Source organism: Electrona antarctica, assembly GCF_951216825.1.
Source record: "Electrona antarctica genome assembly, chromosome: 1".
Classification (NCBI taxonomy): Eukaryota; Metazoa; Chordata; class Actinopteri; order Myctophiformes; family Myctophidae; genus Electrona; species Electrona antarctica.
In genome coordinates, this window is record NC_136806.1 from 201800 (window position 1) to 273888 (window position 72089).

At 42.6% G+C, this 72089-nt stretch overlaps 9 protein-coding genes and 1 long non-coding RNA gene across 11 annotated transcripts; 6 read left to right on the top strand and 4 right to left on the bottom strand.

The window, feature by feature from the left end:
- Window positions 1-6193: 6193 nt before the first annotated feature.
- LOC306927213 (E3 ubiquitin-protein ligase TRIM35-like) lies at window positions 6194-7633 on the bottom strand (the record flags this gene model as incomplete). The annotated part of the gene is made up of 1 exon (XM_079506910.1): window positions 6194-7633. The coding sequence occupies one exon, from the start codon at window positions 7631-7633 to the stop codon at window positions 6194-6196; it is 1440 nt and encodes a 479-aa protein (XP_079363036.1).
- A 2213-nt stretch (window positions 7634-9846) lies between these two features.
- LOC306930184 (histone H1-like) lies at window positions 9847-10449 on the top strand (the record flags this gene model as incomplete). The annotated part of the gene is made up of 1 exon (XM_079511010.1): window positions 9847-10449. The coding sequence occupies one exon, from the start codon at window positions 9847-9849 to the stop codon at window positions 10447-10449; it is 603 nt and encodes a 200-aa protein (XP_079367136.1).
- A 9604-nt stretch (window positions 10450-20053) lies between these two features.
- LOC306921444 (histone H2B-like) lies at window positions 20054-20450 on the top strand (the record flags this gene model as incomplete). The annotated part of the gene is made up of 1 exon (XM_079498578.1): window positions 20054-20450. The coding sequence occupies exon 1, from the start codon at window positions 20061-20063 to the stop codon at window positions 20448-20450; it is 390 nt and encodes a 129-aa protein (XP_079354704.1). The 5' UTR covers window positions 20054-20060.
- Window positions 20451-21134: 684 nt separating this feature from the next.
- LOC306926337 (histone H2A-like) lies at window positions 21135-21688 on the bottom strand. The gene has a single exon (XM_079505601.1). It carries the CDS (start codon window positions 21666-21668, stop codon window positions 21285-21287), a length of 384 nt encoding a protein of 127 aa, XP_079361727.1. The 5' UTR covers window positions 21669-21688; the 3' UTR covers window positions 21135-21284.
- Window positions 21689-22015: 327 nt separating this feature from the next.
- On the top strand, window positions 22016-25698 carry LOC306928514 (histone H3.2-like). 2 transcript variants are annotated; one of them, XM_079508698.1, is made up of 2 exons: window positions 22016-22127; window positions 24724-25698. In XM_079508698.1, the coding sequence occupies exon 2, from the start codon at window positions 24732-24734 to the stop codon at window positions 25140-25142; it is 411 nt and encodes a 136-aa protein (XP_079364824.1). In that variant the 5' UTR covers window positions 22016-22127; window positions 24724-24731; the 3' UTR covers window positions 25143-25698. The 2 variants fall into 2 exon arrangements, with proteins under 2 accessions (XP_079364824.1, XP_079364823.1); XM_079508697.1 differs by having other exon boundaries at window positions 22016-22123.
- Window positions 25699-27501: 1803 nt separating this feature from the next.
- On the top strand, window positions 27502-28137 carry LOC306930165 (histone H1-like; the record flags this gene model as incomplete). Its single annotated transcript, XM_079510973.1, has 1 exon — window positions 27502-28137. One exon carries the CDS (start codon window positions 27502-27504, stop codon window positions 28135-28137), a length of 636 nt encoding a protein of 211 aa, XP_079367099.1.
- An 805-nt stretch (window positions 28138-28942) lies between these two features.
- On the top strand, window positions 28943-29254 carry LOC306921437 (histone H4; the record flags this gene model as incomplete). Its single annotated transcript, XM_079498564.1, has 1 exon — window positions 28943-29254. One exon carries the CDS (start codon window positions 28943-28945, stop codon window positions 29252-29254), a length of 312 nt encoding a protein of 103 aa, XP_079354690.1.
- A 1891-nt stretch (window positions 29255-31145) lies between these two features.
- Window positions 31146-31532, top strand: LOC306930280 (histone H2B-like; the record flags this gene model as incomplete). The annotated part of the gene is made up of 1 exon (XM_079511149.1): window positions 31146-31532. The coding sequence occupies one exon, from the start codon at window positions 31146-31148 to the stop codon at window positions 31518-31520; it is 375 nt and encodes a 124-aa protein (XP_079367275.1). The 3' UTR covers window positions 31521-31532.
- Window positions 31533-39071: 7539 nt separating this feature from the next.
- LOC306922759 lies at window positions 39072-41420 on the bottom strand. The gene is made up of 3 exons (XR_013789959.1): window positions 40869-41420; window positions 40557-40615; window positions 39072-39252 (listed from the first exon to the last, which is right to left on the bottom strand). It is a non-coding gene; the product is annotated as an uncharacterized lncRNA (long non-coding RNA).
- A 20399-nt stretch (window positions 41421-61819) lies between these two features.
- LOC306927222 (E3 ubiquitin-protein ligase TRIM35-like) lies at window positions 61820-63253 on the bottom strand (the record flags this gene model as incomplete). Its single annotated transcript, XM_079506922.1, has 1 exon — window positions 61820-63253. One exon carries the CDS (start codon window positions 63251-63253, stop codon window positions 61820-61822), a length of 1434 nt encoding a protein of 477 aa, XP_079363048.1.
- Window positions 63254-72089: the final 8836 nt, after the last annotated feature.

The following is a 72089-nucleotide window of genomic DNA, read 5'->3' on the forward strand; positions in this document are numbered from 1 at the left end:
CCCTTGCTATGTCTCCCACCTACAGAGGCCCATTCCAACACCGAAAGCAAGCTCCCTCTGCTCGTCTCCTTGCGACGGAATGGAGAGACGTACCTACCAAATATCTTGGTGGACTTTAATTTAATGTAACACTGCAGGGCAGGCCGCGCTTTGCCCTGCAGTTGAGAGGAGGAGACGAGAAGAGGAAGCTATACTTCCCAGTGTTGCGTGGAGTGTGTACTATAGCGTACGTGTTATACCGTAGTATTCTGTAGGGCACATCACCATGGTAAGAGCTAGCATGCAGAAGACGACGACAAACCACCTGCTGGTTGTTAGAGGCATCTGATATTTTAGGTAGAGCCCCCCCCCCTTCCCCTGACCTGAGATGAATATTTGGTATGAAAGCGATGTTCATTGTGATTAATTGTTAACCAGTGATGTGAATATTAATCATGAAATAAAAAGATGAGCAAAAGAAAAGTGCTTGATTGTTTGTTAGTCTATTTGTTTTTCCTACTGCTCCGTTGAATCATTATACACTGATCGAAAGTTATATGTTCACTCTTCCCATTTTGGGCGGGAACCCCTTTTGGTGTTAGCATTATGTTATGCTTTAGCTATTGAAAAGTAGCAGATCTACAAGCTCGTAGCGCGCCACCGAGTGGCGCGCTACGAGCTTGTAGATCTGCTATTTTTTAAAAATCGAAGAACGACTGACATTGAAACATAGCTTTTTCAGAAAGCTGTCAGGATGTAGAAGACATTTTTAGAAAATCACGGTCAAAATGGGTTAAATCGCTGGTTCCCACAGTGGGCTCCGGGAATCCTTGAAGGGGTTCCACAGGGTCCCCAGCTGAATGATAACTCTGTTAGTGTTATGGGTGTCCATATGGTCCTAATGATTATATACACCCATAACACTAACAGAGTTATGGGTGTCTATGGTCCTAATGATTATATACACCCATAACACTAACAGAGTTATGGGTGTCCATGGTCCTAATGATTATATACACCCATAACACTAACAGAGTTATGGGTGTCCATGACCCTAATGATTATATACACCCATAACACTAACAGAGTTATGGGTGTCCATGGTCCTAATGATTATATACACCCATAACACTAACAGAGTTATGGGTGTCCATGACCCTAATGATTATATACACCCATAACACTAACAGAGTTATGGGTGTCCATATGGCCCTAATGATTATATACACCCATAACACTAACAGAGTTATGGGTGTCCATGGTGGTCCTAATGATTATATACACCCATAACACTAACAGAGTTATGGGTGTCTATGCCCCTAATGATTATATACACCCATAACACTAACAGAGTTATGGGTGTCCATGGTCCTAATGATTATATACACCCATAACACTAACAGAGTTATCATGCATAGTAAAATAAAATGATTTTTTGTAATTTAATTTCAAGACATTTATTTGAATTAAACATCATTAATTCCATCATGTACAGTTTTCTTTACATAGCTCTACTTTAATCAGAATTGCTTTTTTTTTTTACATACAAAATAATATAATAAATGGTTCACTAGAACAATTTGAACAAATTGATATGCATGCATGATGGTCTAGGCTAGGGCTACAGTGATATTGTTTTTTGATTGATTGATTGATTGATTTATTAACAGTTTGCAGAATTACAGTACATTTCAAGTACAACTCAATACAAAAACTGTTAACAGTGAGTGGACGACACCATGAAGCATTACTCTTGTTTACAATAGGGCCCACCATTTTCAATTCATCAAAACATTTAGAGACGTACGAATATACACAACTATATAGTCAACAATAAATCATCATAGGAGGTAAAAAGGGAAAATAAATATATACAGTAGGTTACATAAATGTATAGTTACTGTTACGAGGTTAGCAAAATGCTACCGTGATTCTAGATTTGACGAGGAAGCTATAGAAGTAGATAAAGTAGCCAAATCAAAAGTATGTTTTATTTTGAGAAAAAAGTGTCAAATACCCTATAAACAAATGGGATTGTTTGTCCAACCATCCTTCATCCTAATGGTCATCAGGACGCTCCACAGTGATATACTGACCTTCCGTGGTACTATGGTCAGAGGAAGACCATCAAACTGGTGGACGGTTGGAACGATAGGTGAAAGTGTGTGTGAAGGTGTGTATGTGTGTGTTGGTATCGGGGTCAGAGAAGGTGTGTATGTGTGTGTTGGTATCGGGGTCAGAGAAGGTGTGTATGTGTGTGTTGGTATCGGGGTCAGAGAAGGTGTGTATGTGTGTGTTGGTATCGGGGTCAGAGAAGGTGTGTATGTGTGTGTTGGTATCGGGGTCAGAGAAGGTGTGTATGTGTGTGTTGGTATCGGGGTCAGAGAAGGTGTGTATGTGTGTGTTGGTATCGGGGTCAGAGAAGGTGTGTATGTGTGTGTTGGTATCAGGGTCAGAGAAGGTGTGTATGTGTGTGTTGGTATCGGGGTCAGAGAAGGTGTGTATGTGTGTGTTGGTATCGGGGTCAGAGAAGGTGTGTATGTGTGTGTTGGTATCGGGGTCAGAGAAGGTGTGTATGTGTGTGTTGGTATCGGGGTCAGAGAAGGTGTGTATGTGTGTGTTGGTATCGGGGTCAGAGAAGGTGTGTATGTGTGTGTTGGTATCGGGGTCAGAGAAGGTGTGTATGTGTGTGTTGGTATCGGGGTCAGAGAAGGTGTGTATGTGTGTGTTGGTATCGGGGTCAGAGAAGGTGTGTATGTGTGTGTTGGTATCGGGGTCAGAGAAGGTGTGTATGTGTGTGTTGGTATCGGGGTCAGAGAAGGTGTGTATGTGTGTGTTGGTATCGGGGTCAGAGAAGGTGTGTATGTGTGTGTTGGTATCGGGGTCAGAGAAGGTGTGTATGTGTGTGTTGGTATCGGGGTCAGAGAAGGTGTGTATGTGTGTGTTGGTATCAGGGTCAGAGAAGGTGTGTATGTGTGTGTTGGTATCGGGGTCAGAGAAGGTGTGTATGTGTGTGTTGGTATCGGGGTCAGAGAAGGTGTGTATGTGTGTGTTGGTATCGGGGTCAGAGAAGGTGTGTATGTGTGTGTTGGTATCGGGGTCAGAGAAGGTGTGTATGTGTGTGTTGGTATCGGGGTCAGAGAAGGTGTGTATGTGTGTGTTGGTATCGGGGTCAGAGAAGGTGTGTATGTGTGTGTTGGTATCGGGGTCAGAGAAGGTGTGTATGTGTGTGTTGGTATCGGGGTCAGAGAAGGTGTGTATGTGTGTGTTGGTATCGGGGTCAGAGAAGGTGTGTATGTGTGTGTTGGTATCGGGGTCAGAGAAGGTGTGTATGTGTGTGTTGGTATCGGGGTCAGAGAAGGTGTGTATGTGTGTGTTGGTATCGGGGTCAGAGAAGGTGTGTATGTGTGTGTTGGTATCGGGGTCAGAGAAGGTGTGTATGTGTGTGTTGGTATCGGGGTCAGAGAAGGTGTGTATGTGTGTGTTGGTATCGGGGTCAGAGAAGGTGTGTATGTGTGTGTTGGTATCGGGGTCAGAGAAGGTGTGTATGTGTGTGTTGGTATCGGGGTCAGAGAAGGTGTGTATGTGTGTGTTGGTATCGGGGTCAGAGAAGGTGTGTATGTGTGTGTTGGTATCGGGGTCAGAGAAGGTGTGTATGTGTGTGTTGGTATCGGGGTCAGAGAAGGTGTGTATGTGTGTGTTGGTATCGGGGTCAGAGAAGGTGTGTATGTGTGTGTTGGTATCGGGGTCAGAGAAGGTGTGTATGTGTGTGTTGGTATCGGGGTCAGAGAAGGTGTGTATGTGTGTGTTGGTATCGGGGTCAGAGAAGGTGTGTATGTGTGTGTTGGTATCGGGGTCAGAGAAGGTGTGTATGTGTGTGTTGGTATCGGGGTCAGAGAAGGTGTGTATGTGTGTGTTGGTATCGGGGTCAGAGAAGGTGTGTATGTGTGTGTTGGTATCGGGGTCAGAGAAGGTGTGTATGTGTGTGTTGGTATCGGGGTCAGAGAAGGTGTGTATGTGTGTGTTGGTATCGGGGTCAGAGAAGGTGTGTATGTGTGTGTTGGTATCGGGGTCAGAGAAGGTGTGTATGTGTGTGTTGGTATCGGGGTCAGAGAAGGTGTGTATGTGTGTGTTGGTATCGGGGTCAGAGAAGGTGTGTATGTGTGTGTTGGTATCGGGGTCAGAGAAGGTGTGTATGTGTGTGTTGGTATCAGGGTCAGAGAAGGTGTGTATGTGTGTGTTGGTATCGGGGTCAGAGAAGGTGTGTATGTGTGTGTTGGTATCGGGGTCAGAGAAGGTGTGTATGTGTGTGTTGGTATCGGGGTCAGAGAAGGTGTGTATGTGTGTGTTGGTATCGGGGTCAGAGAAGGTGTGTATGTGTGTGTTGGTATCGGGGTCAGAGAAGGTGTGTATGTGTGTGTTGGTATCGGGGTCAGAGAAGGTGTGTATGTGTGTGTTGGTATCGGGGTCAGAGAAGGTGTGTATGTGTGTGTTGGTATCGGGGTCAGAGAAGGTGTGTATGTGTGTGTTGGTATCGGGGTCAGAGAAGGTGTGTATGTGTGTGTTGGTATCGGGGTCAGAGAAGGTGTGTATGTGTGTGTTGGTATCGGGGTCAGAGAAGGTGTGTATGTGTGTGTTGGTATCGGGGTCAGAGAAGGTGTGTATGTGTGTGTTGGTATCGGGGTCAGAGAAGTTGTGTATGTGTGTGTTGGTATCGGGGTCAGAGAAGGTGTGTATGTGTGTGTTGGTATCAGGGTCAGAGAAGTTGTGTATGTGTGTGTTGGTATCGGGGTCAGAGAAGGTGTGTATGTGTGTGTTGGTATCAGGGTCAGAGAAGGTGTGTATGTGTGTGTTGGTATCGGGGTCAGAGAAGGTGTGTATGTGTGTGTTGGTATCGGGGTCAGAGAAGGTGTGTATGTGTGTGTTGGTATCAGGGTCAGAGAACGACAGCGTTCCTCTGTCCCAGTCCAGCTCCACTCTGATCTTCGAGGTTTCTGCCTCAAAGAGAGAGCAATGTGAGAGTCTGACCCTGGCCCTGGTCCTGGCCCTGGCCCTGGTCCTGGTCCTGGTCCTGGCCCTGGCCCTGGTCCTGGCCCTGGTCCTGGTCCTGGTCCTGGTCCTGGTCCTGGCCCTGGCCCTGGCCCTGGTCCTGGCCCTGGTCCTGGCCCTATAGCCCTGGCCCTGACCCTATAGCCCTGGCCCTATAGCCCTGGCCCTGGTCCTGGTCCTGGCCCTATAGCCCTGGCCCTGGCCCTGGTCCTGGCCCTGGCGCACAGCACAGCCTGCACTGCATGCACCGTCGGCTAACTCTATATTCCAAGATAAAAGTGGCATGTCTTCTGTGTCCTTGCAGAACATTTCAGACACGCCCACATGCCAGTCTGTATTGTCTCCGACCTCAATCATAAATTGTCTGTCTGTCTGTCTGTCTGTCTGTCTGTCTGTCTGTCTGTCTGTCTGTCTGTCTGTCTGTACACACACAGCATCTTGTGTTTTACATGGAAGACAAATTGTGGAGGGGGAAACATGTAAATGTTCACTGGACAATACATAAAATATGTACAGTACTTTCTTTTCTCCAGATGATGGAGACTCCCTCAACCCACAACCTAGACTTTGAGAGAAGCCTCTGATAGACATGCTGATTAGATTCACACCAAGAGACAATGGATGAATGATGCAGATCTTTGTACAGATTCAACAGAAGTGGCTCATTCCAGGACTATGAATATGCACTGTATGTCCCAGCAGGGAGTTGAGTTAATTCAGGAACAGGAACAATGCAGGATGGAAATGCACGGCACCACGCCCCACCCGGTTAGTTGCACCTCAGGAATTAGCATGACACATGAACAAAGTTCAACATGGCCTCTGGCCAAAAATAAATAAACTGAAACTAAACCCAGGCAGCAAAATGCTACTGTCTGTGATTCTATATTACACTATAGAAGTAGAGTACAAGTAGATACGTAGCCAAATCAAATCAAAAGTCAGTTTTATTTTTTTTCTTACAAAAAAACAAACATATGGTCATCATAACAAACATTGCATCATTATCATCATTGTATGGACATGTTGGTTGACCAGTGTTTCTTTACAGGTCATGTTGTCCCGGACCGCATGATTATCATACAGTAATATTCCCCTAAAGACTCAGCATGATTATCATACAGTAATATTCCCCTTTCTCTCAGCGTGTCAAAGTTCCAGCATGTTACACTGACCTTCCCTGGCCTTCCCTGGCCTTCCCTGGCAACAGTGTCAGAGGGACAGTGTCGGCGTTGTAAATGAACGGATGGAGCATCTTGGTGAAGGTGTGTGTGAAGGTGTAAATGTGTGTGTTGGTCTCGGGATCAGAGAACGACAGCGTTCCTCTGTCCCAGTCCAGCTCCACTCTGATCCTCCAGGGTTCCTGCGGCAGTGTGAGAACGGTGCACGGGTGAAACGTTTGGAACGGCGCGCAGAAGGCTCTGTATTTACCGTCCTCCAACTCCACGTACCAAAGCTCAGAATTCCTATGCAGATTCGTCGGTAGATTCGTTTCGTCTACCAAGACGCCCACTTTCCAAGCCGTGTTTTCACCGACCTCAACGTCCCAGCTGTGAGTCCCGGAGTCGAAGCCCTCGGAGCCCTTGACGTAGAGGCGCTCGTCGATGTCCTCTTCATCGGTCATGTTTAGAAGCTCCTGCACACAACTCACACTGGTCATATCGATAGACACCTTATGTGTCGTATGGGCAGTGTTGGGGTTCAGGATGACTGGATGGTAGCTGACCGTGTCCTTCATCTTGTCCCACACGCTGAAGGTCAGGTTGCCGAGGTGCTTTGCCAGGTCCAGCATCGACCCGGGGATCCACTGTGGCTCCTGCCGTGTGAACTGCGCTCTTTCCACTGTGGTCTTGTAGTTCTGTAGGAATGAGATGCTCTCAGCGCTCAGCTCCTCCTCTACGGCTCCGATTGTGAGCGAAAGGGTTGCTATCTCTCTGTTCAGACGCGCAATCTCCTCCCCCATCATCTGACTCTTCGCCTGCTCTTCTTCTGTCAGTGCATTGAGCCTTTCCATCTCGTCCACTCGTAGAAACTCGTGGAGCATTCTGAAATCCGCCTTAATCTGACGCGTTGCCATCGCGGTTTGGGCCCGAATGTATGCTGCTGTTTTGACACAGAGTGCTTTATGTGTGTTGAAGACCATCAGTTGATCCTGTAAAGACCTCAGTGGTGTCTCGATCTCATGCTTGAGGTCCTGTGCAGCTGCTTCCACGGAACTGAATCTGTGGTTTGTGTGTTCGTCTGGTGGAAGACACGCAAGACACACTAGCTGATGGCATTCCATACAGAACATATTGTGATCCTCAGTGTGCAGCAGACTGCAGAGATCCTCTGGTGAAGTTCTCTGGCGTTTTGGAGCTCTCCGACCTTTCTTCTGTAGGATGGTGTCACACAGGTTCTTCAGGGCCAGGTTCTTACAGGGTGGACCCATATAGTGTGTCTCCTTACAAACTGGACATTCATTTATCTCCTTCTCTCTCCACCATTTCCGCAGACATTCTTTGCAGAAGCTGTGGCTGCACGACAGGAGAACGGGATGTTCGAAGATGTCACGGCACACGGGGCAGACAAAGTCCTCTTCTGAGAAAGAAAACCTCGAAGACATGGTGTCTCTGAGTGAAGCCACAAACACTGCTCAAGACAAGATGTCAGCCAGTCGACGGTGGTAATACTCCTGTCCTGGTTCTTCAGCAGATAGTTCCAGAGGTCTGGGTCAGTGTAGCGTTCCCTCCTGGCTGTAGCTGTGTATGGAGAGAGACAGATAGTTCCAGAGGTGTGGGTCAGTGTAGCGTTCCCTCCTGGCTGTAGCTGTGTATGGAGAGAGACAGATAGTTCCAGAGGTCTGGGTCAGTGTAGCGTTCCCTCCTGGCTGTATGGAAAGAGACAGGCGTCCTCCTACCTCACTGGAACTGGAAGCTTGTGGGTTGTTGGTCTGAAGGTGATGCTTTTATTCTCTCTGACGAGTCCGGCAAGGGGCGGGGCTTTGACACCACAGAGGTGTTGCATGCAAATGCATGTTGTTACGCTCACGCACGCACGCACACACGCGCTCGCTCACACACACACACACACACACACACACACACACACACACACACACACACACACACACACACACACACACACACACACACACACACACACACACACACACACACACACACACACACACACACACAAGTATACCGTAAGATATGGTTATCTATTTAAGGGTGTCTGCTAAATGCCTAAATTGTAAATTGACTTGGATTAAAATAAATCTCCATATTAGGGAGATGGTCCTTCATCCAGATATTGCAACAATGTCCTCTTTACTTTTATTTATTTTAGACCAAATTAGTGAATTCACTTCTTTTCTTTAAAAATATATTTTGAGGGTATAGAGATGGGTTGAAATATCTATAAACATTTTGGCAACAGTTTTATTCTACCAATAGGAGATGCAAGGCTGACGTCACGGTAGGCTGTCACGCCTACCGGCGCCATTGTGATTGTGATGGCCTACAAGCCCTACTACATATTAGATCTGCATCAAGTGTATCATTTTATAAAGTTGTTGTTTGAGTGCACGGTGCTAGAGCTCTTTCAGTTCGCCAAAATGGGATTTATTAAGCCTACTTGAGTAGTCTACTGTTGTGTGAAATACAAAAAGTAGGCTTCTCACCATAAACAAGGTCAGAATAAAGGGGATAAAATAAATAATGGACTAACATTTCACCGGCGCATTCATCTCACTGCCGCCAGAGTGTGACTCTCTCTCCCTCGCGCTATATTATGGATATATAACTATTCTCTCCCTCTCTCTGACTCTCTCTCTCTCATATATCTCACACACGTTATACATTCGCGTCTGTGAGTAGATCGGCGACCCGTTTCCTACCTGCTGCTGAGAGGCCTAAAGTCACTACAGTGATGTGGAAGACATAAAAGACATTACAATCTTCATGTTGTCTGTAATGTGACACTACAAACAACAAATTGTTTTGTATTAATAATACAAAAGTATAGTCTACTGTACACACCAGTTTAGGAAAATAATCCATGCCAATATACAACATCATGCCTACATCATCACATTATTGTCAGTGGTAATGCATGGAAGCATTGGAAGGAGTGTATCAGTGAAAGTGTATGTGTGCCATAACCAAATACAGATACCGGTACCACAGTTGATTGAAGATGCAATGCAAGCATGTCGTGTTGTTTTCTGCATTTTGATCACAGTACGTTTTTGACCACAAATGGACCAAGTGTTACAACCTCTGTCATTGGAATGTGGTATCAACTCCACCATGCTGTTGTCAACTGGAGTGTGTTTACTTGTGTCAGAAAACCTTGTGTTTATAGAAAAACGGAAGACAAAACAAAAGTATAGTTTATGTTATTGCGTCGCCAGGAATGTCTGCTAAGATGAGTTTGAGTATCATTGTTAATTTATCGTAGTTTAAAATGTTTTAAAAGACAAATGACAGGAAACACTGGTGTCGGACCGTGGAAGGGTCATGTTTTTAGCATATAACTTAAAAACTAGAGTGCCGTTTTCATCTCAGATGTATTAATGTCAAAAAGGAGCATGTGTGTTAACTGGTCAGCTCTTTGTCGCATTAAATAATATACCCAGTAGATAGTTATATGTTGTTTTAATCGAGGAGAAAACACAAAAGTGTCACATTAAGATAGCTACAGTAGAGCTGCTGTGTGTGTTGAGTCTACATGGTTCTCATGTGGTGTTTAAGTCCAGCCCCTTCAGTGCGTTCAGCATCATTCTGTGAGAGTTTACTTTAGAGGAGGAACAGCAACCTACTATCCGAGAGAATAATGGCAGAAGTCGCTCCAGCACCAGCTCCGGCCAAGGCCGCCAAGAAGAAGGCAGCTCCCCGAACCAAGAAGACCGGCCCCAGCGTCGCTGAGCTGGTCGTCGAGGCCGTGTCCGCCTCCAAGGAGCGGAGCGGTGTGTCTCTGGCTGCGGTCAAGAAGGCTCTGGCTGCCGGTGGCTACGATGTGGACAAGAACAAGGCCCGCGTGAAGACCGCCGTCAAGAGCCTGGTCACTAAAGGCACCCTGGTCCAGCTCAAAGGAACCGGCGCGTCTGGCTCTTTCAAGATTAACAAGGCAGAAGCGGTGAAGGTGAAGAAGCCTGTTGTTAAGAAAGCAGTCAAAGCAAAGAAGCCTGCTGCAGCCAAGAAACCCGCAGCGGCTAAGAAGCCCAAGAAGGCGGTAGCAAAGAAGCCCGCAGCCGCCAAGAAATCGCCCAAGAAAGCCAAGAAGCCTGCCGCGAAGAAAGTGGTAGCTAAAAGCCCGAAGAAGGCCACCAAGAGCCCCAAGAAAGTGGCTAAGAAGCCCGCAGCAGCCAAGAAAGCTCCAGCCAAGAAGGTTGCCAAACCCAAGGCAGCAAAGAAGGCAGCTCCCAAGAAGAAGTAAACAGTCTGTTCCATCTTTATACCCACAAAAGGCTCTTTTAAGAGCCAACCACATTGTTTTATAAGAGTATCCTATCCTCACTATAATGGTGATTACTACCATTACCATGCAGTTTATGCCTTTGTATTAGAAGTCAAACCACGCAATTATTATATAAGGCCACTTGTAATCTGTTATTTCTCACCTAATATGTCCTAATTGTGCTACACCATAAATCAGGTTGGTTCAAATCAGCATTGAATAGTGAACATAGTTCCAAATCATAAAGGCCTACATTATCGAGACTGCAGCATGGGAAAATAAGTCATGAAGTCATGGAATGTTATTATTTATGCTTTCCAAGGGTTTTTACAAATGTTTACATATAAATTATTGTATCAGTCTCTTGCATGACAATATTTAATATTTAATAATATTTCAAACGTATGTAGCGCTTTTCTGAGTAGTGAGTACCCAAATACACTTTACACATGAGGGACAAGAAGAAGCAACATGTAAAATCAACTTTATTAGGGAGAGGAAAAAAATATAATAATGCCAAGGAATAAAACCAATATAAACAGGGAAGGCAATATTGGAGTGGCAAAGATATTGACACAAATTAACAGCAATTATATGATTATAGAGTTGAATAGCAATTCATGTAAAAACAAATGGGTGATGTCTCCAAGGGGGAGGAGTATGTGTGTGGGCGGAGGGCGGGCACATTGGCAACGCCCACGCAGCTCTCTCTGCACCTGTCCTCCCTTACGTCCTCAGAACACACATAAAAAGGCAAGGCTCTGAGCTCTCAAGTCATTCCATTTTCTATCTGCAACTACATTACTACTCAATATGTCAGGTCGAGGCAACACTTTCACTTTTATGTAGGCCTACTACTCACCATCATGCATTTTACCAATGCATTTTAATATTGCTACAATCAATGTCAGGGGAATACAGCAAGCAAGCACTAGACAAGAGAAACTTAATGTAATGAAGAATATTAGAGCTGATATTATTTTTATACAAGAATTGCGGCTAAAGACACTGGCTGATGTCAATACTGTCAGAGAGTACTTGTCCCACGGGTGGTCTGAATTTTCAATTGGTGGTGACCACGTAGATGGAGTGGGTATTTTGTTTAACACAAAAAATGTAACTATTCAAAAGAAACGAGAATTAATACCAGGCCGACTTCTTGTCTTAGACTGTATTGTACGAAAACAGAAAATGCGGCTTATTAATGTGTATACAACCCCGCATCGCACTGACAAGATACAGCTTTTTAATAAGCTGAGAGAAGTCTTGTGTGGAGGGCAATGTATAATTCTGGCCGGTGATTTTAATACTATAACAGATCTTAAAGATAGAATTTCAACCACCCGTAGTAACGTAGGCCTATATGATAGAGCAAGTAAAGTATTGAAGGAAACCTGTGAATGTCTGGAAATGAAAGACACCTTTAGGGTGTTGTACCCGGATGCAACTGGCTATACACGTTTTGACGCAAGGGTCAAGACGCGGATAGACAGAATCTATGTGTCAAAAGACATTAATGTAAATACATATAAAACGGAGGCTTGGGTTAATTCCGACCACCTGGCAGTGAGAGCTACTATTAGTTTTCACGACAGTCCTAGAGTAAATAATTGGAAACTGAACATCAATTGCTTAAAAAACCCAGAATTAATACAGAGTATTAGACATGAGATAAATAGAGTGAAGGATTTAAGAGTTTTTACTGAAACAAATGTTGAATTATGGGAAGAGATGAAGAGATGCCTAAAAAGGCAACTCATTTTAAAATGTAAATACTTAAATATAGAACGAAATAAAGAGTATAACAAATTAATGCAACTATATGTTGAACTCAAATGTAAAGGTAGGCCATTAACAGAACAAGATGAAAAGAAATTAGACGACATTAATAGCACTTTGATGATTTTTAATAACGTTTTTTTTAATGCAGCTAAAGTACAAGCAGGCTTTGATATGGATGAACCAGCAAATATACATAAGGTTATAGAGAAATATAAAGAGAGACAAGAGTTTAACTGTATTAATGCACTGACAAATAAACATGGTCAAATTGTAAATGATGATAATGGAATTATGGCACTGATTGTAGAGCATTTTAAAGAAATGTATTGTGGGGATGGTACTTCATTGGATGCAGAGGCCTTTTTATCAGAGGTGAAAAAAATAGATGGAGTGCACTTTGACACACTCCTGGGTGACTTCACCAGCGAGGAAGTTAAAAAAGCAATTTCTTTGTTAAACCGAGGGAAGTCTCCCGGCCCGGATGGCCTACCCTCCGAATTCTATCAATGTTTTGCTAATGAACTTGCCGATATTTTGGCCTCTGCTTTTAATGACGGGTGTTCAAAAAGATCCATGCATGACGGGTTTTATCAAGGTACCATCTCTCTGATCTTTAAAAAAGGTGATGAAAAAGAATTAAATAATTGGAGACAGATCACACTAACTAATATAGAATATAAGATCCTCGCCAAAATCATAATGATGAGACTAAATACAGTATTAAACGAAATAATTGAAAAAGAACAAACATGCGCCATTAAAGGACGAGTGATGTGGGATAACCTCAATAAGATCAGAGAGATGATACACGCACGTCATAAGCCTGGCTTTTTTATTGTTGGTTTTGACCAAAAGAGAGCTTTTGATTTTGTAAATAGAGAATATTTATGGAGTGTTTTGGATAAATATGGGTTTCCACAGGTATTTATAAAAATGATTAATTTAAAATGTTGTATGCAAAATCTCAGGTGGCGGTTAAAGTAAATGGAAGGACGTCTAATTATATTGACATACAGAAAGGGGTGAAACAGGGCTGTCCACTGAGCGCAGCGCTCTACGTTCTTGCCATCAGCCCATTATTAAATAAAATAAAAAATGATAACCGAATCCAAGGTGTTCGGCTTAATAGAACGGCAGCCAAGGTGTCCGCCTACGCGGACGATGTAACTGCCTTTATAAAATCCCAGAGAGAACTTGACTTTGTTAGAGAACACTTTCACCTCTATGAGCAGGCTGCGGGGGCCAAACTAAATGAGACCAAAACAGAATGTATTTGGATAGGAGAGGAGGATCAAAGGCCGGCCCTGCTCATGGAGGTGAAAGATGAAATGAAAATACTTGGCATTTTCTTTGGTAATAGGGACTGTGCTAAAAATAATTGGGACAGAAAAGAAACTGAAATACAGGCCGAAGTAGAAAAATGGAAAGTTAGGGACACAACTTATAAGTCAAGAATAGGGATTGTAAAAACATTTATTTTATCAAAGTTATTGTTCCTGGCCACCATTTTTCCGCCACCTGAGAAGTGCATAACACGAATAAATAGGATGTGTGTACGTTTAATTTGGGGTAACAACCGGGAGGTTACCAAAAGAGTCCTCATGTTTAAAAGTGTCAAAGAGGGAGGACTAGGCGCAATGGACGTCGGCAGCAAAATAATGATTGCATTCTGTAAAAATGTGGCTAGGGGCATTCTGTGTGGAGCAGCCTGGGTAGGAGACCCCCAAACATGGAGAAAACAGAGGGGCAGGGGCAGATTGTCACTGCCATATTATAAATTGGCATATGGGGACTTCACCACGAAATATAGCAATTTAAATATTAACTGGGGAACCCAATCAAATAAAATAATATATAATTTAATAAGTAATAAGATATATGGAGGTATGGTACATTTTAAACACTGCTCTTTTGAAGAAAGTAAAAACCTGGTAAATAATTTTAACAGCGGCCTCGTCACTGGGAACATGCAGGACGTTATGTGGCTAACTGCCAATGGTAGACTCCCAGCTAGAGCAGTAGTTAAATGGAGTTGTTTTGTGAAAACGACAGAATGCCCCATGCCAGATTGTGATGATTTAGAGACCATTTGGCACTTGCTCATAGACTGCAATAGGTCGAAGGCAGTCTGGAGCAAGATGCACGATATAGGCGTGAGGGTGCCATGTCACAGAAACATTCTATACGGCATTTTTAACTGCGGAAAAGAGAATTATGATTTATTTCGGGTTTGCATTTGTGTAACTGTGTTTAAGATTTGGAAGACTCGGTGTAAAATGTCAACGGACAATATCATAATTGATGCAAACACTGTTTTTAAGCAAATTAGAACTGAGCTTAAAAGGAGAAAAAACATGGACTTGAAGAGACTGCACACGCACTTAAACTGGCCCGCTTTAGCACTGTAGTCACTTTAAAACAGTCCAGGTAATGCACCCTTTGTAATGTAGTGCTTGCTACATTATGTGTATACGAAATGTTTGTTTTGATGACATGTATATAATTTTGATATGATATGTATTTATATGATGACAAGCAGCCTGCTTTTTTATATGTAATTCCAAGTCTTTATGTACTGTGATAACGTGTAACTTGTGGAAATTCAATAAAATACTTTAAAATGCAAGGGAGGAAAGGGTCTTGGAAAAGGAGGCGCCAAGCGCCATCGCAAGGTGCTTCGTGATAACATCCAGGGAATCACCAAGCCCGCTATCCGCCGTCTGGCTCGCCGTGGCGGAGTGAAGCGTATCTCCGGTCTGATCTACGAGGAGACCCGCGGTGTCCTCAAGGTGTTCCTGGAGAACGTGATCCGTGACGCCGTCACCTACACCGAGCACGCCAAGAGAAAGACCGTCACCGCCATGGATGTTGTCTATGCTCTGAAGAGACAGGGACGCACTCTGTACGGATTCGGAGGTTAATAATGCTGACATGATCTACCAACCACCCAAAGGCTCTTTTAAGAGCCGCCCACATTTTCTCTACAGAGTATTCCTTTTGTACCAATACGAAAGAAAGTTGACCAGATTACAGGTGGCCCAAAACAAAGCATCTCGTATAGTGCTTCAATTAGTCCAGCGGCTTAGTGCACTTTTTTAGGAGAATAGTGCACTTGCGGATAAAAGCGCCAAATTTTGTATGAGGCTTCTTTATGTCATGCTAAAGGATTTTAGCCTAGGAGCCCTTGTCAAATATCTATTTTAAATATCAAATTGCAAGACTATCAATATCAATGAAATATGTGAAAATCCGCCTAGTATTTTTCCGACTATATACATCATAAAATGATCAGATTACTTCCAAATGTGATAAAGTTGACTTATTTTGACATATACAAGTCACAGAACATGAAATATCATCAATAACACCTTTATTGCAATGAAGAATACAAATGAATATGCATCATAGTGCGAAACATGTTATAGAGCTGTGCGCATTCTGCCTAGCTGTCACAATTGCATTTGCAAAGTGGGGAACAGTCCAAATTTGCATTGCTGCATTGGCAGGTATACATCACCTTTACAGGTGCATCTGATCAGCTCTCTGCAAGCTCTGGAAACCTTTGGAATGGTCAGTAAACTAGCACCCATGACCCTTCTTCCTTGGCCCATAGTTTTGTGGAGAAGGAATCATTTGATGGCTTTGTGTGCTGGTGGCCCAGATGCCTGCTTGGTAGACTGCCCGTTTCACATGTGAGTGCACCCTGGGTGGGAGGTAATTTCTCTATCGTTCGATTTTGTTCACAGAAGAGTTATTTTCTTTTTTTGTTGAAGGACTGGATTTGTCGTACAAAATTACTGTCAGTCTTTCAAGCTCCCGGAAGTGCTGGCAGTCAACATCTAGTTGCTGGAAGGGATGCTTTGCCAGATTGACGAATGTTTCTGTCGCAGCATCATAGGCTTGCCAGGTCCGCCAAGCTGACTTCTTACCCTTTCCATTAATAGCCGGGGAGCGGGAATAGAGATGAACCTGTGATGTCATGACATACTTTTTATTTGTGTTTTTTCTATTAACTTGGTCATTAAGGAACACAGAATGAGAGGTCTGCTCTGACCAAATGAATAGAATAAAAACACAAATAAAAAGTATGTTATGACATCACAGGTCCTCTCAAATTTTGGGTGACTGGCTCCCCGGCTATTAAGGCATATGTTGTGTCACAACCGGAATATGCGTGAAACATAGGCAGGGCTCGAGATTTGGGTTCCCCTAGGGCCTAGGCTATTGCAGTCTACCAAGCGGGCATCTGGGCCACCAGCACACGAAGCCACCAAGTGATTCCTTCTCCACAGAACTATGGGTGGGTTAAAGAAGAAGGGTCATGGGTGCCAGTTTGGCTGACCATTCCAGAGGTTTCCAGAGCTTGCAGAGAGCTGATCAGATGCACCTGTAAAGGTGACTGTAGTGTAGTACCTGAAAATGCAGTAATACAAATTTGGACTGTTCCCCACTTTGCAAATGCAATTGTGACAGCTAGGCAGAAAGCACAGCTCTATAACATGTTTCACACTATGATGCATATCCTTGTACTATAATGGAAAGGGGGAGCAAACCAATATATTTATCCGCCCGGCTTCTCCTAGGAAACTTGGCAATTCTGCTCAGCAAGCCATCCTGGGAAGCAGTATAGGGGAAGGCCTCTCGGAGGACATGAACACCCTTTCTTCATACCTGAAGGACTGCCGCCTCAAGCTCAGTGTTGAGAAGACTGTAGCAACAATGTTCCACCTCTACAAAAGGGAAGCAACTCGCCAAATCAACATCATGGTCGACGGTGCCCGGCTACAGTCCCAGTCCTCACCGACATACATGGAGTGAAGCTCGACAGAACACTGTCCTTTAAACAACACCTGGACAGTGTTAAGGGAAAGCCCGTGCCGCACTGATACAGCATCTAGCTGGCACCACGTGGGGAGTCACCACAAAGACACTGCGCATCTCCACCGAGGCCCTAGTTTTCCCTGCCGCTGAATACTGTGCCTCAGCCTGGAATCGCCCCAGCAGAGGTCAGGCGAGAAGCAGCCACACTGGCCCTCACTCGGAAGGCACAGTTGAGCAAATCTCACCTCCTCCACAAGGTCGTCACGGAGACACCACAGCGTACGCATCTCAAGTCCCGGCGGCCCTTTGCCACACAGGCCCAGGAACTGCTCGGCACAACACCAGCCGACACCTCCAAGGCTTCCTGGGTGAAGGCAAGATGGAGGGACCAGTGGAAGGCAGCAGATCCTTCCAGGCTTCACTACTACATCGAGGATCTCACAGATGTTCCTGGCCAGCGCCTCCCCCGCAGGGAGTGGACAACCCTCAACCGCCTGAGGACGGGTGTGGGACGCTTTGGTGCATCCATGCAGAAGTGGGGACTCACAGACAGTGCCCACTGAGAATGTGGGGATCCATTACAGACTGTGGAACACGTGCTGACCAGCTGCCCCACATACCGGCCACCAAATAGTGATCAAGGCTTAATTGACCTAGACAATGACACACTGGACTGGCTTGCTGCAATGGAGCTGAAGGTCTAAGGACATATACGACAGAAGAAGCACAAACAAATTCTACATGCCACAGGAATCCATCTGCACTACATTGCCTCCGCTCACCTGTCATATGTATTGTACAAATATTGCTTTTGTGTGCCATACTGTTATTGTGCAACATTTTGCTGTGACGCAAATTATATCACAATTTCCACATTCACCGACCCCTCCCCTTTTCACTGCACACACACACACACGCACACGCACACACAGCAGCACGGTATGGTACAGTACAGTATGGTACGGTAACGTACAGTCTGGTACAGTACGGTACAGTAACATACAGTATGGTACAGTACGGTACAGTAACATACAGTATGGTACAGTAACATACAGTATGGTACATTGCAGTACAGTACAGTACAGTATGGTACAGTAACATACAGTATGGTACATTGCAGTACAGTACAGTACAGTATGGTACAGTAACATACAGTATGGTACATTGCAGTACAGTACAGTATGGTACAGTAACATACAGTATGGTACATTGCAGTACAGTACAGTACAGTATGGTACAGTAACATACAGTATGGTACATTGCAGTACAGTACAGTACAGTATGGTACAGTAACATACAGTATGGTACATTGCAGTACAGTACAGTACAGTATGGTACAGTAACATACAGTATGGTACATTGCAGTACAGTACAGTACAGTACAGTACAGTACAGTACAGTACAGTACAGTACAGTACAGTACAGTACAGTGCAGTCTGGTACAGTACAGTATTGTACAGTACGGTACAGTATGGCACAGTACAGTACGCTACAGTATGGTTCAGTACCGCACCCAAAATGTAGTCTGACTGAACAAGTGGGCACCCTGCACAAGTGGCCACCCGGACAACTGGCCACCTGGATGGTGTGGCGCGAGACCGTCCGATGGCCGGTCGAGTTATAGTTCATTTGTATGTATTCTTCATTGCAATAAAGGTGTTATTGATGATATTTCATGTTCTGTGACTTTAATAATGTCAAAATAAGTCAACTTTATCACATTTGGAAATAATCTGATCATTTTATGATGTATATAGTCTGAAAAATACTAGGCGGATTTTCACATATTTCACATATTGCATTGATAATAATGTCTTGCAATTTGATATTTAAAATAGATATTTGACAAGGGCTCCTAGGCTAAAATTCAATAACTGACCCTAACGAACCATCATGCAAAAAATTACGCTTTTATCCGCAATTGCACTATCCTTTCACTAAGCCGCCGGACTAAATGCCCAAGTCGAACAAGACTAAGTACAATGATCTAGTGTGTTAAGTGTAAAAAGTAAGTTTGCTTATTTATTACTGTGTTCAGAGAAAAACATCACAACTAAAACCCCAGCAATAATTTATCATTCTCAGATACACATTATTTTACTGCCTTCATGTAGAACTAATGTTAGAACAGTCCATTACAGAGCAATGGTGGCATGGAACCCTTTACCTGTTTTGTTTTTTTGTTTATGAAGATAGAGATGTGAACTGGAGATGCATATGGGCTATATATCCCATAATGTATATTTACTTTATTATCATTGAAGATTTAATTTTACTGTGGAGGAATTGGAATAAACTATCAAATCTAGTAGACGGATCATGAGTTGTGTTGTGTTGTGTTGGATGAATGTTGTAAATGTATGTAATAATGTTTAAGACCCCAGGAAGAATAGCTGCTGTGTCTCAGTAAGCTAATGGGGATCTAATAAATACATCAAAATCAAATACAGGTTTAACGTTTTTTTTTATTTTTTTATTCAATATTTGTTTTAAAAACTATCGACTGAAGAAAATGTATTTTTGACAGTTTGTTTTACATCACCTAATCATAGCAACATGAGTTAGATTTGAATATATTACCCAACCCAATTAATGTCACATACATACCCTACCCTAGTATATATTTTAGCGGGACAATAGAGCAGGCGGGCGGGAGAACATTATGCAGAATAAAAGTCATAAGCAGCCATTTCAAATTATTTCATTGAATTTCCACAATTTTACAAAATATCCACAGTACAAAGAATATCCAAGGCTATATTTGAGCGGAACAATAGATTAGGCGGGCAACATTATGCAAAAGACAGAAAGAAACAAAGACAGTGCGAGTCTCCTCCCTCTGTGGTTCAGTCACATAAGCAGTGGCAGAAGAAGCCAATCACGTGCAGGGAGTCGCTCACACACTTCATTTGCATATGTTTGCTATAAATACTGGTGCAACGCTGACTACATTTCACTTCCACTATTGAGTACACTCAGAAAGAACTATGCCTGAAGTAGCAAAGCCAGCGGTAGCAAAGCCAGCGCCCAAGAAGGGTTCCAAGAAAGCCGTCACCAAGACCGCTGCGAAGGGCGGCAAGAAGCGCAGAAAGTCCAGGAAGGAGAGCTACGCCATCTACATATACAAGGTCCTGAAGCAGGTCCACCCTGACACCGGTGTCTCTTCCAAGGCCATGGGCATCATGAACTCCTTCGTCAACGACATCTTTGAGCGCATCGCCGGTGAAGCCTCCAAACTGGCTAACTACAACAAGCGCCGCACCATCTCATCCAGGGAGATTCAGACCGCCGTCCGCCTGCTTCTCCCCGGTGAGCTGGCCAAGCACGCCGTGTCTGAAGGCACCAAGGCTGTGACCAAGTACACCAGCTCCAAGTAAACTGTTCTGTCTGCTCTAAACACAACGGTCCTTTTAAGGACCACCCATGTTCTCCAACAAAGAGTTTATCCACATATTATAAGCAAACTGCCTTTTCAGATCCAGCTAAACCAGTTTTGTCCAGGTCAGTCGTCTGACGCTAATCTGAATAACAATGCTAATAGTAGGCATGTCACTTTTTTAATGAAGTACTATGCATTAATTCATAAGCAACAAAATAATGATTTCTGTAAATGGTGTTCAACATTTTTATGAACTTTAAAGAAGCTTGTCAAAATGTAGATTTCATATTTGCTCCAGTACACTAGCAATCATGTGAAATGATCACATGATCCACAAGTTAAAAATACATATCAATAAGAGCAAATGTATCACTCCATACACATGATAGAATAAGACTATTAAAAGGTTTATCATGGGGCAATGTGGGTGTCATAACAGCTGCAAGCATGATTAAAAAACATGTATTCTTCTATTTTCTTATATCGCGGGTTCAAGCAAATGGCCATTTCAGAGCCCGTCAGCTAAACCAACTCGTCTGACACTAATCTGAATAACAATGCTAAAACTAGCCATGGAACTGCCTATTACTATTCTGAAAAATGTATAATTCTAAACACAATGTTTAGATGGACAATAGAAAACACTAAAGTGTAATATAAGCTCATTTCACTACTACTTATTTACATATAATACTAGGGGAAGTTATTAGCATAATTGATAAACTTATATGAAATGTGCGTTAAGGGCATTGGAAATGACTCGAATATAGAAACAGTGGGTGGCTCTTAAAAGAGCCTTTGTGGGGGTTTGTTCAGTCGAAATGAAGCAGGTTTATTTCTTGGCGGTTTTCTCGGTCTTCTTGGGCAGCAGAACAGCCTGGATGTTGGGCAGCACACCGCCCTGAGCGATGGTCACTCCACCCAGCAGTTTGTTGAGCTCCTCGTCGTTGCGGACGGCCAGCTGGAGGTGACGGGGGATGATACGACTCTTCTTGTTGTCACGGGCAGCGTTTCCAGCCAACTCCAGGATCTCAGCGGTCAGATACTCGAGGACAGCCGCCAGATAGACCGGGGCGCCGGCACCGACTCTCTGGGCATAGTTGCCTTTACGCAGCAGCCTGTGTACACGACCCACGGGGAACTGGAGCCCGGCACGGGATGAGCGGGTCTTAGCCTTCGCTCTGGCCTTTCCTCCGGTTTTCCCTCGTCCACTCATTTTGTAGGTTTATTTGTAGAATAATAATAGTTCGAAGAAATGTGATGGAACAGAGGCGTGCGAGATCTTTTATATGTTCAGCTTAGTCAACTCTGTGTGGGGTTGTGCGACCCACCAATCATAGAGACGGATGAGAGCGCGGGCTGAGTGTGTATGAGTTTCCCACCAATCACCGCTAGTGGTGTGATCGGTTCCTCCCAGTTTAAACTCTGACTCCTCCCAAAGAGGGAGGTTCTTGACCACACATCTTCAACAACACAGAAAACTGTGTTCTGCACTGCTGCCCCTCAGAGAGCTACTAGTGAGATAAAATGCAGCAGTTTACTCCCTTTTTGCTACAAGTTACATGTCAGTACAACTGCTTTACAGAGAGAGAAATGTGAAGAACCAAGCACCGCATGTAAATACGATTAAGAAGCATCAGCTGACTGACTGCCTAAACTGACTATCTTCTTGTAAGTAAGCATTATAAGCCATTTTATTTACATATCTACATTTCCCCTACATTTATTGTCACATTGCATGGATTTCAGTGCCTGCAGATAATATTCAAGTGCATGGCACATTTTAGTTTTGATTGATGTATTAACAGTTTGCATAATTACAGTACATTTCAAGTACAACTCAATGCAAAAACTGTTAATTGTGAGTGGACAACACCATAACTCATTACACTTGTTTACTTGTGTACAATAGGGCCCACAATCATCACTTCTGTGCAGCAAAAGCACTAGGCCTCACTCACACCTGACACTTGTGTCTGACACTCAAGACACACTTGTGTTCTGTGTGTCATGGCTGCCTCAATGCATTTCCAATGGGAGTCACATGGTTGGAAGACACAACCTTGTTGCATGGGGGGGAGGGAAGAAGACAGCCATGCAACAAGGTTGTGTTACACACTTAGGGGTGCAGATTGATGTATGCTTGTTGTTTACAAAGGGTGTGATACATCATGCATTTCCAATGGGAGTCACATGGTTTGACACAACATTCTTGTTGTATGAGGGGGAGGGGGGCAGTCGAAACACAGCCCAAAGCCATACAACAGCTTGTAGTCCAAAATGTTGTATCAAACCATGTGACTTCCATTGGAAATGCATTGGGGCAGCCATGATACTTGAAACATGCATACAACAAGCATGCATCAATGTTTTAAAGGTGTGAGTCAGGCCTTAGGCTTCACTGACATGGTCACAACAGATTGTTGTTTAGCTGATGCATTCCATTGGAAATGCATTGGGACGGTCATGACACAAACCAAGGGTAAGTGTCATGGCCGCCCCAATGCATTTCCAATGGAAGTCACATGGTTTGACACAAAAAAATTTTTGAACAGCTTTCGGCTGTGTTTCGACTGCCCCCCTCCCCCAAATACAACAAAAATGTTGTGTCAAACCATGTGACTCCCATTGGAAATTAATTGCGATCTTGCATCAGTCAACAAGTCCCATGCATCAGCTATACAACATTCTGTTGTGACAGTGTGAGTGAAGCCAAAGAACGAATGTTATGTGCTCTAACTGTGTTTCATGGCCACCTGATGCTTTTCCAATGGAAGTCACGTGGTTTGACCAAACACTTGTGTTTGATTGCACCCTTCCCCCCAATCAAACAAGTGTTTGGTCAAACCACGTGACTTTTGATGAATTGAACAAGGTGGACCCTCTTGTAAACAAGTGTAATGCTTGAGTTTGTGCTTGAAATGTACTGCAATTCAGCAAACTGTTAATAAATATTTCAATCAATCAATCAATCAATCAATCAATCAATCAATCAATCAATCAATTCCATTGGAAAAGCACTAGGGTGGCCATGAAACACAGGCAGAGAACAGAACATTTGTTCTTTATGTGTGTATGAAGCCTCATGAGACCATGTGACTCCCATTGGCAATTCATTGAGGCGGCCATAACACACAGAACACAAGTGTGTCTTGAATGTGTCTTACATGTGAGTGAGGCCTATGTGTCCAAAGTTTGACCATATTATGTTGTGAATATGAGTGGTAATTGTGTATTAAGACAAGAGATGTCCTGTCCCCTTATTTATCTTGTAGAAAATGTTATTTTCACCAGGTCATACAAGAGCAATTATATACCTTTATTGAAAGGATGAGCCCCTTGAGGTGTCTCATCTCATTTTAGAGGGGGTCCTCAACACAGATACATAGTACAATACAGTTCACAAAACAATACAACAGTACAACCATACATACAGGACAAAACAATACAACAGTACAACCATACATACAGACAGGATGAAACAAAACAAAAGCTCTCCCAAAGATAGCTGCTCCCGCCCCACTGTTTCAACCCTAAATAGCAAAGTTCATATGGAGAAAATATACCCATTGCACAATAAATACAAACATGCAGTACCAGAATGCACATGTGATAATAAACGGCAGCATCAAACAAGCAGGGTACAAATATGATGTTACATGCATATAAACATATATACATGCTTGTTATAGAAAGACAGACAACTGCCAAGAAGAGTACATTAATTAGAAACATGAGCACAGTACGTGTTAGAAGGTGTATGAAGATTGATTATTTAAATACATTGAAGGAAGTGATTGATCTAAGTGGACTTGGTATGTCATTCCAGTCCACTTTCCTTTTTTATCCTTGTGGGGACTGTAAAGTAAGGATGGTCAGTGTGCCTTAAATTATAGGGTGGTGTGTATGGGACTGGGAATTGTTTCAGATACTGTGAATAATTATACAAAATACATTTAAAAATAAATTGCAGCCAATGTGAGTGTCTTCGTGATTTAGATGGAGCAGTGGTGGGTTCTATTGTATTTTCTTTTTTTTCGGTTTGTAGTGGGAAAGGAAACTATATACTAGTATGTAACAGCTATTACAGCAGTCCCAGTCAGAAGGACGTGTGTAAGAGTTCCCCTCCAATCGGTGCCAGTGATTCATGGTACCTCCCCAAACAAGGAGGTTCCTGACCACTGACCAATCAGAGGACGACGGCGTCTCCGAGGCGCTAATAAAAGGCACCAGTTTGCTCTGCTTAGCTATTCTATTCTCAACTTCTTTAGAAGAGACCATGGCAAGAACCAAGCAGACAGCTCGTAAGTCCACCGGCGGCAAAGCGCCCAGGAAGCAGCTCGCCACCAAGGCAGCTCGTAAGAGCGCGCCGGCGACCGGCGGAGTGAAGAAGCCTCACCGTTACCGTCCCGGTACAGTGGCTCTGAGGGAGATCCGTCGTTACCAGAAATCCACCGAGCTGCTGATCCGCAAGCTGCCCTTCCAGCGCCTGGTGAGGGAGATCGCCCAGGACTTCAAGACTGACCTGCGCTTCCAGAGCTCCGCCGTCATGGCTCTCCAGGAGTCGGCCGAGGCTTATCTGGTCGGACTGTTTGAAGACACCAACCTGTGCGCCATCCACGCAAAGAGGGTGACCATTATGCCCAAAGACATCCAGCTGGCCCGTCGTATCCGCGGAGAACGTGCTTAAACTCATCTGTCACTGTCACAACCCCAAAACGGCTCTTTTAAGAGCCACCAAATGTGTTATTTAAAGAGCTATTATCCTTTGATATTGACTACTTATGTACTTTAAACTGACTTCACAATAAGCCAAAAACGAGTGAAATGATTGCATTTGGTAGTGTGTTCCGTTCAAAAGTTTGCAATGTGTTGCAGTATCTTCCTTATATGCTGTAAATTGATCATGTAGTTCTACATGTAGAGACCGTTAATAGTGCGTGAATAATTCAGCTCCACCCTGTGGGGGAGGGGAGGCATTGTTCCATTGTGTTTAACTCAACAGGATGCTTCACTGTTCACACCAAAACCAGCAGTTATTCATTCATATTCCTGGAATGAGACACTTCTGTACTAATCAAGTTTAGAGAGTTTTAGCATAAATATAATGAACATTTTTATCAGTGTTGGCTTTTCAAAGTTGAGGTGGGGGTTGAGCATGTTTCTAGTGTTTTTGGGGGAATGTTCAAAGTTGTGTTAAATGCATTTATTTAAGTGCATTTATTTTCAATTTGGCTAACACATGTGCACAGTAATTTTCAGTGTTCATTCAATCAATACCACAATAAAACAACACAATACAAATACTGTATATAATTGGAGTGGCATTGTGTGAAGGCTATAATAAGTCAGTAAAACTGCTCCTTACTATTATCTCAGACACCCATTCACAGGCTATTATTAGTTTAGCAGTAATTTGATAAGTAATAATCACATTTTTTTTCATGGCTCATTTTGTTCTAACACAATGGGGTTACTATGAAAGGAAAAGCCAATTTTATTTCAACAAGGCACTCCAATGTGCTTTACACAGAACACCAGGCAAAGGAAACATATTTGTGAAATGACAAAAAAAAATCACACCTGTGTGAAGTGAGGGGCACTCTTATCATCATACTTAATTTTACATCATCTCATTCAGACCAATCACAATTCATGTCCTCGTCTTCGATGTTTGTGTTAACACAAACACTCAGAACTGATCATTCATTGTCACTGGCATCTCATGTTTGTCTGTGACTGTGATCTTGTAGATTTGCTTGCTATTCTCTAATTTGAAAAAGTGGTTAAAGTGATGTTTGTGCTATTAATCAGCATTGCTAGGGGAAAAAATACATCCTGACCCAGAGAATCACAACCTTTTAGATGTACTCCTTTTAGTTTTATGTTGAACTGACACAATACTGGAGAATGAAAACAGTTTGATTCTAGCACATCACTGCATTAATCAATGTTAACTTGAGTCCTGTGTGAGGCTCCATAACCATAACCAAGCTTGTCTCAAAGTCGCCTCACCTAAATATGCACTGCCACCTCTGTCATGAATTCATCCATTACTACTATAATGTTTGATATCACTGTTGAGAACAGGTTACATATAACTAGTTAATTATTGGCCCCATTGATCATGAAACTTAGCTGAATAAATATTGAAAGTGTGGGTGGCTCTGAAAAGAATACATATGAAGTAGTGTCCATGAAATAAATTTGCATGTGTTCCAGAATGTGACACTACAACAAATACTTTTGTAATAATACAAAAGTATAGTCTACTGTGCACGCCAGTTTAAGTAAATAATTCATGCCAACATACAACAACATTTGACTGCTCACATCATCACATTATTGTTATATTAGTGGTAATGCATGGAAGGAGTGTAGCCTATTTGTGCCACAACCAAATACATAATGTACTTGCAGTTGATTGAAGATGAAAACGCGTGTCGTTTTCTGTATTTTGATAGCAATACGTTTTTGAGTGTTACAACCTCTGTCATTGGAAGTTGGTATCAACTCCACCATGCTGTTGTCAACTGGAGTGTGTTTACTTGTGTCAGAAAACCTTCTGTTTATAGAAAAACGGAAGACAAAACAAAAGTATAGTTTATGTTATTGCGTCGCCATACATGTCTGCTAAGACGAGTTTGAGTATCATTGTTAATTTATCATAGTTTAAATTGTTTTATAAGACAAATTATAGAGGAACGCTGGTGTTGGACTGTGGAAGGGTGATGATTTTATCATATAACTTAAAAACTAGAGTTCCGTTTTCATCTCAGATGTATTAATGTCAAAAAGGAGCATGTGTGTTAACTGGTCAGCTCTTTGTTGCATTCAATAATATACCCAGTAGATAGTTATATGATGTTTGAATCGGGGAGAAAACACAAAAGTGTCACATTAAGATACTAGTAGAGCTGCTGATGTGTGTGTGTTGATTCTACATGGTTCTCATGCGGTGTTTAAGTCCAGCCCCTTCAGAGCGTTCAGCATCACTCTGTGAGAGTTTACTTTAGAGGAGGAACAGCAACCTACTATCCGAGAGAATAATGGCAGAAGTCGCTCCAGCACCAGCACCAGCACCAGCTCCGGCTAAGGCCGCCAAGAAGAAGGCAGCTCCCCGAACCAAGAAGACCGGCCCCAGCGTCGCTGAGCTGGTCGTCGAGGCCGTGTCCGCCTCCAAGGAGCGGAGCGGTGTGTCTCTGGCTGCGGTCAAGAAGGCTCTGGCTGCTGGCGGCTACGATGTGGAGAAGAACAAGGCCCGCGTGAAGACCGCCGTCAAGAGCCTGGTTACTAAAGGCACCCTGGTCCAGCTCAAAGGAACCGGCGCGTCTGGCTCTTTCAAGATTAACAAGACCGAAGCGGTGAAGGTGAAGAAGCCTGCTGCTAAGAAAGCAGTCAAAGCAAAGAAACCTGCTGCAGCCAAGAAACCCGTAGCGGCTAAGAAGCCCACGAAGGCGTTAGCAAAGAAGCCCGCAGCCGCCAAGAAATCGCCCAAGAAAGCCAAGAAGCCTGCCGTCAAGAAAGTAGTAGCTAAAAGCCCGAAGAAGGCCGCCAAGAGCCCCAAAAAAGTGGCCAAGAAGCCCGCAGCAGCCAAGAAGCCCGCAGCAGCCAAGAAGCCCGCAGCAGCCAAGAAGGTTGCCAAACCCAAGGCAGCAAAGAAGGCAGCGCCCAAAAAGAAGTAAACTGCTCCATATTTATACCCACAAAAAGGCTCTTTTAAGAGCCAACCACATTGTTTTATAAGAGTGTCCGATTCCTATCCTCACTATAATGGTGATCATGTGAGCACCAGGCAGTTTATACATGTGTATTATAAATCAAACACCACGCAATTGTAAAGCCAGTTCTAATCCAGCATTTGCTAAACCATACATCAGTTTCGTTCAAATCAACATTAAATAGTGGACAATGACATCATAAAGGCCTACATTATCGAGACTACAGCATGGGGAAATAAGCCATGAAGTCATGGAATGTTATGTATGCCTTCCAAGGGTTTTTACAGAGGTTTACATATAAAGTATTGTATTTTATAATAATATATTGCATTATAATAATAATATTTAATATTGAATAATATTACAAATTTATGTAGCGCTTTTCTGAGTAGTGACTAGTACCCAAATACACTTTACACATGAGGGGCAAGAAGAAAAATCAACTTTATTAGGGAAAAAAAGAAGAAGAATAATGCCATGGAATAAAACCAATAAAAACAGTGAAAGCAATATTGGAGTGTCAAAAATATTTACACAAATTAACAGAAATGATATGATTATAGAGTTGAATAGCAACATTACTGTAAAAACAAATGGATAATGTGACCAAGGGGGAGGAGTATGTGTGTGTGTGGGGGGGGGGTGCACATCTGCAACGCCCACGCAGCTCTCTATGTGCCTGTCCTCCCTTACGTCCTCAGAACACACATAAAAGGCACGGCTCTGAGCTCTCAAATCATTCACTTCTTTAACTACTGTTAAAGCAACGATGTCTGGAAGAGGTAAGGGAGGAAAAGGTCTTGGAAAAGGAGGCGCCAAGCGCCATCGCAAGGTGCTTCGTGATAACATCCAGGGAATCACCAAGCCCGCTATCCGCCGTCTGGCTCGCCGTGGCGGCGTGAAGCGTATCTCCGGTCTGATCTACGAGGAGACCCGCGGTGTCCTCAAGGTGTTCCTGGAGAACGTGATCCGTGACGCCGTCACCTACACCGAGCACGCAAAGAGAAAGACCGTGACCGCCATGGATGTTGTCTATGCGCTGAAGAGACAGGGACGCACTCTGTACGGATTCGGAGGTTAATAATGCTGACTTGATCTACCAACAACCCAAAGGCTCTTTTAAGAGCCGCCCATATTTTCTTTAAAGAGTTTATTCAGACTATTATATTTTAAATACAATGGCATATATAGCAACTATTTATAAAATTGACTGTATATATGGTGATTTTGGGTGTGACAGTACAGTAGAGGGACCCCCACACGGTAACTGTCATTTCGGACCCGGGGCGGCTCGCCGAGTGCGTTCCTGTGTCTGGAACTCTTCCCCCCCCCCCGGGACCCCCACACGGAGTTACACCACTTACTTCACACGGGTGTGTTTTTTTCCCTTTAATAGCTATACCTGCTAAGGTGATACTTTGATTGGGTTGACTATTATTATTATTTCTCTGACGTGCTTTATATTGTGTTTATATGATATGCTATATTGAATTGTGACAGTTGTGCATTACATTGTATATAGATTTGGCATACCTGATATTGTAATCTGTATATTATTCAACTGTTGGGTCATTGCTTATGGGTGCATGCTATAGAGGGTATGTGCATGCATAAAGTAAATCGAGTGGCAAAGTGAGTTTAACATTGTTTAACGATGTTTAATGCAACAAGAAAGGACTTTTCTGTTTATGTATGGGCTGTCAAGGCCAGAAAGTATTTTTTTGTCACTCAGTAGGCCTTCCTGCATAACCTTCGGTTTGATGATGATGTCACGTGCATACCCTCTATTATTCTCTGTTCACATCACTGACCTGTTTGTCATTGGTTGAACAAACGGTCCTGTAAAGGACCATTATCCCTTTCCATTTTAGATTTGATTTGTGTTATTTTGTGAAATAACCACTTCTCCCCATTTCAAGTAGTACCTCAAACACTGCTTTTAACAATTTTGATACGCAAATCATTGTATGTACCCTTTTTTATAAGTAAAACTATTGTTAAGCTTGTACCATACTTTTGTATCCTGTCCAATCTATTTATTTAGATTGGACAGGAAAAAAAACATTTCACACACACTCTCACTCTCGCTCATATCATACATAATATTCCGTGGTCAATCTAATCATCACAAATGTAATTCCGGCCAATCACATTTTGCGCCCTCACCTTTTGTTTGTCTGAAAGCTGGGCATCTACAAGCTGACAATGCAACACAGTGAAGCAAATTGGGCTATTTAGGCAGTTTTTGTACAGGGAAATCAGAGCAGAACAAGCAGCCTACAGAGCCAACTCTGTTCAACTTTCCACATATCGATAAGTGCTTAATAATACACTAGACCTTTGACTGAGTGTAATAGTTGTAGCCACAAACTCAATGAGGTTCCTGGTTTCAGCAGAAGGTTTCTGTCAGGTGGGACCAGAGGACATGATGAGACCCACTCAGCTGATCATCATCTTACTTTGGAATGCTCAGAATATTTAACTGGAGAACAATTCATTGTTTTGAATAAACAGGGGAAGAATACACGCACTCTCTCGCACACGCACGCACACACACGCCTGTGTGAGCCTGCCACTGCCAGCTCTCTATTTTGGCTGTATAAGCACAGAAGAGCAGCATTTGTATAAATTAATAACAATAATTAACTCATTGTGATATTATAATATAATGGGAATATTGCCACTGTCTTAATGAACATCTAAATAGATCATGGGGAAATGTAGCCTAATATCCCAATATTAATACCCAAAATATATTTAAATTCTTAATTAACCCCTCACCATGTTGCACGAGCGGGAAAACATTATGCAGGAACAAAGACAAGACACCACCACCACCCTCTTTGTGGCAGGATCAGATCAGCCAATCATATAGTGGGAGTCGCACACTTAATTTGCATAGGCTTGCTATAAATACTGGTGCAACGCCGGCCACAACTCACTTCTCTTCACTAGTACACTGAGAAAAAAACATGCCTGAAGTAGCAAAGCCAGCGCCCAAGAAGGGCTCCAAGAAAGCCGTCGCCAAGACCGCCGTAAAGGGCGGCAAGAAGCGCAGAAAGTCCAGGAAGGAGAGCTACGCCATCTACATCTACAAGGTCCTGAAGCAGGTCCACCCTGACACCGGTGTCTCTTCCAAGGCCATGGGCATCATGAACTCCTTCGTCAACGACATCTTTGAGCGCATCGCCGGTGAAGCCTCCAAACTGGCTAACTACAACAAGCGCCGCACCATCACATCCAGGGAGATTCAGACCGCAGTCCGCCTGCTTCTCCCCGGTGAGCTGGCCAAGCACGCCGTGTCTGAAGGCACCAAGGCTGTGACCAAGTACACCAGCTCCAAGTAAACTGTTCTGTCGGCTCTAAACACAACGGTCCTTTTAAGGACCACCCATCTTTTCCAAGAAAGGGTTTATCCACATATTAGCAAATGGCCATTACAGACTGTCTGCTAATCCCGTTTAGTCTAGTTAAATCTTCTGATTTTAATCTTAACAATGCTAAAACTAGGCATGTAACCTTGTTTTTTTTTAAATGAAGTACTGTATATTTCATATTTGCTCCAGTTCACTAGCAGTCATGTAAAATAAACATGTCCTCAAATTAAAAATACATGACATAAATAAGAGCAAATATATCATTCCATATAAACATAGTGATGCATTAATACGATTTAATTGAAATGTCTATCATGGGGGAATGTGGGTGTCAGAACAGCTGCAAGCATGGCACACATTCACTTTGCAGATATTTAAACTGTCCATAGTAACGCTATGGAACACAGCTAGACTTCACAGTAAAAGCTTTATTTTGTCCACTATCAAAGTTAAACTAACATCAGATTGTGTGTGGACATTCTGTCTAATTTCTGCAGTTATGGTGCCTTGTACTCTATAAATCGCAAATAATAAATACCGGTAATCTTAAATTATAGCCTGCTAGTTTATTTGTCAGATTCAGAGAACATGTAATGTCACTACTCTACCACTAGAGGTCACCAACCTGCTTATTGTAACCAGTGGCTTGCTGTTAATGCATTCACATGACTAGTTTGTAATGGAGAAAAGTATTTAATATGATCTCATTCCCAAATGTTAGATTTGATTCAGTCACCTCAATAGTAGTGGACCTGGCTAAGATGTAGCCAGGTGTAGCTTTAAAACAACATGGTACTGCAGGCTGACTTCATGAGCTTTAAAACATGGTACTGCAGGCTGACTTCATGAGCTTTGTAAGCCAATAACACCCACAACTAGAAAAAGTGCCCTTCTGGGCACAGGTCTCCACCAGGAGGATAGGAGTGTGTGTGTGATGTTTGGCAAAATGTTTAGGAGTGATATAAACATGTTTGTTTGTTTTTTGCAACAATTTTCTTCATTTTGTTGAGGAAATGCAGAGCCAGATCACTCATAGCATCTCTGAGGATAGAATTCTGGATGAGCAGGACATGTGCAGCATTTTGTACAAAACGGGCCACTCCTGAAGACTTTGGAAGGCAATCTTAGTCAATCAGTGTAGAATCTGAGAAATCAAACAGACTCGTCTTGATCACATGACTACAGAGATCATGTATACCGATTTGCATGAGATTTGGATGAAATCTGTGCGACTAATATAAACAATGTTTTTTGCAGAAATCGGCCTCATGGTGGCGCTATAACCGGAGTGTAACGGAAGCGTAAAGGTCATGCGTATAGATAGCGGAAAATCCGTCCGATCACGCTACGGTTAAGTCCCGTGTTATTCAGGGAACCAGGTGTAATCACTTCATTTGTGCGTATCGCCGAGTGTATCCTTTCCGCATTTTTTCCAAGCGATTCGCCTGGTGTCGCCTGGTTAGAGGGAACATCCACGACCATATAAGGCAACAGGAAATATCGAAATACGTCATCATAGACTGCACAAAGGATTCCCAAGTTTTAAATTATATACAACAGCCGCGATGAGCTTGTAGAGCAGGTAATTTTGACAGGCGGGTCTGCACGGACAGATCTTCAAGCAAACAGCGCGAGTTATATGTATATAATTATAAACGAAACTTGCCAACTGGCACGCATTGCTTCACTCCTTGTTAAATGTCAGAACGTTAATAAGTTAACTGATGTTACAGTTACTTTCACATAATGAGAAAGAAGTTAATTTGTACTAGTGTTCACCACACGACCAAATGCTATATTAAAACTCGGCAATGATAAAAGGCCCTATTGATTAGTCTACTGCGGTGATTGATTCCCTGCCCTGCACTGTCGGATTTGGAAAGCAAATATAAATGGACACAGGACATATTTTCTTTCTTTTTTTTCTTGTGGGATTTGGACTTAAGGCTATATTTCATCCGATCCAACTACGTTGTATGTTTCCTCAGCTGCAGGTCACTCAAAGGAGCTCCATAACGAAACAATTGAAATAGGCCTATACTGCAGACATTACTACACGTTGGATTCGTACAGTGCAGAATGCAGATAAGTGTATGTTCTTATTATAATTGTGAGTTTGTTTTTTAACATGCAGTGCGAGTCTGCGAGAGCCGATCTACAAGCTCACAACGCGTTGTAGGCCTACTGCGAGTAGAAGGCTGCCGAGTGAGCAGCCCCAATCGCGCATGCTAGAAATATTCTAATAAAGAAATAAAAAGGTGTCGGGCTCTGGGGCAGTTTCTGTATGGGACTCTAGGCTAACTTGCCTCTAGAATGCATGCATTTAGGCATACAAGTGATACTTGGCTTTTATATAGGCTATCATTTTTTTATGTGCTGACCAATGGGACGGACACATGCCTACATATTTGATCTGAGATTTGGGGACTTTTAATTGATTCAGCATGAAGACTAAAGCCTTCTTAATAAATCTACGCAAGCCGTACACGACCATGAGAGCTGGCGCAGCTTTTAGCGGAATTTCCGAACAAACAACGTCAGCGTCAAGTTCACGTTCAAGTTCATGAATTCCCACGTAATGTGGGAATCCACGTAAATGCCTGTCCGCTCACGCCCCGCTCACGTAACGTCACTTTATGAGCGTAAACCCCGTTGTGAATGAGGACCTGTGTTTGTGATTTGTGGCATTTTGTTCGAAACGGACCAATCATGTGAGCTTTGGAAGCCAATCTTAGCCAATCAGGAAGGAATATGGGAAATGGTGCAGATCCGTGTTGATCACATGACTATGGAGATAGTGTATATCGAATTGTGTGATGTATGGATAAAATGTGTACGAGTAATGAGGGTGATGTGTCTGCATGAGGGTGATGTGTCTGCATGAGGATGATGCATGAGGATGATGTGTCTGCATGAGGGTGATGTGTCTGCCATGCAAATGATTCATGCACCACTAACGGTCTCTACATACCAGGCTCCACTTACTGATGTGAAATGGCCTTTTCAAAATGAAATGATGTCGCTGAGTAACGTGACGATGTCAATTTCACAAAACAAACATATTCATTTAAAGGACCACTTCACCACTTTTCAACCTATCTTCATATAATAGGTCCTCACTATCAGGAAGGAATATGGGAAATGGTGCAGATCCGTGTTGATCACATGACTATGGAGATAGTGTATATCGAATTGTGTGATGTATGGATAAAATGTGTACGAGTAATGAGGGTGATGTGTCTGCATGAGGGTGATGTGTCTGCATGAGGATGATGTGTCTGCATGAGGATGATGTGTCTGCATGAGGGTGATGTGTCTGCATGAGGATGATGTGTCTGCATGAGGATGATGTGTCTGCATGAGGATGATGTGTCTGCATGAGGGTGATGTGTCTGCATGAGGATGATGTGTATGCATGAGGGTGATGTGTCTGCATGAGGATGATGTGTCTGCATGAGGGTGATGTGTCTGCATGAGGATGATGTGTCTGCATGAGGGTGATGTGTCTGCATGAGGGTGATGTGTCTGCATGAGGATGATTTGTCTGCATGAGGATGATGTGTCTGCATGAGGGTGATGTGTCTGCATGATGGTGATGTGTCTGCATGAGGGTGATGTGTCTGCATGAGGATGATGTGTCTGCATGAGGGTGATGTGTCTGCATGAGGATGATGTGTCTGCATGAGGGTGATGTGTATGCATGAGGGTGATGTGTCTGCATGAGGATGATGTGTCTGCATGAGGGTGATGTGTCTGCATGAGGGTGATGTGTCTGCATGAGGATGATGTGTCTGCATGAGGGTGATGTGTCTGCAAGAGGATGATGTGTCTGCATGAGGATGATGTGATGATGTGTCTGCATGAGGGTGATGTGTCTGCATGAGGATGATGTGTCTGCATGAGGGTGATGTGTCTGCATGAGGATGATGTGTCTGCATGAGGGTGATGTGTCTGCATGAGGATGATGTGTCTGCATGAGGATGATGTGTCTGCATGAGGGTGATGTGTCTGCATGATGATGATGTGTCTGCATGAGGGTGATGTGTCTGCATGAGGATGATGTGTCTGCATGAGGATGATGTGTCTGCATGAGGGTGATGTGTATGCATGAGGGTGATGTGTCTGCATGAGGATGATGTGTCTGCATGAGGGTGATGTGTCTGCCATGCAAATGATTCATGCACCACTAACGGTCTCTACATACCAGGCTCCACTTACTGATGTGAAATGGCCTTTTCAAAATGAAATGATGTCGCTGAGTAACGTGACGATGTCAATTTCACAAAACAAACATATTCATTTAAAGGACCACTTCACCACTTTTCAACCTATCTTCATATAATAGGTCCTCACTATTAATCATGAAAAGAATGGTGCAATTTTGTTCCACTCAGTCTGTGTCTCATAGGAGGGCTGTGGGCAGTTCAGAAACCGTCTTCCAGTGACATCATCGATGGGGAATACAAGCTAATAGAAACGGCAGGCTTTCTAGTCCTGAAAAGTTGCAATGTGAAAATGGAAGCCATCGTTCTCACGATAATGAAAATCGAAATATTTTTGTAAAAAAATCTTGTTTAAAAGAAAATCTGCCTAATGAAGACGGTTTCTAAACTGCCCACAGCCCTCCTATGAGACACAGACTGAGTAGAAAAAAATCGTGCCATTTTTTTCACGATTATTAGTGAGGACCTATTATATGAAGATATAGGTTGAAAAGTGGTGAAGTGGTCCTTTAAGTATTACTAAAATGTATACTTTATACCGTGGTTTCAAACCATACTGATGACCACACCATTGCGATTGGACCAGTATTCACTTTTATTAATACAGGAAAAACAGGATAAATCACCAAAAAATACGAGGTTGGGTTGGAATTGTATGCAGCCACCAAGAAAGAGGCAAAACACATTTTATACACATTTCTGAAAACATGTCAAGGGGCTCCACCGAGAATTGTATTCTATAAATGTTGCCCTTTAAGAGAGATTTCACTACACAGGACTGAATGAATGAATGAATGCACTGACGTTTATTACGAAAAGGGGATTACATTGAGAATGAATGAATTGAATGAATGGTACATGATAAAGTCAAGAATGTCAATGAATGCAGTAGTATTGGCATGACGTCGGGTGCTTTGGCGCGGGCCCCGACGGAGGATCTGGTCAGGAGCCCGGAACCGGATCCCCGACGGGCCCCGACGGAGGATCTGGTCAGGAGCCCGGAACCGGATCCCCGACGGGCCCCGACAGAGGATCTGGTCAGGGACCTGAGTTGGGTGGTGACTGTCCGTTCTTCCACCTCTCAGTTGAACTTTCATTTGAATCCTTTACATATTTTGCAAGACAGGGTGAAGCATGACTGATATCACATACTACTGTACCATGATGGACCTCCCGCTTCGAATGGGATCAGTGTATTGAAACGGGGAAAATCAGGTGCAATCAGGCCTTTCAATAGACTGAGTAGACGTCTACCCGTCTACTCAGGTGCTCAGTAGGTTGATTCCTTCCTATTGTGTAGGTTGATCTGTGCAGTTTAATGCATCGCATGCAGCTACTGGAGCTCAGTAGGTGATCATTCCTTTCAATGCAGCCGTGGTGTCTACCGCGTCGAACATCGAACATGCACTGCTCCCGTGCTTGCGGTTATGTTTAGGTTAGGATTAGAGATAGGGATAGTAATTTCGGAACAAGGAACCTTCTGACTAACGACATGGCACCGCTCCAGTAGCTGCATGCGATGCATTAAACTGCACAGATCAACCTACACAATAGGAAGGAATCAACCTACTGAGCACCTGAGTAGACGGGTAGACGTCTACTCAGTCTATTGAAAGGCCTGATTGCACCTGATTTTCCCCGTTTCAATACACTGATCCCATTCGAAGCGGGTGGATGGACACGGATGACCCTGCTGGTTCAAATAATCAGGTTTGGTTTTTTTTGCCAAAATCTACCATTGTCCATTAAAGGATCAGTTCGCCACTATAACATGGCATTTGTCATGCTTTAGTATGATATCCGTTCATGAAAAAAATATAAATATTTTCATTTGGCGATATAGTGGCTGACAACGGCTCATGTAACGAGCCGAGGAACGGTGCGCTCATTTCCTACATTACCCACAGTGCATTGCGCGACAGACAGACAGGCAGCCCCAGGCATCCAGGAAGCTGAAAGTTTCTCGTGTTGTTGTTGTTTGGAGTTGCAAGCGATAGAAGTAATAATAGCTAATATTTAGCGGTAGTAATAGTAACAGCAGTAGTGGTGGTATAGTAGTTAGTAGCATAGTCTCTGGTAGTAAGTAAGTAGCGGTAATAGTAGTGATTTCGAACGTGTGTCGGTGGTGAAAGTATCCGTGCGTCGGACTCGAGATGCCACTGGCTGGCTTTGTTTTTAGAACTCGTTATGACGAAAATACAGATGCAATCATCCAGCTGTACTCTGTACTGTACTCGAACCACTTTGGGTGTGCAGTGAACATTTCACCACCGCAGATATCTTCCAGTTCGACCGCAATCTAATGGAAGAATTGACGCGGATCATCATCATCATCGAAGCAGAACAGAGGTATGTCGTAATAAACTAAAGCTACGACCACATGCATTTCCTTTCAAAATACATGGTTGTTACACGTGGTTTTTGTTGTGATGTCTATAAATGAATTTGACATACCGAGTGTCTCTGATGCTTACAGCTAAAGACCTTTTTTGCTGTTTGTAACTGGAACACCCTCCACATAAACACCACCATTTTTCCTAGCTCTGGTCCATAGCCTTACTCTGCAGAAGGCTATGGACCAGAGATACATTTTTCCATATGGAGCTTCAAACTACAAACCAAACATAAAAGCATTTAAAACCGGGAAAGCATCTGTATTAGCATTGGCTATTCAAAAATAGCAGATATACAAGCTCAGTGCGTCACTTGGTGCCGTGCTGCGAGCTTGTATACATTTGCTATTTTTCAACATTTTTGCAAAAATGAAAAACCTTATTGTTTACCATATTGTCTCATGATTGGTCAGATAGGCCCATAATTGCATAATACTTTATTTGATGCAGGAGCTGAGGTCTCGGTGGCTGTCTTCGACTCAAGAGATGAAGAAGTGGCTTTCAAGGAACTCCCATGAAGTATACAGTATATTATATAGATACAATTTACTTTGTATGTTGCTGTTGTACACAATCTGGATTGATAAATCAATGTACTACTCCTAAGCCTTTACCAATATTGTCGTGCTTTTACTGAAGTACATTTTCAATTCTGGACTTTTACTTGTAACAGAGTATTTCTATATAGCAATATTGATACTTTACAAACTTTGCCTGTGTGGCCTTATTTTTTAAACCTTATGTTACAGTACAATAAAACACATTCACTTATTTCCATTGTGGTCTTGTTTGCATTCAGATGTGAATGAGTATTAGGAATTGGTCAAAATGTATAAATACCATACGCCTACATGAGATAAAATAAAACAAACTTGTCATCAAATCAACTATCTTTTAATAGTACTGATTTACATAAATCTACAGATATATATATAAAAACAGGGGTCTATGGTTGAACTGGAAACTAACAAACTAGATGTTCTATAGTCAGAGGTCACTGAGGCAGGTGGTTTTTCAGGCTTTCTGCATGATGACACGTCACTGGAGCTGCTTCTGGCCGAGACAGGACAGGAGCAGACGCACATGCTGTGGTGAGAGAAGACGTAGAGTCAGTAATGGTGAAAGCACTCAAGGATTACTGGAATGGACGATTGAGTGTGTAGGCTATGTACAGTATGTTTCTTTACTGATCAAATTAGTAGGTAGGCTACAACTGAGTATTACATATCAATCATAATAATAAGCAGACTTGGCAACCTGACTAGAAAGTAACAGTACAGTAAAGAACTTGGGGGTCATTATTCTGAATTGAATTTTAATTCACACAATCATGTTACCAAGATTGCCTTTTTCACCTTTAGAAATATTGTATGAATCGGAGCCTGTCAGTCATTAGATGATGCAAAAACACTGATCCACGCAGTTGTTTTTTCTGGGCTTGATTACTGCAATGCACTTTATTCTGGACTGCCAAAGAAAACAACTGACCGATTACAACTTGCGGCAGCCAGAGTTTTAACTAAAACTAAGAGTGTCACGGCATTGGCTTCCGGTTGTTTTTAGGATTGATTTTACAATTATTGGTCTGCATCTGTGACCTTCCGACCTACATGACTGCCTGCCTAGATATGTCCCAAACCACCCCCTCAGGTCCTCACAGCTGGCTTGCTCGATGTGCCTAACAAATGGCAACAAAAAAACACAGTGAAGCAGTTTTCAGCTTCTACGGGCCGACGGCGTGGAACAAACTCCCACTGTACCTTTGACAGCAGTCTCTAGACATTTTAAAGCACAGCTCAAGACCACCTTATACACTCTTGCTTTTAGATTTATTCATGTCCTCACTATTGCATTACTGCCATTTCAATGTTTTATGCCTTGCGTTTCTTTTTTTTCACCATTGCTCTGTAAAGCACTTTGAGCTGCATTGCATGTCATGAAAGGTGCGATACAAATAGTTTTATTATTATTCAGTGCAAGGCACTTTGCTTGTGTAATTTGTACAATGTTGTCATCCGTTTTATAGTTTGTTGATTACTTTTGATGCAGTAATGATCTTCTTTTTTCTTTTGAGATATTACAAAAGGTTAAAAGTCAATTCACTGTCATCTAGTGTGATTTACAGATACAATTCAATACTACAGTGTGAAACCGTCTGTGTGAGACACAGTAGGCCTATAGTATAAATGACAGTATATTTACTACATTTTACAGGACTTTGGTTGACCACTGACTGGTCTTTGTAAAAGCATATATAAATATATGAACCTTTATTGAAAATGATATGCCCTTGAGACGTGTCATCTCGTTTTCTAGGGGGTCAAACAAAATACAGCAAATACAGTAATGTGCTTTATGTATAAAGTTTGAGTTGAGTATGTATGGCTCACCATCAGTCCATCAAAGACATCTTCAGCTTCATCAGCCTTCTGTACCCATCTGGGCTGACCTAATGGACACAGGTATAACACTTGAATGTTTACATTGCTAGCCCTGAAACATACGAGCCCATGGCTAACATTGCTTCAGATGGCATGCCATACAGTTTTGAATTGAATTAATGAATAGTTGAACGAATAGAAGATGTTTGGACCGAAAAGTTGTAGGCTGAAGCCGTGCCTAGCCTCTGACACTTTATGTAAACAATACGGTGTGGCGACACACACGTACACAAATAAGCTGTAAATACATTGAACACTTACTTCAATCTGAATGTCCCTCTTCGTCCATCGGGCTTCGGTTGCAACTTCCAGTTTATTTAGGCATCCTGAACGCAGGTTCCCAGTAACACAGTCAACAAACACTATCTGGGCAGAAAAAAACTTTTCCTGGGCAGAAAGGTTTGCATGTGCGACGCACTGGACCAGGGAAAGCTACTAGCTAGGTCGCTCCAGCAGGCAACAGTCCACACATCCAGATGCAGCAACTAGCAGCTGCTCTTGTCCCCGTCACTGCATTTCTTCCTCCGTATATTTCTGGTTCATATAACGACCCTAACGCAGATTCTGCCAATATGTGTAAGGGAAAAATCCCCTGGAGCAGCCATACTGACTCGTTTTCGTTTGTTGTTGTGTAGACAGGGGTGTCCTTCGCGGCTAGGCTAGCTACGGCAAGCCTACCTGTCCATTGTCCCTGTAGTTTCTGAAAGCCTACCGAGTGTCCACCACCTACGTCATTTTTGGACAAATACGTACATGGTGGACAGCTTTGGAAGTGCGCCCACGGAGCTACAGAACACCAATGATAATAAACGGGCGCATTTTAGCATATATGCTAATGATTAAAAACACACAGACTAGGTTGAATAGTGGCGAAGTGGTCCTTTAATACATTTATCAAATTTGAAAGCACTATATTTCTAAAACATTTTGAATGGGGTTTCTAGGTCTAAGTATGTGGAACTAGTAGCGGGCCAGAGTATGTGATATTGCCATTGACAATGCAGTCAGCGTTTAAGTTAAATAAATCAGAACCTGCAAAACATGTACAAAAGTTCCAGCTTGTGTGTCCACAGTAAGCTGAATTATAAATCTATCTATCTATCTATCTATCTATCTATCTATCTATCAATCTATCTATCTATCTATCTATCTATCTATCTATCTATCTATCAATCTATCTATCTATCTATCTATCTATCTATCTATCTATCTATCTATCTATCTATCTATCTATCTATCTATCTATCTATCTATCTATCTATCTATCTATCTATCTATCTATCTATCTATCTATCTATCTATCTATCTATCTATCTATCTATCTATCTATCTATCTGTTTATTCATGATAATTTATTTTAATATAAACGTTTTTGAGTGCAGGCTATTCCAAGTTCCACCACTCGCCTCCCCGTGCGTGCGTGCGTGCGTGCGTGTGTGTAACTCCACCCAGGTGCAGCGGATTTCGGATGATCCAATCACTCTGACCATTGACCAATGACGGACGGACATTCATGTGACGTATTTAAAAAGCCCCGGATCCAGTGGGCGGGGCTATTGTAAATAAATAGGAACAACGGGGCGTTGTAACAACGGACACGTAACACAGAAGAACTGTTCTCAGCTCAGCTGCTGGAAGGTATGTTTGTTTGATAAAACACGGTGTTGTCCACCATTAACACTGCTACTGTTTAAACATTAATGTTTTTATAGGACTGTTGGGTTGTTTATTGTGGTTGAAAATGGACAACAATGTGTGCAATGTTTGTCCTTTTAGAGAAGGAAGCAAACTGACACAAACAAACTATCTTTCCCAACAGTGGTGGGACATAAATAATTAGGCCTACATATACTGAAGTAGGTGGAACAGTGTTTTTGGCAGCTAATTTCTATTAGTTTTCTCTTGAATAGGTTTCATTTAGTTTCAGTCACATTTTTGTCACCTGGAATGCTTTAGTGTTAGTCTAGTTTTAGTCGACTAAATCCACAGTTGCTTTAGTCGACTAATGCATTTTGGCTGACCTTGATGCTGTCGTAATGGCTGTTTTTACACTTGCTGAATATAGATCTACAAGCTCACAACGTGTCGTGCTGCGACGCGTTGTGAGCTTGTAGATCTGCTATTTTCAGCATGCAACCAATTGTAAAATTACTTATAGTGGATCTCTTGTCCACTAGTCCCTTCCTAAAATTTTAGTTTTTTTTGACAATCAATAGTATATTTAGTCATCATAGCTTAGTTTTTGTGTAGTTGTCAGTGAAAAAAGGTGCTCGACGAACATTTTTCATCTTAGTCGATGAAAACAACACTGCTGTGGAAAATATAGGCCTACTCTTAATATTTTTTGGAAACTTAACTACTAGATACTTTGTAGATTTGTATTCTTACAAAACATACTAGCCTACATTGTCCATTTACCACTACAGCCATATTTTGGCCATTTGAAAATGGCTGATCTACAAGCTCACAATTGATGATATGCACACGGCTGCCATCTTGCCAGCAAGGTGCTACCTAGGTGCATCTTCCCATAGACAGCCCATTTATCCAAACAGAAAATCTGATTGTATTAAATAACATCAAACTCACCAACATTGCAGCTGTGCGGAGAGCTTGAATTATCCTCTTTCAATCTGCAAAGTGTTTGTTTCATGAAATCACACCCATGTGAACTGAGTGGTGCAATTCCCCCCCCTATGAGCTACGTCCTGTCAAGAAATTCCTGAGTGTCAGAGTTTGGAAGCACTCGTTATCAGCAAAGCAACCTCCTGCTGCCTCCTTCATTATGTGCACATTCATAACCGGTGGTACACAAGGCCTGTTGAGTAGCTCATAACAAGTCTACAGTGGATTTTATGAAACTAACGCTTTGTAGATGGAGGATAATTCAAGCTTTCCGTACAGCTGCGCTGTTGATAAGTTTGACATTATTTAATACAATTAAATAGGACTTTTCTGGTTGGATGAATGGGATGTCTATGGGAAGTTACACCTAGGTAGCACCTTGCTGGCAAGATGGCAGCCGTGTGCATATCATCAATACATTGCGATGTGACACATTGTGAACTTGTAGATCTGCTATTTTCAAATGTTTTTTTTGTTAAACATTTCAAATGGGACATCCTGCATAGCCTACTTTTGGTCATTTTGAAGTACATTTTGATGCCAATACCTTTTTACTATTTACCCCAATATATATATATATAAAACAATGCAGATTTTTAACATCTTAAAGGGATATTTCACTTTAAAAAAAGCGTTGTCATTGCATCATCTCAGGCTTATGTGAACACTCCAGACAGTTTTTAAGTTACTTGATTCAGTAATTAGATATTTGATATTCATTTTAGCTGCCCCGCCCCCTTCCTATACAAACCCATTGTAACTTCAAACTCTATTTTAATCATGATAGATTCATCGAAAATGCCCAACCTTTTTTCTGGTGACTGATATTGTCATATGGGGGGGGGGGGCGTGGTTTTTAATTTACCGTTTTATTTATGTTTGATGCTTTAGTCTCCTCCTGGTAAATTAAATGGTGCATTTATATAGTGCCTTTATCCAAGGCGCTTTACATAGTGCATTAAATTCACACACACATTCATACACCGATTGCGGCGGAAGACATGCAAGGTACCAACCAGCACATCGGGAGCAATTTGGGGTTCAGTGTCTTGCCCAAGGACACTTCGACATGTAGACAGAGGAGCCGGGATTCAAACCGCCGACCCATGGATTGCTCTACCTCTTGAGCCACAGTCGCCAATATGTTTCTAAAGGTGTCTAATAACGTGTACTAAAATATTGAAATTCAACTCCTGTTGGAAATTTGAGGTATTAGCATATGTGACCATACCATTAACATCCTAGATTAGGCAATAACATTTTCATAATTCTTTAAGTAGCATGTGACATATGATTCTGAATCCATTCCAAGCATTAGTTTTGCACAAAACACAACCGTCATCACAAATGTGATGCGGTCAGCACATTTGGGCTGGATATGGCCGAATTTAGCCCAATGCGTGTTTTTTGTGTGCAAAACTAATGCTTGGAATGGATTCAGAATCGTGACAACCCCTAGTTTCATACTGAATCAAGAAATATCCCTTTAATATATTATGCATTCTACACTGTATAAAATCTGGATAAAGAGTAATGTTTGTTTTATGTCTGTCTTGCAGGTTAATCATGTGACCTTGGATGGGCTCATCAGGAGATATCTGGTATTGGTAATAGAGTGTCTACTCTGCTGAGCTGAAACCAGCTGGCCCCAGCCGGTGCCAACGAACGCTCTTCCTGAGATTACGAGGCGTACAACCTACGTGGCTCTATTAATACCAGCTGTCTTCAACCGAGCGACGGAAGGCCCCCCACGGTGCGTACCTGGATTACATGGCTCTATTAATACCAGCTATCTTCAACCGAGCGACGGAAGGCCCCCCGCGGTACGTACCTGGATTACATGTGGCTGTAGTAGAGACTAGGGCTGTGTCACCATTACAACATGTTAAATTGACCATTCATTGTCATACATATGATTGCGATAACAATTTGAATTGTGTTTGACGTTTAACACTTATTGTCGCTTCTAGGCTTCATAGAAAAGGCACATATGACTAATTGTATGCATTAATTACATTTATACACTTTGCCAAAAATACCCCTTTTGCAACCAGATCTTATTTTAATGTTTGGGAGACAAACACTTTACTGGGGTTTGTATGAAGTGTCTATGATGTCATGGACACTTCCTTCCCAGACTACAATTCCCATAATGCTTGTTGGTGCACTGCTCCTTGTGGATAGGGGAGGGATGTCAGACTAGTGTGTTTTCATGATTCTGAATCCATTCCAAGCATTAGGTTTGCACAAAAACACTCCTTGGGCTAAAAACGGCCATAGATGTCATCACAAATGTGATGGTCTTTTTGGGCAAGTGGCTATGGCTGTTTTTAGCCCAAAGTGGGTTTTTTTTTAAATTCAGAATCATAAACCCCCTAGTTTGACACATCACATGCTACTTAAAGCAGGAAAAGTTTGACTCGTTTGCCTTATACAGGATGTTAATGGGAGGGTCACAAGAAACCCCTATAAGACAATTTGCTCAATACTGACAGCCGGTCAGCAAGTGGATTTTAGGCCAATAAAAAAAATACTATATACACTTTAAACAAAAGAAGCCTGTCAGATGCTGCACTAATATTACCCACATAAAAACCCCAGGAAAGTGTTTCTTGTCTCCCAAACATTATTAAAATAAGATCTGGTTGCAAAAGTGGTGCAGTGTCCCATCTTGCTAACTAGGTGCAACTTCCCATTGACAGCCCATACATCGAAACAGAAAAGTCCCATCTGATTGTATTAAACAATGTGAAACTCGACAACATTGCAGCTGTACGAAAAGCTTGAATTATCCTTTCTATCTGCAAAGTGTTTGTTTCATAAAAATCCACTGTAGACATGTTATGAGCTACTTGTCAAGAAATTCCTTGCAGGTGATTATTTGTATAAGTGTCAGTGTTTGGAAGTGCTGGAAGTTGAATATCACTCAACAGCCCATGCGTACCACTTGTTTTGAATTTGCAGGCAACAGCAGGAGGTTGCTTTCCTGATAACTAGCGCTGCCAAACTCTGATGCTTAGAAAAATAATCCTCTTCAATGATTGGTCATTTCGCAAAGCTTCTAGGAACATCTTTGAATGCAGATTGTGGCCCCTAGATGTGTCACAGAGACCAAACTCGTTTTTGGGACGTTTTACTCATTGCTGGCTGTCTGAATACAAAAAAAGTCATTAAAATGTTGACATTAATGCTTATAGCAGCTCTAATCACAATTTGTGTGACAATATTAATAAAGTAAAATAATGGTGACACAGCCCTGTCAGTGATTGTTATTACGGTGAAATAATGGTGACACAGCCCTGTCAGTGATTGTTATTACAGTGAAATAATGGTGACACAGCCCTGTCAGTGACTGTTAGGACTTCCAAAGTGTCATCCTGTAGGCCAACAACTAAATGTTTCCGTTCTTTAATTTCCCCCCTCCCCCCCCCTCCCCCCCATGTAATTTCAGAACGTGAAGCTGACAAGGATACTTGGGTATTGAAGGTACAAACTCTATGCTGTTGTTGCCACTGCTGGGTGCTGTTAGCAGTGAAGGTTAGTAATGAACCTCTTTATTCCTGCTGCTTGTTTAAGTGGGCTACATGCTACCATACCGTAGGTTGTCATTTGCACCATGTATCGTGTCGCATCATTTGTGTGTATAATGCCACTCCACATGCCGCTATGTGATTTTATTTATCGTTTAACATAATGTCATGTCTGTCCACATCACATCTGTATGGTCTGTTTGTGTTGAGTTTCTAGTGTCCTTTCTCTTCTTTGCTTTTAATAAAGTTGTGTATGTGATGTGCATTTATGTGATTTTGATGTGATTATTTCACAGCAATTGCGGATAGCTCGTCATTCACGTCAGCCTCATTTTATTGAGGCAAGGTACACGCTGTTGCGTTCAGAACGAACAGGAAATGATGTAGGCGCTATACGAAAACAAAATGTGTATGGTGTGAACGATGGTTCACGCAATACAAATTTTGTTTATTGCTGTTGTGTTCTAATGTCATCCATAGTGTTGTGTACTAATGTTCATAGTGTTGCTGTATTGCTGACAAATACTGGGGCACAAAGAACATGAAGCAAATGAGAATGCTGCAGCCATTGCATAATTTGCACAATGTATAATTTATGGCATAAATTGTAGTCTTTCTCTCTTATGCAGTGTAAAGATAAAGCTCGACAACCAAAAGAGATATGTTTGTATCCCCATGACCTTGCTTGGAGATCTGCTATTTTCAATCTCTAAATAAATTACATGTAAAATGTTCAAAGTTTTATTTTAAAATTGACAAATGTAGGAAACATGGGACAACTGGCTGGACGTGCCACGAAAACCTAGGACAACTGCTTAGGCGGAGACCAAGAAAATCTATTTATTTTATTGTTCATGTTCATAAAGCGCTCTTAAATGCTCAAAGTCAACAGTGCAGCAGCAAACATCTAGGCCATAAGACCATTGTCTGTGCTATATCATCAGATCTAATCATTTGAGTAAAGCTTCATCATGTCATCCCCACATCACATAATGAACACAGTGTTAGGGTTAGGTTAGGGTTAGATATGTGATGTATGTCTTTTATAATGTGCGAGTGAAGCTTCATCGTGTCGGTACACATACCATATGAACACAGCCCCGGTATGTGATGTGTATTGATGTGATTTATTTATGCTTCCATTTGCAGTTAAAACTTCATCATTCACGCCGGTCAGTAGGCGAGGCGCTGACGATGGGCCTATGACCCAAACGTTTTCTGCTGCACTTTTCACTTTTAGCACTTTGTAGCACTTTATGAGCACAAACAAAATGTAAATATATTTTCTTAGTTTAAGTCTAGGAGTTTTCCATAAGGTATTTGTGGAGTGAGTCTACTTCCAGTTTTCAATTGTCTAAAGAAAACATTCATGGTCTTAGTGTGAAAAACCAAAACACACAAACGAGGCACAGGCATGGCGCTTCTGGTTTACTGGAATGGGGTTCGATTCCCTGCTGCGCTCTAATCGTGTTTTGGCATTTACAAACTGTCAAATTAATTACATCTCATATACAGGCCTAATGGACAGTGTATCCAGCTCTATAATTGAGTACCACAGACGAAAAACAGTCTGTCCAAATTTCATTCTGACTCCTCCACAAAGGCCTCGTTGTCCTGACCCCTTATCCATTTATACATTATGGATAAATAGTGTGGCCTTAGACTGTCTGTCATTCAATTGTTGTCAGGCGGTGACGCCCGTTACGTTGCCTGTGTATTGTGCTTGTGTCATAACCTAAACTAATGAAGAATCACACTTTTAGAACACCCCAGGGGCAAACCCCCAGGTGCCCAGGTCATCCTTTTAGAACACCCCAGGGGCAAACCCCCAGGTGCCCAGGTCATCACCCCAGGGGCAAACCCCCAGGTGCTCGGGGGCAAACCCCCAGGTGCTCAGGTCCTTTTAGAACACCCCAGGGGCAAACCCCCAGGTGCTCAAGTCATCGTCACATCAGACACCATATATGGTGTCCAGGTCATTGTGATTTATTGGTCAAAGTTCATCCCTTGCCAAAGCGTCCGCACTCTCCCAGCAGTCTGACGTCACCCAGGTGGATGTGTGCACTCGCCCAGCAGTCTGCCGTCACCCAGGCAGATGTGTGCACTCGCCCAGCAGTCTGATGTCACCCATAGTACAGGAAATCTATGGAAAATACAGGATCAACCTCTAACTAATTGCAAAAAAAACGAACTCAGCTGATTTTGCATCTTCAATATATCCTGAATAACAGAAAAAAAGTTGCCTGGAATTGTCTGAGGGGAAAGTGTTGAAAATAGCCTGTACAGTGTGGCCACCATTGACATCCTATTATAAGGTAATATTTTCTAAATGTCCTTATGCTTTAAGTAGCATGTGACATATCAAACTAGGGGGTTTTCATGATGCTGAATCCATTCCAAGCATTAGTTTTGCATAAAAACACTCATTGGGCTAAATTTGGCCATAGCAACTTGCCCAAATGTGCTGACCTCATTACATTTTGGCAAGTTGCTATGGCCAAATTTAGCCCAATGAGTGTTTTTATGCAAAACTAATGCATGGAATGGCTTCAGCATCATGACAACAACCTAGTTTGATATGTCACATGCTACTTAAAGCATAAGGACATTTAGAAAATATTGCCTTATAATAGGATGTCAATGGTGGCCATACTGTACAGGCCATTTTCAACACTTTCCCCTCAGACAATTCCAGGCAACTTTCTTTCTGTTATTCAGGATATATTGAAGATGCAAAATCAGTTGAGTTTGGTTTTTTTGCAATTAGTTAGAGGTCAAATTACATTATTACTGGACTACCAGGCGGATGTGTGCACTCGCCCAGCAGTCTGATGTCACCCAGGTTGGATGTGTGCACTCACCCAGCAGTCTGATGTCACCCAGGCGGCTGTGTTCACTCGCCCAGCAGTCTGACGTCACCCAGGCGGATGTGTGCCGTCACCCAGGCGGATGTGTGCACTCACCCAGAAGTCTGCCGTCACCCAGGTTGGATGTGTGCACTCGCCCAGCAGTCTGACGTCACCCAGGCAGATGTGTGCACTCACCCAGAAGTCTGACGTCACCCACGTTGGATGTGTGCACTCACCCAGAAGTCTGACGTCACCCAGGTTGGACGTGTGCACTCGCCCAGCAGTCTGACGTCACCCAGGTTGGATGTGTGCACTCGCCCAGCAGTCTGACGTCACCCAGGTTGGACGTGTGCACTCGCCCAGCAGTCTGACGTCACCCAGGTTGGATGTGTGCACTCGCCGATCTTCCCCAGCAGTACGACTAGCGGTACGCTGTGGTCTTGCTGGGTCCCAACGTACAGTCACTGGCAGACCTCAGAGACACTAATGGGACTGCATTCAAATGTTCTTTCAAAAAGTAATCTCTACCAGGCATGTCTTCATAAACACAGTCAAGCTGGAGACATGCAACAATCACCTGGAGACCATAGTAATGGAAATTCAACCAGAGGATAGATCTCAACAGGGCTGGAAATCAAAGGACCACTTTTCAACCTATCTTCATATAATAGGTACTCACTAATTGTTGACAGTTATATGGGCCACGTGGTGTTGCGTGCTACTAGCCTACGTCACTCGTAGTAAAGTCAGCTGTTCGCGAGGCGGCATTTCATGAATGGAAGGAGAGAGGGGGTGAACGGGAAAGGTCCAACTTCGTTGACCGCAATCGCTTTACTATGCTATGATTCACTGTGGTAATGAACTGTTTTAACTTTAATAAAATATAACAAAAGCAGTACTCTGGCCTGGAGCAGTGATTCTCATGCAGACGATGACTAAAGCAGCGAGTCTGACAGCTAAACGTTTCCCCGCTTTAGCCTCTCGATGTCTTATACGTTTATCAAGATAGACGCCATACACTAATCATGAAGAAATGGCGCAATTTCTCTTCTACTCTGTCTGTGTCTGGAGGGCTGTGGGCAATTTAGAAACTGTCCAGTGACAACATCGATGGGGAATACAAGATAATAGAAACTGCAGGCTTTCTAGTCCTGAAAAGTTGCAATGCGAAAATGGAAGCCATTGTTCTCACGATAATTAATCTAAACATTTTTGTGTAAAAAATCTGCCTAATGTCACTGGAGGACTGTTTCTAAACTGCCCACAGCCCTCCTATGAGACACAGACTGAGTAGAAAACAATCGTGCCATTTTCATTAGGAGGACCTATTATATGAAGATAGGTTGAAGTGGTCCTTTAAGGTCTGGCTCTACCTGGACCCCATTTGTGTGGCCCGAGGCCCCGCCTGCCAAATAATATGTATGTGGGGAAAATAGTTTCATACATGGGCATTCCCAGCTGATACCCTAATACTATCATTATGCCCATTTATGGAGATCCCTGACAGTGATCAATATTAAGCCCATATATGGGAATGCCAATATATGATATTGTGACAGTCTCATGATAACCATGGTGGTTGCCGCAAGGTCAGTTAACTATGGAATCATGCTTGTCAGTCAGTGTATCACTCAAAATCCCCATACACGGGGAAAGCCCCATATATGGTGCCGTGACATCAGGGATGGAGATCCCTGATGTCATAGTAAATGTGACCTGCTGTCACAATTAAGTTTGACTGTGTGGATATGAAGAGGCAGCTGAACGGGTAGGGAGGCTGCCTTGCTAAGCCGAAGGTCCAGGGTTCGAATCCTGGTAGTGTCAATTAAACCCATTTAGACCTGAGTTTCTACAAATGCCTTCTAAATCCTGATCGTTTTCTGAAAAACCTGTTTCTGTATCAGTGGTTCTCTCAAACATTCATGTCAAGGACCCCCAAAAATATATATAATTGGCCGCCGACCCCCCCATCTGAAAATATGTGAGTTAAAAACATTCGGTCTGAAAGAATAAGAGTGCCGCGCTACGAGCTTGCGCTATGAGCTTGTAGATCTGCTATTTTTCAATAGCTAAAGTACAACATAATGCTTAAAACACAAAGGGCTTCCCGCCCAAAGTGGGTCAAGCACCCTTCTGTGAGAAGCAAAGTTGAAGTGGACAAACTGAGTTTTCCATTAAAGCAGCGATTTTGGGGGATAAACTACTAACTCAAGAACATATTTACTTTAGTGTAATATCACTTATTTGCCAATAGCTCATTTGGCTGACCAGTTTGAAACTCTTTTAAACTCACTATCGGACATTTCTCCCACTTTGTCTTTGGACGAGAAGACTGGTTACCTACATTTTAATTTCAAGGATATCAAGTTTTATTTGCGTTCGGCTACATCAGTCATATAAAATAGGCTATTAATGTATTGGTTTTCATCTCTGGGATACTGGTGTACTTCTCCCAGATGACCAGAAGATGGCAGTAAAAGCAAACTTTAGAAGATCCAGTGAGCTGTCAGCAATACACTATTATTATCATAATAGACTTAGAAGGGTCTGTTTTATTAATATAAAATAGTGGTTCCCAAAGTGGGGTCCGGACCCCCAGGGGTCCTTGAGGCAGTTCCAGGGGGTCCCCAACTAAATGATAGTTAGGAACCAAATGGACCCCTATGGGTCTAACTCAGAGTGTACAAATGGAACCAGATTTGTACACTTAAATTAACATTGATTTTACAATATAAATTGGGGGTCCCAGTGATAGAAATGCCATTAAATGGGGGTCCGTAGACTAATGCATGTCAAACTGGGGGTCCTTGAAATTAAACGGGTTGCTTCTCTTATGGGGGTCCCTGGCATGTCTTTTCAAATGGGTGTCCGCGGGGCTAAATAGTGTCAATTTGGGGGTCCTTGACATGAAAATGTTTGGGAACCACTGCTATAAAAGTCACATTTATACTGTAAGCCATTATGACTTCCAATGGGCTACTAATTGTCTTATATTTATTGCCTACAATGTAAATTGTGAAATGACTACTGTTGTAATGAAATGTGATTGCTTTTGGACCTGTAAATTACAAAACAAAAACGATGGCACTGGTGTGGTACTCCTGGGTTACCAGAACGGGGTTCAAGTCCCTGCGGTGCCCTGATCAATGTGTTGTATTTACATGGTGTATTTTCTGCTCATTGTGTTGCCTTTTCATAGATGATAACCCCCAGGTTCTGTACTGTGTTTGTACCTACAGTTAGGTTACCAAGTCTATTTATTAAGGGACCAGCCCGAAGGGACTCTTGGTCCCTTATTATTCTCTTCTCCTACCACCAAAAAGGGCAGTTCTGGCTGAACCGTGCTGTCTGGTAGCGTTCTACCATAACGTTTCTGGGTTTTTTTTGCTCCCGATCCGATTACAATCATATGAAAATGACGATTGGCCCCAATTTCCGATCACCCCAGCTGACGGGGACAACCCTAGAAGAAGGCGGTGAGGAATGCGAAGCCCACAACCATTGGCCAAAGGGTGGCGCTATAGCACTGAACTGAAAATGCAAACTTTGAAAGGGCATAGCTCATGAACCGTTTGACCGTGAGACACATGGAGACACACGTTTTATTGCTATTGCTATGGCCCTGTGGGTCATATTGTGTATATTCCTGTGTTGCTCTGTCTTTTTCCCTCTTGGTGTGTGTGTGTGTGGGTGTGACTGATTGAGTGAGTGACTGAGTGATTACCAGCTTGTGTGAATGGTGAATGAGTGGTTGCTGAGTGTGACTGGCTGAGTGGTGGAACCTCACAGGTGATTGGCTCCTGGCTTTCTGGTCTGGAGTATAAAGCTGCCTTACCTTCAGAGCGTCAGAGGTCTTCCTTCTAGCCAAGTCCTAAGCACCAGCACTTTGTTCAGTTTTTAGCTTTGTGATAAATGTAATGTAATGGGTAATGTAGGGGTGGGGGACCTCTTCTTTTGTCGTTTGTTTTTGTTAGGTCAGATATTTGTATTTTGGTTTCCTTTTGCTAGTTAAGAGTATGTTATTATGATTGTTGTGTTATTATGATTGTAGGTGTGATATAATATTCACACCTCTATAGATGAACCGGCTGAATGTGCTGATCCTGTGGAAAGTGGTCATCAACTTCCTAATTTAGTTGAACAAGGTGCTGAGTGTGGTGATCAAGTTGAAAATGGGGATCACAGTGGTCAGGATTCAGAGGAAGTGGAGTTTATGGACACTGAATGCACAGCAGAGGTTTATCCTGAGACAGTGGGGGACTTTGAAAATGGGGTTGAGAGCGATGATGATGATGAAATTCAACAGCCGACTCTAGCTACTAGCTTGATGAACTGGGCCGTGGAATATAGTATCACTCTGGTTGCATTGACTGCCTTGTTGTCAGTGTTGAGGCATCACCACCCATCCCTTTCCTAAGGATGCTAAAACACTTCTCCATACCAGCAGGAATTATGTGATCAAACAAGTTGCGGGTGGTACCTACTTTTACTTTGGGATTGTAAATGCTCTGTCATGTTTCTTGAACAAGACTTGGTCGAAAATTCCAGATCGGCACACAATCAAACTAAATTTTGATGGGCTCCCTCTTTTTAAGAGTTCGGGTATCCAGTTATGGCCAATTTTGGGGTTAGTGCAGGGATTTGGTGTAAAAAAACCTTGCTTGATTGGCTTGTTTAGTGGAAGATCAAAACCACATCCTCTGAGAGAATACTTGAGAGATCTAGTGACAGAGATACAAATCGTAGCAGCCGGCTTTACATTTAAAGGAAAAACACTGTTCATAAAAATTGCATCAGTAATGTGTGATGCTCCTGCACGAGCATATATAAAAGCTATAAAATCTCATACTGGATATGCAGGCTGTGACAAGTGCACAATACATGGGCTTCATGTAGATGGCAGAATGACTTTTCCAGACACCAAAAGCTCTGCTAGAACAGATGAAAGTTTCAGACTTCAATTGGATGAGGAACATCACAGAGGCATCTCCCCACTTACAGAGACTGGCATCGGAATGGTTTCTATGTTTCCCCATGATTATATGCATCTTGTCTGCCTCGGAGTCACAAGAAAGCTCTTAGAGCTGTGGGCAGGCAGCAAGGGCCGTCTTAGTTACCGATTGCCATCCGTGAAAGTAAATCTGTCAGAAAGACTTTTGTCTTTCAAATGTCACATGCCCAATGAATTTGCTCGAAAGCCCAGATCTGTTGAAGAGAGACATAGATGGAAGGCAACTGAATACAGACAATTTCTATTGTATACTGGGCCAGTTGCACTACTTGATGTCGTTAGCACACCAGTCTACAACAATTTCATGTTGTTATATGTTGCCATATCGCTATTGGCATGTCCAAAGCTGTGTGCTCTTCAGTGATTTTGCTCAAACTTTGCTTGTGTCTTTTGCAGAACACTTTGGACAGCTTTATGGCAGGGAAAATCTTGTGTACAATGTGCACGGCCATACACATCTCAGTGATGATGTAAAAGAGCATGGAGAATGTTTGGACAACATATCCGGGTTTCCCTTTGAGAATTATCTTGGTCAAATAAAGAAAATGGTCCGCAGCCCCCAGTTCCGCAAGTTGTGAGGCGAATGTCAGAGTCTGACAATGCAGTTTGTTATTCAGATAAAAATTAAAGAAAATTCAGAAAGCCACACAGTGAGGGTCCGCTGCCATCGCACATCACATGTGTATAGCTAGTAATGAAAACACAATTTTTGTTAATAGACCTAGAGTCCTTGACTCGAGTAGTGAAGAAGAGCAACCCAGCAGTCATGAGCAACCCAGAAGTCATGAGCAACCCAGAGGGAGAGCTACCAGAGGTCAATCTCCTTTGGCACCTGCACCAGTCATTGCTGCTCCAGTCGCCATCAGACAAGCCATCCCTGCTCCGGCCACCACCCGTGTGTCTGCTCCGGCTGCCACCGTGACCAGACCCTTCCATCAGTCTGACATTTCTCCAGGTTTCCGCAGACCTAACCCGGGGATGACTGTGCCTAGCCGTTCTAACCCGGGGATGACAACTCCTCGCCGTCCTAACCTGGGGATGACTACGCCTAGCCGTCCTAACTCTGCCATGCCAACCGATAGCCATCACAGGCCCCCGCCCGTGTGTGATCGTAAGTGTCTCACAAGCAATTATGACCATTATTTCTGTCTGTGACCAAATACCTCCAGCCTTAACTTTGTGTTTAGTGCTTTGTAGGCTTTTTTATTGTAGTGATGTCACTGTGTTTCCACATCTCAGATATTAACTTGATAAGTGTGTCGTGTTGTATTTTACAGCAGTTCTACGTGAGGTTTTAACGTCCCTTGAGATTATAAAGCAAAACCAGCAAATGATTTTGCTACATTTACAACGGTCTTCTAATCAGCCAACCGAGGTGCCAGAGGTTTTTGGCATTCCTTTGAAATTACTGGATGATCTGAAGAACCTTGAGGAGAGCATTGCTACACAGGAAAACAAAGAAAGACTGGTAGGCGAAATTGTCGCACAATGTCACTTCTTTTTTTTTTTTTACTATTTCACTAAAGATGTCATATGGATGCCTGTAAAAAGTATTGACCTCCCTTAGGGGTAGAGTTGCCGTCATCAGAACATGGAGGGTTCCCGAAAGGTTCCCGGTTCGACATTTGCAATAGTGACATTTGCGATGAACAATTTTGTCTTTCAGATCACGTTTTTGGGGCTGGCTGGCGGTTTGACCGTAAAGGAAACCGTGTGGAGAATACTGGCAAAACTATTGACCAATGACCTGGCCAAGACTATGAACTGGAGAGGGATCAATGGGAAGAGTGGCTTTGAGCCACTTGCCATCAAGGATGTTGTCCTGAGTAAGTTGTTTTAGTATATAATATAGTAATATAGTTTATTAATTTTCTAAAGCATTTGCTTTCTTAATAATATAATAATAATAAACTATTTGTATAGCACCTTTCATGACATGAAAATGCAGCGCAAAGTGCTTTACAGAGCAGAAAAAGAAAAACATGAAAACATTAAAAACATTTAAAACCTCACCATGAAAACGACCAAAAAAAGGCATAGGTGTAATGGGAGTTTATTCCAAGCCGTCGGTACGTAGAAGCAGAATGCTGCTTCACCATATTTTTTATGTCATTGTAGGCACATTGAGCAGGTCAGTACTAGAAGACCTGAGGGTGCGGTTTGGAACAAATCTAGACAGACAGTCATAGAGATACGAAGGTGCTAGACCATTGACAGCTTTATAAACAAGTAAAATAAATTTAAAATCAATCCTAAAAACAACTCGGAGCCAGTGTAGTGAAGCTAAGACTGGAGTAATGTGTTCTCTCATCTTAGTTGTAGTTAAAAAGAGAAGACAAATGCGTGGATCAGCGTTTTTGCATCTTTCAGCGACAGATAGTCTCATTTGCGCAATATTCTTAAGGTGGAAGAAGGCAATCTTGGTGACATGATTAATGTGTGTATTAATATTCAATTCAGAATCAATTATCACCCCAAGGTTCTTGACTGAGGTGTTACTTTCTTCAGCCAGGTTACCGAGTCTACTTATTATTGATTCTCTCTGCTCTCTAGAACCGATTATGAGAACCTCTGTCTTATTCTCATTTAGTTTGAGAAAGTTCTCACTCATCCAGCATGGGAGTTACGGTGCCAACAGGAAACGTATCCGATGCAGTGCATCATGGAAGCGTCAGATGTTTTGATCTGCGCCGGTCACAAATTGACTTCATCCCTGGCTGCACACAAACGCTCGCAGCGATAAGATTAGGATTTTCTTGAGAATTGCCATAACCTGCCTGTTCTTTTGTGTGTGTGTTCTTTAAGGAGCTGTGCGCCGCAATACAAGCACCGCAAATGCATCTGATGGCCAAATCGAGATGTATGTCAAAAGGTGGCTGCAGCTTGCACCAGACCGAAACGGTGGAAGGAGTCGCCGGGCCGAGAGACAAGCCGAGAGACAAGCCGAGCGACGCTAATTAAGTAAGTCGTGTTCCAAAAGTGCTTGTCTGAAGTGCCCGTCTGTCTATGTGGCGGTCTGTCAATCTGACTATATCTGTCGGACCGTCTAAAGCTGATACACTAAAAGATAATTCCCCTGATTTTAGCTGGGATACCCAGTTGGACAGAGTCTGTCCTAGTCTACACTAGTCCACAGTAGTTGTGGGCAGTTGGGCACGATATTGGTTTATTCATGACGATACGATTCAATCATTTAAAATCGATATAGTAACTATTTAGCAAATCTGTGAGTCTGTGTGTGTATAGACCAAATTCAAATAACTGACGAGTTGTACCTGTCTTATTTCACAGGACACTATTGGAGGGGGCTTCGTGCCACACAGGCATTCGTTGGTGAAACAGCTGCAACAGCAAGGAGGAGCATGGAGGATATTGGAGCCCTCAACTGAACTTTTTTTTATTTCTGAAGCTGTCTTCATTTGACATTTGAGACAATATGACCTTTATTTGTCTAAGCTTAAATCCGGGGTTTAAAGTGATGTTTGATGCGGTACAGCATCCTTCCCCGCTCTCCCCCACCCTCCCGGATCTTGCACTGTGACTGACGAGAAAGAAAAAGCCAGACGAGGAGGCTGTGTTGAAGGACTTGCAAAGTCGACTGTGGTACAATTCACTTTGTAATTGTTCGCTTTAAAGGGCAAGACCACTTTGGTAGAGGTTTGGGTTGTGTAGTTACCTTGCCATGATGTAACTCCAAAGGTGGGCAAGAAAAAAAAATGGCTCCATTGATTAGAAATTGATAATTCAAAATATGCTCCCCATTGACTTACATTGTATGGTAAAACAGCTCTCAAAGTCACTATTTTAGCATGTAAACGAACGCAAACAAAGTTGATTCAGACAATATAGAACATCACCAAACCCAGTACTGTTTTTTTTTTATATAAAAATGTCAACTTCCTGTTGATTTTACCATTTTTAATAAGTAGAAAACCTGGACTGGATCCGCGGATCCGGATCCAGATCTTCAAATGGTAAAATCAACAGGAAGTTGACATTTTTATTAAAAAAACAAACAGTACTGGGTTTGGTGATGCTCTATATTGTCTGAATCAGCTTTGTTTGTGTTCATTTATGTGCTAAAAGAGTGACTTTGAGAGCTGTTTTACCGTACAATGTAAGTCAATGAGGAGCATATTTTTGAATTATCAATTTCTAATCAATGGAGCAATTATTTTTGATTTCTTGCCCACCTTTGGAGTTACATCATGGCAAGGTAACTACACAACCCAAACCTCTACCAAAGTGGTCTTACCCTTTAAGTGTTTCATGCACATTCATTCATGTTTTCTGGGCGGGTGGAACTGAGTTTCTGGTTCTTGTTAAACGTTACACATTTGTTTGGTTATGTGACATGTGTTTTGGCAGGCATTAATACCAAGTATTAATAATGTTACAGTATCTGTATAGTAACAGCATGAATGTCAATGCTGTGAAAGCCTCGTTTTGGCAGGCGTCATTTGAAAAGTTTATTTGTAATAAACTGATACTAAATGTTATAGTTGAGTGTCACTTGTTTTATTGATGTTTGAGTTTACTTCAATATTTGCCTATGGCAGAGCTTGGAACAAGCTTATCCATAGGCAGATATTGGAGTAGCTCTGGCTTACATATGGGCTAGTTATGGCAAAAATTGCACGGCCCAGTTCTGGCAATATTATTGGGGTGATTCCGGCCCAATGCTGGCAATGCTGGTTCAGTTTCGGCAGCCGGACTCGGCCCAGTGTACTCGGGCCGATTCTGGGGAGTCATTCCAAACAGGTCTGGCCCAAGTCCGGCAACCGGACCCGGGCCGAGTGATTTCTTCCGGCCTGCCGGAATTGGGCCAAACAATTTTGGCTACCTGGGAGACCATCAAACTTGTGGACGGTTGGAACGATAGGTGAAAGTGTGTGTGAAGGTGTGTATGTGTGTGTTGGTATCGGGGTCAGAGAAGGTGTGTATGTGTGTGTTGGTATCGGGGTCAGAGAAGGTGTGTATGTGTGTGTTGGTATCGGGGTCAGAGAAGGTGTGTATGTGTGTGTTGGTATCGGGGTCAGAGAAGGTGTGTATGTGTGTGTTGGTATCGGGGTCAGAGAAGGTGTGTATGTGTGTGTTGGTATCGGGGTCAGAGAAGGTGTGTATGTGTGTGTTGGTATCGGGGTCAGAGAAGGTGTGTATGTGTGTGTTGGTATCGGGGTCAGAGAAGGTGTGTATGTGTGTGTTGGTATCGGGGTCAGAGAAGGTGTGTATGTGTGTGTTGGTATCGGGGTCAGAGAAGGTGTGTATGTGTGTGTTGGTATCGGGGTCAGAGAAGGTGTGTATGTGTGTGTTGGTATCGGGGTCAGAGAAGGTGTGTATGTGTGTGTTGGTATCGGGGTCAGAGAAGGTGTGTATGTGTGTGTTGGTATCGGGGTCAGAGAAGGTGTGTATGTGTGTGTTGGTATCGGGGTCAGAGAAGGTGTGTATGTGTGTGTTGGTATCGGGGTCAGAGAAGGTGTGTATGTGTGTGTTGGTATCGGGGTCAGAGAAGGTGTGTATGTGTGTGTTGGTATCGGGGTCAGAGAAGGTGTGTATGTGTGTGTTGGTATCGGGGTCAGAGAAGGTGTGTATGTGTGTGTTGGTATCGGGGTCAGAGAAGGTGTGTATGTGTGTGTTGGTATCGGGGTCAGAGAAGGTGTGTATGTGTGTGTTGGTATCAGGGTCAGAGAAGGTGTGTATGTGTGTGTTGGTATCAGGGTCAGAGAAGGTGTGTATGTGTGTGTTGGTATCGGGGTCAGAGAAGGTGTGTATGTGTGTGTTGGTATCAGGGTCAGAGAAGGTGTGTATGTGTGTGTTGGTATCGGGGTCAGAGAAGGTGTGTATGTGTGTGTTGGTATCGGGGTCAGAGAAGGTGTGTATGTGTGTGTTGGTATCGGGGTCAGAGAAGGTGTGTATGTGTGTGTTGGTATCGGGGTCAGAGAAGGTGTGTATGTGTGTGTTGGTATCGGGGTCAGAGAAGGTGTGTATGTGTGTGTTGGTATCGGGGTCAGAGAAGGTGTGTATGTGTGTGTTGGTATCAGGGTCAGAGAACGACAGCGTTCCTCTGTCCCAGTCCAGCTCCACTCTGATCTTCCGAGGTTTCTGCTTCAAAGAGAGAGCAATGTGAGAGTCTGACCCTGGCCCTATGGCCCTGGTCCTGGCCCTGGTCCTGCACTGCATGCACCGTCGGCTAACTCTATATTCCAAGATAAAAGTGGCATGTCTTCTGTGTCCTTGCAGAACATTTCAGACACGCCCACATGCCAGTCTGTATTGTCTCCGACCTCAATCATAAATTGTCTGTCTGTCTGTCTGTCTGTCTGTCTGTCTGTCTGTCTGTCTGTCTGTCTGTCTGTCTGTCTGTCTGTCTGTCTGTCTGTCTGTCTGTCTGTACACACACAGCATCTTGTGTTTTACATGGAAGACAAATTGTGGAGGGGGAAACATGTAAATGTTCACTGGACAATACATAAAATATGTACAGTACTTTCTTTTCTCCAGATGATGGAGACTCCCTCAACCCACAACCTAGACTTTGAGAGAAGCCTCTGATAGACATGCTGATTAGATTCACACCAAGAGACAATGGATGAATGATGCAGATCTTTGTACAGATTCAACAGAAGTGGCTCATTCCAGGACTATGAATATACACTGTATGTCCCAGCAGGGAGTTGAGTTAATTCAGGAACAGGAACAATGCAGGATGGAAATGCACGGCACCACGCCCCACCCAGTTAGTTGCACCTCAGGAATTAGCATGACACATGAACAAAGTTCAACATGGCCTCCGGCCAAAAATAAATAAACTGAAACTAAACCCAGGCAGCAAAATGCTACTGTCTGTGATTCTATATTACACTATAGAAGTAGAGTAAAAGTAGATACGTAGCCAAATCAAATCAAAAGTCAGTTTTATTTGTTTTCTTACAAAAAAACAAACATATGGTCATCATAACAAACATTGCATCATTATCATCATTGTATGGACATGTTGGTTGACCAGTGTTTCTTTACATGTCATGTTGTCCCGGACCGCATGATTATCATACAGTAATATTCCCCTAAAGACTCAGCATGATTATCATACAGTAATATTCCCCTTTCTCTCAGCGTGTCAAAGTGTCGCTGAGCAAAGCACTCAACCCTAGCTGCTCCTAGCTGCGGTAGCACTGCTATGTGCTTTTTAAAAAAAAATCATGTCCTACTATCATCATCGGCCTTCCCTGGCAACAGTGTCAGAGGGACAGTGTCGGCGTTGTAAATGAACGGATGGAGCATCTTGGTGAAGGTGTGTGTGAAGGTGTAAATGTGTGTGTTGGTCTCGGGATCAGAGAACGACAGCGTTCCTCTGTCCCAGTCCAGCTCCACTCTGATCCTCCAGGGTTCCTGCGGCAGTGTGAGAACGGTGCACGGGTGAAACGTTTGGAACGGCGCGCAGAAGGCTCTGTATTTACCGTCCTCCAACTCCACGTACCAAAGCTCAGAATTCCTATGCAGATTCGTCGGTAGATTCGTTTCGTCTACCAAGACGCCCACTTTCCAAGCCGTGTTTTCACCGACCTCAACGTCCCAGCTGTGAGTCCCGGAGTCGAAGCCCTCGGAGCCCTTGACGTAGAGGCGCTCGTCGATGTCCTCTTCATCGGTCATGTTTAGAAGCTCCTGCACACAACTCACACTGGTCATATCGATAGACACCTTATGTGTCGTATGGGCAGTGTTGGGGTTCAGGATGACTGGATGGTAGCTGACCGTGTCCTTCATCTTGTCCCACACGCTGAAGGTCAAGTTGCCGAGGTGCTTCGCCAGGTCCAGCATCGACCCGGGGATCCACTGTGGCTCCTGCCGTGTAAACTGCACTCTTTCCACCGTGGTCTTGTAGTTCTGTAGGAATGAGATGCTCTCAGCGCTCAGCTCCTCCTCTACGGCTCCGATTGTGAGCGAAAGGGTTGCTATCTCTCTGTTCAGACGCGCAATCTCCTCCCCCATCATCTGACTCTTCGCCTGCTCTTCTTCTGTCAGTGCATTGAGCCTTTCCATCTCGTCCACTCGTAGAAACTCGTGGAGCATTCTGAAATCCGCCTTAATCTGACGCGTTGCCATCGCGGTTTGGGCCCGAATGTATGCTGCTGTTTTGACACATAGTGCTTTATGTGTGTTGAAGACCATCAGTTGATCCTGTAAAGACCTCAGTGGTGTCTCGATCTCATGCTTGAGGTCCTGTGCAGCTGCTTCCACGGAACTGAATCTGTGGTTTGTGTGTTCGTCTGGTGGAAGACACGCAAGACACACTAGCTGATGGCATTCCATACAGAACATATTGTGATCCTCAGTGTGCAGCAGACTGCAGAGATCCTCTGGTGAAGTTCTCTGGCGTTTTGGAGCTCTCCGACCTTTATTCTGTAGGATGGTGTCACACAGGTTCTTCAGGGCCAGGTTCTTACAGGGTGGACCCATATAGTGTGTCTCCTTACAAACTGGACATTCATTTATCTCCTTCTCTCTCCACCATTTCCGCAGACATTCTTTGCAGAAGCTGTGGCTGCACGACAGGAGAACGGGATGTTCGAAGATGTCACGGCACACGGGGCAGACAAAGTCCTCTTCTGAGAAAGAAAACCTCGAAGACATGGTGTCTCTGAGTGAAGCCACAAACACTGCTCAAGACAAGATGTCAGCCAGTCGACGGTGGTAATACTCCTGTCCTGGTTCTTCAGCAGATAGTTCCAGAGGTCTGGGTCAGTGTAGCGTTCCCTCCTGGCTGTAGCTGTGTATGGAGAGAGACAGATAGTTCCAGAGGTGTTGCGTTCCCTCCTGGCTGTATGGAAAGAGACAGGCGTCCTCCTACCTCACTGGAACTGGAAGCTTGTGGGTTATTCAGGGAAAGGGGTTGCTTTTATTCTCTCTGACGAGTCTAGCAAGGGGCGGGGCTTTGACACTACAGAGGTGTTGCATGCAAATCCATGTTGTTACGCTCACGCACGCACGCACGCACACACACACACACACACACACACACACACACACACACACACACACACACACACACACACACACACACACACACACACAACACACTGACACACACACGCGCACACACGCACGCACGCACGCACGCACGCACGCACGCACGCACGCACGCACGCACGCACACACACACACACACACACACACACACACACACACACACACACACACACACACACACACACACACACACACACACACACACACTGTTTATCTACCTTTGTGATGCCATTATGGTAATGATCATACTGCCTGCATCAACATATTCTCACCCCCAACTCGTCATTTAATGAAGGGCTGTCAGTTGCCCCTAAACTTCCCACCTCAGACTTTCCCGGTCAACAAGATCTACCCACCAAAAAAAGTATTCTCATTGCTAAAATAGTTTATAAATGTACCTGAGGGGGCTTTGGAATAGCGGCTCTGGTTTTACAAATGTCCTGGAATAGGACATTTTATTTTTTTATTTTAAATTATATATTTTTTTAGGAGCATGCCATGTGATCTACTCTAAATAGTTGAGTGGGTTCAGTGAAATCTGTGTTGGGTAATGACCATAACAAAGAATACAATACAGACACTCTGACTGCTGGGCTGGTGTTGCCATTCAGCTGAGAGGCAGGAACATTGACAGTCTCACACCTTGGTCAGAACAAAAGCCATTGATGTGCAAAATGGTTGATTACTGATTATTTTTGTCTGTGTGGCCGTCTGTAGAATGGAGAAATGGCTCTTATCGTCTGGCACCCTTGCACATCATGGTAAGATCTCAGGATTTTGTTCAGCTTTGGCAGTTTTCAAATGTGCTTCTATAAATATGTTTTAGTACCAGACATTTGTGAAACAGATCCTAAGCTTTGGATCTGTTTCACATTTGATTTTATGATACCACATTCAAATTAAATAATCTTGTGGTACAACTATATGAAATGATTTTAACAGTTGTGTGCATTCATGGATGTTTTACAGTGGAAAGCAATGGGAGGACACCTGGGAGCCAGCCGAAGGATTCAAATTGTTTTAGAGTTTTTGTTTTATTGTTTTATTGTTTAAATAAATTGTTTATTACAATTTCCTTCTTTGCCTATTTATAATTGACCTGCCATTTACTTCAGAATTGTTTCCTACATATGCAGTCTATTTAGAATTTCTTATATGCAAGTTGTGCAATTTTATATACTACAAGCAGCTTTATATACATGGTGGTCACCAGGACTGAAGCATAAGAGCGTCACAGCCTTTTGGTTGCCTTATTGGTAAGGTGAAGGTGCTGTATCAATAATGGAATAATGTTTCAATGCTAAGAGCTCTTATATAATTCAGTGTTGTCACCAGTGTTGGGCATATAAAAGTAATATATTATTACTTGGTATCAAGATCAATTACATTATAGATCTCAGTTGTGACACAAAGAAGACATCGCTATATTGTCACAGCAAAAGACCAAGTCATTTTGTATTCTGTGGATACTAGACTACCATGCCCTTCAAAGAGGAACAAGACCACTCACATTTCCAGATGTTCTGAGTAGGCACACAAGACTGACTGATCTTTGAGCAACATACCAGTGGAAGCGGCTTGTATCAACGACCTTGAGGGCACTCAAATGATTATATTATGATTATATTAAATACTACTTGTGGACATGCATCATGTTAGCTTGTATATCTGTTTTGAGCATGTGATAAGACACTGGGCTCCTACGCAGCTGGATGGACGGATGGCCGTATACAAACCATGCAGAGAAGATGCAGTAATGCAGCGTTACTTGGATAAGTGATATTGCTGTTTAGTCCAGTGGTTTCCAAACTTTTTCATGTCAAGGACCCCCAAATTGACACGAATTAGCCCGTGGACCACCATTTGAAAGGATATGCCAGGGACCCCCCATAAGAGATTTGAACGGCTCTACCAGTGATTCTCGACCTGTTTAATTTCAAGGACCCCCAGTTTGACATGCATTAGTCTACGGACCCCCATTTAATGGCATTTCTATCTGACACGATTTATATTGTAAATGGACCCGTCAGGGTCCAGACAGTCGATCGATCGGTTGATCGATCCAGATATTAGCACATTAAATTAATTATTTATTTATGAATTTTGCTGCAATAGAAATTCAGGGGCTTTTTCATAACTATACTATTTAGGCTTGATGTTTATAATTACCGTGTGTGTACCATTCTTTTTATGATCATATTGCAAACTTGCATTATGTGTTACAAGCCAGTGTTATATGCAACAACATATTTGTCCCTGTAATACTTCACTCCAACACTGACTGTTATGAATTGAACATGGACCAATAGGGTCCATGTTCAAACAAGTGTAAACAAGTGTAATTCTTTATGGTGTCGTCCACGGTTAACAGTTTTGTATCGAGTTGTGCTTGAAATGTACTGCAATTACGCAATCCGTTAATAAATACTTCAAATCAAAATCAAAATCATGTCAGTGACAAGTTGACAACCAGTGTTGGGCAGTAGCCTAATATATTGTACTTTATGTTCCCCAGTAACTAGTAGTGTAACTTATTACAATTGCCTAAACCAGTGGTTCCCAAAGTGGGGTCCGGGGACCCCCAGGGGTACCTGAGGGAGTTCCAGGGGGTCCCCAGCTAAATGATAGTTTGGAACCAAATGGACCATTATGGGTCTGTAACTCAGAGTGTACAAATGGAACCAAATGGACCCTGACCCTGGATCGATCCAGATGATCGATTACGTCTTTGTATTGAGTTGTGCTTGAAATGTACTGTAATTCTAAAAGAAAACTATCAATAAACTCCATACACAATATAAGAAAGTAAATTATAAGTTCATATACATGTTTGCCATGAGCGGGATTTGAACCTGCTGCCACACGCAGCAATAAATCCTGGGGTAAGATCACAGACCGCTACACTACCAAAGCACTGGTTTGTCATAGAGAATTTTAGTACTGGATTGGAATATACTATGAACCGAGACCAAAAAAAAAATATTAATAAAAAGTTAGAAGGACAACCGATATATCGCATTAAATATCTCGAATTAGGTATACCTTACCTGCGGGGGAATTTCAGCCACCCAGAGGCTATATATTGTAATCATAGGCTATATATATATTAATATATGATTTATATTAGATGCATGCATACATTGCATGCATTTTTTCATCTTAGAAATATTGCACGAATCAGAGCCTATTTGTCACTGGACGATGCAAAAACGCTAATCCACGCCTTTGTTTTTTCTCGGCTTGATTACTGCAATGCACTTTTTTCTGGATTGCCTAAGAAATCAACTGACAGATTACAACTTGTCCAAAATGCAGCAGCCAGAGTCTTAACTAGAACTAAGATGAGAGAACATAATTACTCCAGTCTTGGCCTCATTGCACTGGCTTCCGGTTGTTTTTAGGATTGATTTTAAAATTCTTTTACTTGTTTATAAAGCTCTCAATGGTCTCGCACCTTCCTACCTACATGACTGCCTGCCGAAATATGTCCCAAACCGCCCCCTAAGGTCTTCCACTGCTGGCCTGCTCGCTTTGCCTAAAAAAATGGCAACTAAAAAATACGGGGAAGCAGCTTTTTGCTTCTACGGGCCAACGGCGTGGAACAAACTCCCACTGTACCTTCGACAGGCAGCCTCTGTAGACATTTTTAAAGCTCAGCTCAAGACCCACTTTTACACCCTTGCTTTTAATTGATTTATCTGTCTTTTAAAAAAAATGTTATTCATGTCCTCACTGTATTGTTTATGCCTTGCTTTTCTTTTCTTTTTTGTGTAAAGCACTTTGAGCTGCATTTCATGTCATGAAAGGTGCTATACAAATAAAGTTTTATTATTATTATTATTATTATTATTATTATTATTATTATTATTATTATTATTATTATTATTATTATTATTATTATTACAGACAACGACGTAAATCAGGCCGTTCATTATGCATTTCCAGAAAGTAGATGGAAGGGATAAAATTCATTCTCACTAGGGAAATAATCAAAACGGGATTTATAACGCAGGAACTAGCTTTAATTTTATATTCGTAGCAAAATAAAGCCAGTGGTCACGTGACTTGACACATTTACGCCCCAGGCCCCAACTTGTCACTTCTAGCAGGACCGGGAAAGTCTGAGGTGGGAAGTTTAGGGGCAACTGACAGCCCTTCATTAAGTGACGAGTTGGGGGTGAGAATACGCACACACACACACACACACACTGACACACACACAAGTATACCGTAAGATATGGTTATCTATCCAATTTTGTCATTGGAATTACAGAAATTAAAATTTGACTTGGATTTAAGGGTGTCTGCTAAATGCCTAAATTGTAAATTGACTTGGATTAAAATAAAGCTCCATATTAGGGAGATGGTCCTTCATCCTCTAAAGGATATTGCAACAATGTCCTCTTTACTTTTATTTATTTTAGACCAAATTAGTGAATTCACTTATTTTCTTTAAAAATACATTTTGAGGGTATAGAGATGGGTTGAAATATCTATAAACATTTTGGCAACAGTTTTATTCTACCAATTAGGTTAATCAGAATTAGTTTCTAGCCATTTTAATAATAGATAAAGTTATCTAAATAATTCATGTATTCCTCCATTCATTGACCACCAACCAAAGAAGGAAATCTTTATTGTGGATTGCTGTTTCTGTTTATCTACCTTTGTGATGCCATTATGGTAATGATCATACTGCCTGCATCGAATATATGCTTCTTTCTTTTGTATACTACTGGTATTTAAATAGTTTTGAGGAAAAATGCTGCTATTTTTGTCCCCAAATACTTCAAACGATGCTGCTAATCCTGCTATTCATTTCAAAAAGCTTCCCTGTAGGCCCACATGGCATAATTATGCAATGTGACATATATAGCTCGTGTTTACACAATGCCCTCCAGCTGTATACTTTCCCCAGTTTTATTATATTTTTGATACTTGCTGTGGCAATGTAAACCTTATGTTTTCTCATGCCAATAAAGCTCCTTTGAATTGAATTGGTTTATTTTGGTGTTGCACTGTTTTGTGTATGTGTACAAGAGAAAATCCACTAGGTGGCAGAGTTTCCCTATCGTTCCTGTGCAGCCATACACCATACAGTTTAGTTTACCAATACAAAAACAAGATGGCGGAATGCCAGTCAAAACAAACTTCTGCCAGCAATAAATAAGTTCAATTTAATGTTTTAACACCCCTTGGAAGGCGGAATGAGGTTTGTAAGATGAACATTTCATAGCTCCAAGACCAAGAGTTTGTGTGTTTAAGTTACAAATAACAAATGTCGTTTTCATTGCTTTAATGAATTAATGTAAACACGAGTGTATAGAGCGTCGCAGTCCCGCCTCCTACCCTGGACCAGGAAATGAAACCCAATGCATTTTCCTCATAGACATTTCTTAAAGTATTTATTGAAAGACGGTTACGCCGCGGACAAAGCCAACTCGAGTCGTGACAACTCATGACAACACAAACAATATTTTGGACCAAACAAATAATTAGAAAGAAGAAAAAAACGGCAGGTTACAACACTTTTTTTGTTGTTTTTCTTCTTTGTAGATAGGCTGAAAAGTGATGAAGTTGCAACCCATTTTGGGCGGGAACCCCTTTTGACATAGAAACATAGCTTTTTCAGAAAACTGTCAGGATGTAGAAGACATTTTTAGAATCTGATCTCAGGTCAAAATGGGTTAAGACTAAGGGTTGTACTGTGTACATGAGGGTTTTTTTCTCATGGAGGCCCCTGTCAACCCCCAATGTCCACTTTGAGAAGACCGCAGATTAGATTTACACCATTTCCCTAGCCGCAATTTGCAACTCTATACTTTTTTTTACAATGGGATGAATATAGAGTTGCAATACCCTCCATTGACTCCCCACTCATCATATTGCGTTTGCGATCTGCTGGTCTTAAACAACGTTAAACTCACCAACATTGCAGCTGTAGTCCAAGCTTGAATTATCCTCTTTCAATCTGCTGAGCTTGTTTTTCATAAAAATCCCCCGTAGAAATGTTATGAGCTACTTTCTGTCCAAAATATTCCACAAGTGATATTCCTGCCGTAATATTCAACCTGCCGTAAAACAAGACGTGTGGGAGAGCGCTTGTTTAATAGAATCTTACCTGTGCAGGTAAGACACCCAAAGAAGAGGCCGACGCAGCGCGGCGCCTCGTCACGCACGGCCTTCTATTAAATAAGCGCTCTCCCACACGTCTTGTTTTACGGCAGGTTGAATATTACGGCAGGAATATCACTTGTGGAATATTTTGGACAGAAAGTAGCTCATAACATGTCTACGGGAGATTTTTATGAAAAACAAGCTCGGCAGATTGAAAGAGGATAATTCAAGCTTGGACTACAGCTGCAATGTTGGTGAGTTTAACGTTGTTTAAGACCAGCAGATCGCAAACGCAATATGATGAGTGGGGAGTCAATGGAGGGTATTGCAACTCTATATTCATCCCATTGTAAAAAAAATATAGAGTTGCAAATTGCGGCTAACCATTTCCCTTACTTAAAGATGGATGGTCAGTCATGAATGATTCAGAGCTTTGTACACAAGTGGCTCATTCCAGAACTATGCATATCTATAGTGTCCCAGCAGAGAGTTGAGTTCATTGTCTTCCACAGGCCTACTCTGTAACGATGCAAGTCAGGAACAATGCAGGTTGGAAATGCACCTCCACTCCACGCCCCACCCGGTTATTTGCACCACAGGAATTAACATGACAAATGACTGCAGCAGAAACTGCAGTGACCGTGAGAGGTTAGATTTATCCACATGTGTGCAATTATGTAACGCTGTGTCTCCCTCTGTTGTGTACCTTTTGTTTGTCACTGATGTTTTATGTGTGGCTGCAGCTGGGGTGAAACTAAACCCCAAGACAAATGTCCCCTGTAGACCATAACGTTGACCTTGACCTGTCCTTGATACTACAGAACTGGTCAAATTGATATGAGAAGGAGGCAGATTTGAGATGGGGTGTCACAGCAGCCAGTCAGGGAGAATGACGTTTTACAGCTCTAGTCTTAATCCATTCAGGCCTGACGTCGAAATTAAAAAAATGACTTCTAAATCCTGACAGTTTTCTGAAAAACCTTATGTTTCTGTATCAGTGGTGCTCAATATTACATGTCAACGACCCCAAAAATTATATGTAATATGCCTCCGCCCCCCATCTGAAAATATGTTGTTTTTTGTGTACGTACGGGTGTATGTACTCCTCCCCAGAAACAAAGATATGAGTTAAAAACTTTCCCTCTGAAAGAATTTATATTCAAAGATTTGAGCCACATTTTCAAGATTTTTCAAAAATAGCAGACCTACAAGTTCATAGCGCGGCACTCGGTGCCGCGCTATGAACTTGTAGATCTGCTATTTTTCAATAGCTAAAGTATAACATAATGCTTTAAAACGCCAGAAGGGGTTCCCGCCCCAAAATGGGTTTTAATCCAGAGCAATTGTATCTACAAGGTAAACACGAGGTAATAACGTCAAACGCATAGAATGCAACCCAGGATAGGATTGATGTAGCAGACCAAGCTGGGTAATGAGGTGGTTCTTCTTTATTCATCAGGATAGGATTCATGTAGCAGACCAAGCTGGGTAATGAGGTGGTTCTTCTTTATTCATCAAAGTGAAAACCTTTCACAAAGTGAAAAGTGAAAACTAAAAACGCTTGTTTTCTATTGTTGTATTGTTTATTGGATCTTGTTTAGTCGATACACTTAATTGTTTTAGCTCATGCTCATTTGATTTAGCTATTTTGTCTCATCTGTTTAAGGAAATAGGTAGCTGATATATTGCACTTTTACCTTAGCGCTAGGTATACTCTTGGTTGCTTGTTTGTGCAGAAAATGCACTAAAGACTTCTGGTGATTAGTAGTTTTTGTTCCCTACCTATGTTGAATACACTTATTGTAAGTCGCTTTGGATAAAGCGTCTGCTAAATGACTGTAATGTAATGTAATGTAATGTAAAAAGTATAAAAGCACAAAACACTTTCGGATGGGGGTTCCGTGGCCAAATACATATAATTGTGAGGGTACTTTGTAGAATCAGCCTCTCCAAGCAGCCCATATGTCTCTGAGAAATATAGGTTATTTATGTCCAGAGTGTCCTCCACACCTAACCGTTCATGTTGTGTAATGTGCAACGACTCCCCAGGCAAGGCGACGGTGTTGAAGTAGCACTCAGCTCTCCCTCCGCTGCCCCTCATCGTGTTAATGCCACTTAAAGAGCTGGCATCATCCGTGTGGCTTCCAACCGGATAAGCGGCTGAGGATGGATGGCAGGCCAGAGGACCCCCCCAGAGGCCCCAGAGGACCCAACGTTGCATGTATGATCTCCATAAAACCCAGGCTGACAACATAAACAGCCAACAGCCAATCTCTATTCAGCTCTCATTTGTAAAGGTATGCGAGGCGCTGTGAGCTTGTAG

Coding starts and splice junctions, on each gene's coding strand:
- LOC306926337 (XM_079505601.1), bottom strand. CDS start 21,668: ATGAGTGGACGAGGGAAAACCGGAGGAAAGGCCAGAGCGAAGGCTAAG.
- LOC306928514 (XM_079508698.1), top strand. CDS start 24,732: ATGGCAAGAACCAAGCAGACAGCTCGTAAGTCCACCGGCGGCAAAGCG.